This window comes from Pinus tabuliformis, chromosome 6 (genome assembly GCF_031772625.1).
Source record: "Pinus tabuliformis cultivar Carrire ecotype Pingquan chromosome 6, CPIR1, whole genome shotgun sequence".
Taxonomy (NCBI): Eukaryota; Viridiplantae; Streptophyta; class Pinopsida; order Pinales; family Pinaceae; genus Pinus; species Pinus tabuliformis.
The window spans coordinates 1475672407-1475744495 of record NC_142292.1 but is presented as its reverse complement, the minus strand read 5'-3'; positions in this window follow the sequence as shown (position 1 = coordinate 1475744495).

Sequence of the window (72089 nt, the reverse complement as noted above, 5' to 3'; positions counted from 1 at the left end):
AACACTCCTGGGCCACATCTCCTAGTCCAGCCTTCAGTGGTGACATCTCTATTATGCCTTCAAAAGTAGAGTTTTTACAAAAGTGAGCTCAATTTGAGTCTCACACAATAGATACAAAACAACAAGGCTTCACTTGGATCCCCCAAGTCTTTCTGAGTACACAGACTCTCCTCACTAACTCTCTGTCTCTGTTTTCTCTCTATCTCATCGCTGCTTGTCTTTGTCTTCTGTCTTTTGTGGCTTTAAAGCCAATCGGTGCTATCTATTCATTTCCCCTTCTCGGGCTCTTTGGCTCCTGGCCTCTATCTGCTCGAATCCCCCTCTGAGCATTAGCAATCATTGCTAAATGCCTTCAAGGATGGTGGCCACCTGTTCTGTAACGGAATGGTCCATCGATGCCTTTGAAATCCCAAAAATGGTCGTTCTCTATTTACACAGAGAAATATGCGTAAAACTGTGAAAATCCACCAATCTATCATTTATCGGATTTGAAATATTATCGAGTCCGCCTTTATATCGCTTATCGCATCTCCACCGTTGATCTGAGAGATCTAGATCCAACGGCTGAGGTTCATTTCGAGCGGCTCATGCGTACAGGGGTTAACCACCCGAAAAGGGTGGTTTTCTCTCTCTTCGCATTTGGACACGTGGCAGCCAGTGTATGGGCTCGGGCGGAGCCCAGCCAAAACCATTTATCACCTACGGCCCGCCCGAAATCCCACTTGTTTTGTGATTTCCCTTTGTATTTGAAAAATACATTAAAACATTGAAAATCTAGCAAAATGGCTCATATCAGACTTGAAATAACATACAACTACATTAATAAACCCTTTCGGGTCCAGTTTCATCGCATCGGGGCTTTATCCTTTGTATTTCGTTTATTTAATGAAAACATGAAATACAAAGGAAAATGTTGTTTTATGGATCTCAAAATATATATATTATCATCTATATTTCCATCAAGTCCGGCTATCGTGAATCATATTTATATCGGCCCCACTCCATTGAAATGCTTCGACGCGATATTGTGATGCGATTGATCGCAATCGCATATCACATATACCCCGAGCCATTTGTAATCACTTCTCTGTGTTTTTCCGACGTGATATTGCGATTCAACTTGGGTCGTCGATCTGCATGCTTGATCGACGGTCCTCTTTGACCACGCTGATCGTTGTTGCAATAAGCCTCCAATAGCCTCTGTCGATTGCGATATGCCAATCGGATCTGGACCGTTGATTGGCCAGATTCGACGGCTCTCGTGCAAAGTAGTTTTAAGCCTCCGATAGGCCTTATTTCACTGTTTTCTTCATGTTTTTTCCTTCCGATAGTGTTATCAGCTATTTCGAAGAGCTTTTATTTTGCGATAGTTGATCTTAGAAGACTTAGAGGGGTTTTTAGGATCCATTTGTATCAATCAAAGATGTGCCAATAATCTTCGGGGATTTCAAGGGGTGCTTCTGGAGCAAGCAGAGAGTTAGAAACTCGAGCTGGATTTACAACACTACCTAGGTCTACGATCTCAAGAGATCCTTGTTCAGACAGTTGTGGTTCTGCTTTAGCAACCCCACTAGTTTCTCCTCTTCCTTCTCTTAGGTTACGAGATTTTCCCTCCTATAGATGATCAGAGTGTAAACTTATTGTAGCTTGAAGACTTTGTTCCGATCCTCCTACTTGGCTTTGAATCTAAGTGTAAGCTACAGATGGTGAGTCTGCTACTTGAGGGATAACAGTAGAACTTTTTCCAAGTATAGCTTGGAATCCTATTGATGCTTGAGACTCTGCTCTTCTTATGATTTTGTCTATAAAGGTCGTTCTCCAAAGGTTCACCGATCCTTTGGGTTTTGTGGCATTTGGTGGAGGATTCTACTCTTTTACTATTTTTCTCTTTCTAGTCATTCATAAAAATAAATTCCTATTTAACCTCTAAGGTTTTGCTGTAAAGCGGGCAGGTAAGCAAGCACTTTACTTGCTAGGCAGGTTCTTACCTTCCATTTTTAAAACCCAATTCTTCCATAGCAAAAATAAAAACAATCACTTGAAACACTCTCCCCGGCAATGACGCCAAAATGTTGGCTCACTAAGATGTCTTTTTACAGGCAATCTTAATCCCTACATTAGTTGTCAACCCGAGGTAAGTCTTTTTATCTCAAGAGTGCCAACATAGTATATGCAGTGAATCTAGAGGTTATCTAATGATGAATCGTTGCAATCACTAATGGATAATTCTTCAATTCAATTCACACAATTCTGGAAAGAACTATCTATGGAAGAAATACTCTTAACACACTCTGCAATTCTATGCAACTTGTTCCAAAATAAATTGAAACTAAATGCAAATAAGAATTACACTTGGAATTGTTCAAATAAACTTAAGGCTAATGTACTCAACCAAGTAAAGAAACTATAACTATCTAACATCATTGATAATCAATCTTTTCTCCAAGATCTATGATAACATCTATTCAAATGAACAACAATTTGCTATCAACACTAATTCACTCATTCCAATCAAAGCGCTACTTAAGTATGTCACATGGCTTCACTCTGAATCTAATTAAACAGCAGTATGAATCAATATCACAAACCTTTACGATAAATGAAGTAACTGAACATTAAATCAATAGCAAAGACTAAATATAAAAACTATAACACAAAGGAGCAGTATAACTTCTTGTGACTGGGCCCAAAGTCGCCAGAAGCCTCTGCTTAATAAGAACTCAGAATATGAAGATGTATCAAACGCAACCTCCTTTCCTATTTGCAAGTAACAGCTGACAGAGTCACTGATATAACAGCATATATGTTTTCAAAAAGAATAATTACAGATTATCAAAGTTTGAACTGCATCTAATTGCCTTTCAGCCCTATATATAACATAAAAGAGTAACTGGATAAAAGCAAATCCTCAGGATCTGGGGATCCCAAGGATTTCGCAATATATAATCTGATCATGTGATAAAATAACATTGTTCGAGCTAATCTCCCGCTTCCTTGTCTGCCCAAGATGTTGTAGCTTTTCCCTTTTATGGCTTCATGTTGTTCTATCAACTGAACGACTTTTTCCAAGTCCGCATCTCTGCACACAAAGATAACAAAGAATCAGTTTCTTGTACTAGATTTGCCTATTCTATCACCAAATGCTTTCATCCAACTTTAGTCGATATTTTCCTCATTTTAATCTATAAATGGAGATAATCGTATAAGGATGAATCATAAATGAAGCATTTTACGAAGAGAAATCGTACCTTTCTCCTGTCCCAACACCGTATTCAGGTCACCCATGCTATCAGAAGACATTGATTGCAGTGAAGAAATTTTACTATTGGCTGAATCTGAAGAAGGATGTAGCAGAGTTTGTGGCTACGTGTTTCGATTTTCAGTGTGTGAAGTCAGATTGTAAACATCCAGGTGGACTGTTAAAACTGATTGCGATTCCATAATGGAAATGGGAGGTCATTTCCATGGACTTCATCACATGTTTCCCGAGGAAAATGAGACAACATGATTCCATCACGATTGTTGTGGACAGGTTGACAAAGGTTGCACACTTCATTCTAGTGAAGTCTACATTCTCAGCTAGCGATGTAGCAAAAGTATTCATTTGAGATGTGGTTGGATTACATGGTGATCCAAAGAAGAATGTGTCAGATAGGGCTGCAAAGTTCACTTCCAAGTTTTGGAAGAAGTTGTTTGCATGTTTGGGCACAGAGTTGGCCTTCAGTACAACTTATCATTCGCAGACAGATGGATAGACTGAGAGGGTCAAATAGATATTGGAGGACATGTTGAGGATGTACGTGGTGCATCAACAATGAAAGTGGGAAGAGTATCTTCCACTGGTATAGTTCGCTTAAAACAATGGGTATCAAGAATCTTTGAAGATGAGTCTGTTTGAGGCATTGTATGGGCAGAGTTGAAATACTCCCATGAGTTGGAGTGATCCAGTTAACAGGGTGTTGATTGGTCCATACATGTTGGCGGACATGGAACAAGAGATGCAGGTTAGAAATAAGAATCTAAACACAACACATGATAGGCAAAAGAGCTATGCATATCAGAACAGGTTGTTCAAGGAGCTCCAGGTTGGGGAACAGGCGTACTTGCGCATCAAACCAAAGAAGAGCTCCTTACGGATTGGATCATGTGCCCAGATGGAACCACGGTTTTGTGGACCCTTCAGTATCACTGAGAGGATTGGTCCAGTAGCCTATCGACTTTCACTTCCTCCAACAATGAATGTCCATGATGTTTTCCATGTGTCATTTCTTAAGAAGTATGCTAAAGGTGTTGATCATGCGATTGATTGGTATATAACATTGTAGGTGGAACCAAATGGATAATTCCAGCTAGTGCCTAAGTGTATATTGCAGAAAAAAGGTGCTCATACTCCAGAACCAAGCAATCGAGAAGGTTAAAGTGCAGTGGAAGCACTTTGGGCTTGACGAAGCTACATGGGAGATGGCGGATCAGATGCAGGCTATGTATCCTTGTTTTTCTAGTTGAGGCAAAGCATTTTTGGTATGGTGTTTGGTATATGTTTTGATACATGTTTGGTTATGTTTTGGTATATGTACGTATGTATATGGATGTAAATACGTACCATGAGCTATGTTATAAAGCTGGAATAAGTGGTATGGGTGTCATGTCATTATGTTATCATGTTGGTTTGATTTTCAACAGGGTGATCATTGTAAATACTGCATCGAGCTATGTTATAAAGCTCCATGGGAAGAATGTTTTCTTTTGAATGGTTTTGCTGAGGTATAAGTGTGTTTGAACATGTACATATGTATATGGATGTAAATACCCGCCATGAGCTATGTTATAAAGCTATAATAAGCGATATGGGTGTCATGTCATTATGTTGTCATGTTGGTTTGATTTTCAGCAGGGTGATCATTGTAAATATTGCATCGAGCTATGGTATAAAGCTCCATTGGAAGAATGTTTTCTTTTCAACGTTTTGCTGAGGTATAGGTGTGGTTGAACACTGAGGATAGTGTCCCCCAAGGGGGAGGGTTTTGTAACAGCCCTAGTGAAAATTCCATGTAATAAAAGTTAATAAAGGCAAAATAATAACCATGGTTGATGGGACACTTATTCCAAGTTGAATGTTGGGAAAAACATCCTAGTGTGGGTGTTCATTTGGTTTATTATGGCTAAGGAAATTGGCAAAGGCAATGGCTAAGGCTTTGGAAAGGAAAAATGGCATTTTTGGCACATTTATTTATGAAAATAATAGAAATTAGGAGAAAAGGAAGGTGAAAGGTCACAGGTTGCATGTGGCGAGGAAAATGAAGAAAATAGAGGCCTAATTGATAAAAAGGCTTCTGAGGATCAGTTTGTAACCTTTTTTCAGTTCAGTTTTGGAGCTCTCTCATTATTATCTCTCTCTCTCTCTCTCTCTCTCTCTCTCTCTCTCTCTCTCTCTCTCTCTCTCTCTTGGACACTTATAGTTTTCTTGGAGAATTTTGGCATGGCAAAGAAGGCAAGAGGAAGTAGAGATCAAGCAAGGAAGAGAAGGATCAAGCAGTTACAACAATATTATTTGCATGTATCAATTTGCATGTGTGTTTTCCTTGCTATAATTGGCATGCATGGTATTGCATGTGGTTATTTTTTTGTTATGGCATGGGTTTTGTCAGGTGTGACATTGTTTTCAGCCTAGCCTTTCCATTTCTGGATAGCCATGGTGTGATGGGGTTCTCATGTTTTGGTTGAGTTGGATTGCCAGATGGATCTGAAGCTTAGTGAGGTGGATCTCTGAATGATAGATCACATGGCCCAATTTTCCCAGAATCAGACTGTTGATCACAGTAAAGCCACTGGCCTAGTAACCACTAAGCCATATTGTGGGTTGCAGTAAAGCCTTGATTGTGTTGCCTCGGTGGGCCTACGAATCCTTGCCAATGAATGGCAGGATATATGGTAAATCCAAGAGGTGGATTTTTCTCCGTTGGGCCTAGTAATCCTGGGTTGGGATATGCGGTAAATCCTGGATAGTGGATCTTGATTTCGGGCCTAGTGATCCGATGTGGATTGCAGTAAATCTTGAGAGACTAGGAGACAAGAAAATTCCTCAATGTGCAGATGGAGAAATTTGGTGGCATCCATGCTTGTTTGGCCTAGTGTTTGGGTGGAGATCATGGTAAATCCTGTTATTACATGTTCATTGTGTTTTCCTAGTGATCCCAGATGGATTACGGTAAATCTTGGTTTCTATTGATGAGGGTGAGGTGGTTTAGCCTCGGGATGCCCTAGTTGGTTCTTTTGGTTTGAGTCCCACATTCATGCTTGGAATATGGCACGGGGGTGAATGGCTGAAGAGATATTTGGCTCAACCATTATATGGTCACATGGAACGTAGTAGTCCCATCCCAGGTTTGGATTTTGCATCATCAATATGAGGTTATTTCTCCTTTTATTTCTATGAGTATTATACTAGTTTATATGTGGATCATATGGCTATGATTTCATTGGTAATTATGTTGCTATTATGTTGATTATGTATGCTTTTTATGACAGTGTCTATGTATATCTCTCATCATGTTTTTACTTGTAAGTGAATGGAAAATATATATATGACCTAATAGATGATAATGTAGCAATGATATGAGGGAACAATGGTTCTTAGCGATTCTCAGATAAGTATGAGACCCCTATGATTAAATATGTTGTTTACACTTGAAGATTAAATATTTGCGATATGTTTGACAAAATGCCTATCATGGCTAATGGGGGCCAGTTAAGGGCTTGTTCAAGTATTTACATTTGCATCTTTGATTCCTTGTTTTCTCTCTATTCTGAAGGTTTCATTCAATTCTAGGCAGTGACCTGGGCTTTAGGCCTGAAAAAGTGGCTCAAATCCCGGGGACGCTAGCACAACACTGAGAAAAATAGTCCCTGGACATTGTCATGCCTTGTCATGAGAGCATCTAGAGCCTCCTGGAAGCTGGCAGGCATATACCATGAGAGTGTCCAGAGTTCAAGTGGTCAAAAAATTCAGTGGGACCCAGGGGCTAGCTACCTGAGTGGTTGGAAAGGTTCCTAGGAGTATTGTAGTTGATGTGGAAGGTTTGTATGTTGTGTTTCCATTGATTCCACTTCCTTAAAGTTACATAGGAGGTTGAATCTAATCATAGTAGCCTTTCATCACATGTTTACCCCAGTTGGCCGGTTAATTGGGTAGATGTTGGAGGAGGGTGTTACAAAAACAACACATGACAATGATTCATCTACTTCTAGTTTGTTTCTCACCATTTAGTAATACTCCTACTTTTAGCTCCATTATTCTAGAATTCATAGTTGTTTCTAATATATCTATCTTACAACTCTAATTACACATGAATGTTGTTGTTAATATATCTTCCACTACATTTTATTACATGTTTATTGTGCTATTTCCACTCCGATAATTGCTACATATTCACTTTGATTATTTTGGAGCGGTATATCTTGCTTCGACTGCTTGTCATATAGAGGTGACTCAAATTTGTTTGGTTACATTTTCTCTACAATGTTCCTTGATGGTCTTTGCATGTTTAATTTTTAAGTTCTTGTGATGTATATACATGTTCCTTTCCCCATCCTTTCCTTGACCAATTCCATTGCCTAAGGTTATCCAATCCTTCAGTTGTGAGACATGGGGGTTGTCATCATCTCCTTTGCAAAGCTAACAACTTCTTTCACTATCTCTGATTTCATTTCAATCGTAATCAATGTTTCATTATGCATCAACCTTTTAATCAATTGAATGACCACTAAATAACTAACATGAAGGTTGTCAATTCGATGGAATGTGATGAATAATGTGTTAGACAATAGAATTCATGTTACATAAATCAAGGTGTGCTATAGGAATTAGTGTTAACTAACTATATGTAGTTATGGATAAAAAATTAGTTGATTTTCAACTCAAAATTTTCAGCTTCATGACCTCCATGATGGAATTAGAATGAAGTTTTGTACATGCAAAAGGTTATAGCAAGATTTAAGTTTCATAGCACATTGCTAAAGGATCATTTATGCAATCTACATTTGGTGTTGAAGAGTTATCTATATATGGGAGTTATCTATACAAGTCTATAGCAGGAAAAAGAAGAAAGGATTCTAAATATTTACCAATTTCTACCATAGTAACATAGTTCACTAGAAATATGGGGGGAAGTTTAAACAATTGTGAGCATGTGGAGATAAACCCCATCTGCAACAATTCCATAATGTTATGGATTTTTAACAAAGCTAGTTGGATGGTATTCGACTTTAGGGGTACAATTATTTCATTGTCCTAAAATTTGATCAACGCCTCCAAGATATTGTTGTTATAGTATGAGGACAAAAAATTTAAGTCACTAAGGATTCCATCTCCCTAGTCGTATGTCTATCAACCCTAGGGAATTGCATGTTGAAGAGAGAAACTAAAACTCAAGAATAAAGAAAAGTTATTTCCATATTTGAGAGTTCGTAGAAGCGATCATAAAAGGAGTTAAGAGAGAGATGTTTCCTACTTCATGGAATGAAGTTTCATTACACATTATATAATACATTAGATATTTGTTGGTTATGTGTTATATTCTTTACACGACTATCCCTAGGCATTGTTGTGTTGTGCAGGGTGTAGTGAATACAACAACCCCCCCTGCGGGGAGTTTACGAGAGCAACAACCCCCCATGTCGCCCTTCAGGGAAGCACCTCGAAAAATAAAATAATAATAATAATAATGAAGACCTAAGGATGGTAGGTAGACCTACCCAAGGTTTTGAGCATGGATTTTTTCTCATGGTTTTGGGCATGATGGTTTCACCCATGGTATTTTGTATATTCAGTGAAGGGAACTATGATTATGTTTTAATCCAGGGTTAATGGATTTGGGTTTATGAATGCTTTAGAATGTATATAATGTATTGTAACATTGAAAGGAATATAATGAAAAATCAATCTGGTTTTCCCAGTTTGGGTTCCAGGAGAAAAAACTTTGTGTATATCTTTTGTCTCGCCATTGTATATATATTTTTTTAAAGAATTCATTTGCGGGTAATTTCTATACAGGGTTAAAACCTTCAGATATGATGGGATACACAACATTGTGCTCACCTACTACTTTAAACTACTAGAGAGATTATGTAATTTATGTTCATTAACATCACATTTCTCTTATTGTAATCACTAAATAAGATTCCTATGGAAGTGTAGAATGGGAGACAATGTTCCCTCGCATCCTATGGATTGATCAAGCTATTATTTTTGGATCCATTACAAGAGAAACAAAAATATTTAACTTGAGTACCATTTGCTAGTATTCAAGCTAAAGAAGTTAGACGAGCCTAAATCCAAGAACCTATAGTAATTGTTGAGGAAGTCACAAAGCATAGAAACGTTGCAATAGAAGTCATAGAGCCCAACAAATACACAAAAAGTAGAAGAAAATGTAAGGAGATATATCCAGTTGAGGAACTAAAAATGAAAATTGATCAAGTTGTTAAGCAAGGTTCTTCAACACAGACTACAAAATTCATTGATTTTGAAGAATATCCTCATCATCAGGAATTTTTCATTCCACCAAGGTTTGGGATCCCTATCATTGAGGAGGTGGAGGATATAAGGACCATTTCTAAAAATTGGAAAGCACATACTAAGATGTGGTGCTCAAGCTAAAAAATTCTCAAGAGAAAAATTACATTACCAACATCAAGTATTTTTTTTAAAGAGATAAAGAAGGAGCTTGAAATTTCTAAGGATAAGACTAGTAACTAATGGAAGATCAACATTGAAGTCCAATGTCAATGGATTATTCCATCAAAGAGCATGAGCATGTATTCATTTCATTAATTTGAAAAAATTTCTTCATCTTTTATAAAATACTCTCATAACTTGTAATAGTTGTTAAATGAAAAGTATGGTTGAAAATTGAAATGGTGAAACAAATAGAAGAAACTAAAGAAAATGTTGATGAAGTAATAATATTGACAAATATTTGTGAGTATGTTGTGGAGCATGCGACTGAGATGTTAGCTTGTAAGCCTTTGACCAAGGTGTATGCATGCATTGTATTTGAGGAAATATTTGTTCAAACTTGTATTTGAGGAAATAATAGTTCAAATTCTTAGTTGAAATACTTGCTTCTCATTTGTGCTTGGATATTCATAATCCCTAGATTCTCTATGAATTTTATTATCTAACACTCTAATGAGGCATAATTTATTATGAGAACTTTATTCACATAGTTATATATGCTCCCAATTAATGGGATTGTCTCCCAACTCATACATTTAGAATGTGTAGCCTAGATATTTTATCTCCTAACTATGGAATTAATAAAACATATTTTAGAAAATGAGGAATTATAAAGTTTTTGAGATGGCAATTGAACTAACAATAGGGGTCAACACACATGGGTGATAAAAAGTATTATTAGATCCTTTTTTTTTTCCCGAATTTCTAGAATTAGTGCACCCCCAACACTAAGCAACCAGTTGGTGATCAGCGCATGTGTAGAGTAGGGAAACCTAGCAGTCAACGCTTGCTAGTAAGGGTCCACAGTACGTTGGCCCTTAAAATGACCGAAACAAGGTGCTTTTAGGAAGAAAATCAAGCTTTAGAAAGAGTCATGCCTAGGGCTTTGTGTAGGGAGGATGACAAAGTGTTCAAAGGATGTGAATGATCCTGTTCGAATGCTTATTAAATAGATGTGACAAAATTACCTATAAAATATTGCCCCCTAAATTGCAAAGTCAGAAATGATAGTTGGTGACTGAAGTGCTTTACCTTGTGATAAGTCGGGTGTAGAAATTCCCACTGTAGATCAACAAATTATGCAATATACTAAAGCAAAATACTTGATCTACTTCTACAACAAACTTTGTGGAAGCTTAATCAATTTGAGCTAGATCAATTGGAACACATATAATAGAGAAGAAGAATCATACACATGAAAAATAGAATAATACTCTAGGGAAAGCCTCAGCCTAAAACCCCAATCTCTGTATTATCATACAAGTGGAAATATGTTCAGATTACAAAAAGAATTAGCTCACAAGCTATCCTGCTCTCTCTGCAATCCAACTGCTGCTCATAGACAGTCAAAGGCTTCTCCAAACCTTCTCCTCTGCCCTCCAAGCCTCCTATTTCCTTGCGTAGTTTCTCCTTGGTCCTCAAGCTACCACTTGTGTGTAATAATCCCTCACACACTGCTCTGACCTCTGAAATAACTACACAAACCTGAAGGAGATAAATCATTTTGCATGGATGAGTTTCCTTTATAGGAAAAATTCATCCAACTGATAGTACATTGTCCCTCCTCTAATCTCAACTGGGTCTTTGTCTGAACTGACATGCATGAGTTATTTATGAGAGAATATTCAGTTATTTGGAGAGCAGTAGTTACATGCATGCAAGCATTAACTAACTGAACTCACAATTAATTCCAAAAATTGTTGGAACTAATCTAACTAGACTTAACTCAGTTAACTGAGCTAACTAATTACAACTCAAATTACAACTCATCCTTATCTCTTTAACTAAGGGATAAATTCCTCAATTAATGGAGAAATTGTTGCATGTCCCCATATAGACTTCATGTTTGATTTTCTACAACTAATTAACTCAAGATGAATTAATTAATTATTTTACAAACAACTGCTAAGATCAAATTCGAATTTTACTTCTCAATTTTAGTTCAGGGACTAACTAAAATAGGAAAGTATCCTGAAATTCTATTTTTAGCACTTCCACTTTTCATTCCTTGTTCAATGTCCAACACTGGTACTTGAAATGCTATTTATAACAATGCTATTTTTAGCATTTCTATTTTTAGCATTTCTCGTTTCTATTTCCAACACTCCCTCTCAACAGGAAAGGCATTCAACTCGAACCCGATCTTGAACCTTTGGAATGTTCTGCATGTAACACTTCTCCCAAGTGTTATTGCTCCAGCAACTCTAGAAACAAAAAAAATCTCCCAACTGACCTCCCTGTTGGGCTAGAAACATCCTTTGATGTTGAAGCTTCCTCTGCCATTTAAAAGTGCTCCCTCTCTGACCTCTGAGCTGCTGCAACACTCCATGCATCTCGCACTGTTTCACAACTCTTTGTGCCATCCTGCACTGGTGCAACACTCTTGTGCCTCTCGCATTGTTGTAGCATGCTAGCTTTGCACTGTCTTGGGATTCCTGCATTGTAGCTCTCTCTGTCGCTCCATCCGCATCTGTCTCTACCCACTCAGCTAGTCCTGCTACTCCTCATCAAGGCTCCCGTAGCAAGGCATAATCAAAGAAGTTGGGTACCTCAATTATCATGCCACTATTCCAACCTTCTTAAGACTGTCACTCCACATCGCCCCACCTCCAACCTGGAGGTATGGATGCATGTGATCCCTTGATTTGAAAATGGAATGTACTTGTTTAAGGGTGCAAGGCATCCATTTCCCATAATTTCAAATGTGAGCTATACACTCCAAGTGACCTCTGAAAATGTGAAAACTTCTTATTTCTTATACAGAGATAGATTGTAGGGGCATTCACCGGACATGTCACCTCTAAAGAGAGGATGAGTTCCAGAGGTTACCTGGCCCTCTACAGGCTCTGCCTAAAGAAATAAAGAAGTAAACACTTAGAAGTCTTTGAAATACACATACTTGAAGTTTGATGTCTTGCGGAATAAAACAAATAACTTTTTGCAGCTGAATAGGTGATTATGTGTGTATGAAAGTTATGTATATTTGTTGTTTAACACTTTGTATCAGTTTTGTTTAGCATGTCATCTACATCAAATAAAGACATCAAAATGATGAAGCAGTTCACCCCTTCTGGGCTACATCTGCTGGACCAAGCCTCTCAAACTAGGCTTGTCCTCTTGTATTAAAATGCTAAAAAGGCTAATACAAGAATATGAGTGTCTTGAAAGATATATTTGACTGTAAATACAGAATCAGAAGATAGGAATTAGCTAAACATGCTCTTTCCCAAGCACTAAACAGTGAAATTGTACCTCATACAGTGCTTTCCCCAATTGGCCCTGGTGGCCCTTTAATCTTGCATGGAGAATTTCGAGGTTAATATGACCTCAATTGGTTCTGAAACCCCTTCCATTAGACTCATAAGGTTCAAAATAGTAGACATAGGCTTTTGAATCACCAAAAATGGATGAACATAGCCCCCAAACAGCTCAAGCACTGAAATGGCCCTGGTGGCCCTAAAAGCTTCCCTGAAGCTAAACAGTGAGAAGAATGTCTCAACAGGAAAAAGAAGCTGTAGAAATGGATTTAGAATGCTGAAAAACTTTAGGAATGACCTTCGTTCCACATTCACTGGCTGCACAATTCCCAATGCAACTCCCAAACTAATTTGGCCCTAGTGGCTCCTGGAACTTCCCCGAAGAAAAATCACCTACAAACGAGCTCATATAGCTATGAAACCTATGCCAGTGGCTTTATAAGGTCGAAGAGACCCAAAATCAAAAAAAAAATTGTCCAAAAAGGACTTTCCTAGCCAAAGTTATGGCTCATTGAAGATTTCCTCCAGTTTGGCCTAGAATCACTCCAGCTAACTGTAGTGGAAGTTCAGTTAGCTCCGCCAATTATGGCGGGACCGCCCAAATTTGGCTCTCCGCCAAAATTCCCGCCATCATAATTGGTAGTTACCGTTTGTGATTAATGGGCATGTGACCGCGTTTATAGCTTGGCGGTTAAGCTGCATAGGATTGCGTGCCACGACTGGTTGTTAACTGATCGTTTCCTCCGAGTTATCGGCGTTGTGTGACCACGTATCACATATAACCATTATGTGTTGATGGTTAAAATTAGGCCCACGGTTATGGGGCGAGGGTCACATGGAATGGGGCCTAGCCCTTAGGGGATGACCCCCTTCAGGCCCTACCAACCTTACTACAAAGTTTTTTATCCCTTTGATCCGCAATACAAACAATATCTACTGATTTGAGCTAATGGTAAGGCGTGGGATTAATATGAATGAGGTCGCAGGTTCAAACCTCTCCGCCTCCAAACAAATTTTAATATGCGCCTAACATACCTTTGCTGACGTCACCTTGGGCCACGTGGTGGCCTCCGGACTTGCCACGTGGCAGCTTGCCATTCGCTACCCAAAACAAAATATTCCAAGGAATATTCTATTTTAAATTTTTTTTGAAAAAAAATTCAAAATTTCAATGTTATTGGACAATTCTTCTTTTTGGCGTAACTTTCTCATACAGTTACCGTTTTCCGTACCATTCACAGTGCCAGAATCAGGAAGATGAGCTCTATCCAGTCGTTTAGGTTCAAAGTAGTTCTGAGCACTTTCATTTTTTACCATTTTACGACACTTGGTCCTGAGCTCCTGATCACACCTCCCAAATGAGAGGGCTTTTGGTCCCTAAAAGCTTACTGAATCTCTGAACTGAACTATACAGCACTTGAGGAACAAAAATATCCTCTTCCATTCAGCCAAAAGAGCATACTGATGCCAAAATGTCTTGCCTTATCAACTGTCATGATGCCCATCCATGGCACCTCCGCTCTAGAAGAAGAGCTGCCTCCCAAATGAGAAGGCTTTTACAAAGATGAAACACTTCATCATTTCTCCTCTTTACAATCTTGGAGATCAAATTAACTTTTTCCAAGTCAATATTACATTACATGCATGGTTAAAAACAAAGTAATCAACCCTTCAAGTTAATCACACATACATGTTTAAAATACAAGGAAATCATCATGATCCCTGTGCTCATGCATATCATTCTCATGCATGCAGTTTATCCTTCAACTTTCTCTTAAGTACAATCATAAGTACAAGATCCTCGATCACATGTACATGTACTTTCAAAGCTGAAATGAATATAACTTTTGTTGCGATAGAGTGAGTCTCATACTCAGCTTTTCCATCCTGCAACTTGCATTCCCTTAACAAAGAAATGCATTCAATCAAAAGACATGCAACTTTAATTGGATAAGAATTCTAACCATTTCTTACCAATCCATTTCAAAGGCGCTTCCTTTAACTACACATCGATATCAACATGTGTATCATCCTGACACATATCAATTATGGAAACTTCCTTCCCATTCTTGCCATACTCTTTCTCCAATTTCTTCAACTTTTGTGGAAGCATTGTTGGATTCAAAGTCCAACACCTCTCAGCAGTATGTCCATGCTTATGGCAATAAGTGCAACACATGTTCATCTTCTTGACAGCATGATTTGCATTGTTCAATGGAACTTTGGCTTCTTGCCTCCTTTCCTTCAAAAGTTTCTTGTATGTTGCCATTCTTTTCCAACATCTAGAAACACTATGGTTAACCAAACCACAAAAAGAACATGCAATTCTTTTCCAATGCTTGTGTGGAAACTTTCCATGCTTTACATGATCAAAGGAAGGGTGATGGAAATCAGATTTATACCTTTCTATTTCACCTTCATTACCTTCATAAGGTGGTGAATCGAAAGAAGAAGAAGCTCCCTTTGGAACACCATCAATCCCATCAATGGTTTTAGAGCTTTCACCACTTTCTTGTTCAAGTGCATGCTTATGCACACCTTCTTCCTTCATGGCTGCTTTGGAACTTTCTTCATAAGATTGTCCATAGCCAAGACCCAAATTCTTAGGCCTTACCTCAACCATTATTGGCTCAACTATACCCTATGCATGTTTTCCCAATCCTTTTCCTTCATATCCCATTTTGGACATCAACTTGGACCCTATGCCTTTGGTATGTTTCTCAAAAGAACCAACATAAACATTCTTATAAGAATTTGAAGGCAAACTAGAATTGTTTACCTCTTCTTCAAGTTGATACTTGGCTAAGGCTTCTTTGGCAACAAGGAGTTGTGTCTCCAACTCATGCATCCTCCACAAATTCATGTTTGCAATATGAAGTTGGCCTTCCATTTCCTGCAATTGGTCAGAAAGCAACTGCTTCTCTTCCCTCATGGAATTCAACTACTCTTGAAGTCTAGAGCTCTTTCTTTCATCCTCATACATTTCTCTCACCATATTCATCATGATGAAAAATTCTTGCTTCAAGCCTTCATCAAAGAATCTTGTGAAGGAGGATGATTTTGAGAACTCACTTATGGAAGTTGTTATTATAAAAATGAACAAAAGAGCTTCAACAAACTCAAACAACAAGTAGTTTGCAGAATAATAAAGTAGTCAATCTTCAACACTGATTAAGACACCTTTCAAGCTAGTGATTTCAGTCAAGCAAACCTAGTGCTCTGTTACCATTCTGATCTGAAAATGGAATGTACTTTTTTAAGGGTGCAAGGTATCCATTTCCCATAATTTCAAAGGTGAGCTATACACTCCAAGTGACCTCTGAAAATGTGAAAACTTCTTATTTCTTATACAGAGATAGGCTGTAGGGGCATTCACCGGACATGTCACCTCTAAAAAGAGGATGAGTTCTAGAGGCTACCTGGCCCTCTACAGGCTCTGCCTAAAGAAATAACGAAGTAAACACTTAGAAGTCTTTGACATACACATACTTGAAGTTTGATGTCTTGCGGAATAAAACAAATAACTTTTTGCAGCTGAATAGGTGATTATGTGTGTATGCAAGTTATGTATATTTGTTGTTTAACACTTTGTATCAGTTTTGTTTAGCATATCATCTACAGCAAATAAAGACATCAAAATGATGAAGCAGTTCACCCCTTCTGGGCTACATCTGCTGGACCAAGCCTCTCAAACTAGGCTTGTCCTCTTGTATTAAAAATGCTACAAAGGCTAATACAAGAATATGAGTGTCTTGAAAGACAGATCTGACTGTAAATATAGAATCAGAAGATAGGAATTAGTTAAACATGCTCTTTCCCAAGCACTAAACGGTGAAATTGTACCTCATACAGTACTTTCCCCAATTGGCCCTGGTGGCCCTTTAATCTTGCATGGAGAATTTCGAGGTGAAGATGACCTCAATTGGTTCTGAAACCCCTTCCATTAGACTCAAAAGGTTGAAAATAGCAGATATAGGCTTTTGAATCACCAAAAATGGATGAACATAGCCCCCAAACAGCTCAAGCACTGAAATGGCCCTGGTGGCCCTAAAAGCTTCCTTGAAGCTAAACAGTGAGAAGAATGCCTCAACAGGAAAAAAGAGTTGTAGAAATGGATTCAGAATGCTGAAAAACTTCAGGAATGACCTTCATTCCACATTCACTGGCTGCACAATTATCAATGCAACTCCCAAACTGATTTGGCCCTAGTGGCTCCTGGAACTTCCCCGAAGAAAAATCACCTACAAATGACCTCAGATAGTTGTGAAACCTATGCCAATGGCTTCAAAAGGTCTAAGAGACCCAAAATCAAAAAAAAATCGTCCAAAAAGGACTTTCCTAGCAAAAGTTATGGCTCATTGAAGATTTCCTCCAGTTTGGCCTAGAATCACTCCAGCTAACTGTAGTGGAAGTTCAGTTAGCTCTGCCAATTATGGCGGGACCGCCCAAATTTGGCGCTCCGCCAAAATTCCCGCCATCATAATTAGTAGTTACCGTTTGTGATTAATGGGCATGTGACCGCCTTTATAGCTTGGTGGTTAAGCTGCATAGGATTGTGTGCCACGACTGGTTGTTAACTGACCGTTTCCTCCGGGTTATCGGCATTGTGTGACCACATATCACATATAACCGTTATGTGCTGACGGTTAAAATTAGGCCCGCGGTTATGGGGCGAGGGTCAAATGGAATGTGACCTGGCCCTTAGGGGCTGGCCCCCTTCGGGCCCTACCAACCTTACTACAAAGTTCTTTAGCCCTTTGATCCGCAATACAAACAATATCCACTAATTTGAGCTAATGATAAGGCGTGGGATTAATATGAATGAGGTCGCAAGTTCAAACCTCTCCACCTCCAAACAAACTTTAATATGCACCCAACATACCTTTGCTGACATCACCTTGGGCCACGTGGCGACCTCTAGGCTTGCCACATGGCAGCTTGCCATTCGCTGTCCAGAACAAATATTCCAAGGAATATTCTATTTTAAATTTTTTTTGACAAAAAAAATTCAAAATTTCAATGTTATTGGACAATTCTTCTTTCTGGCATAACTTTCTCATACAGCGACCGTTTTCCGAACCGTTCGCAGCGCTAGAATTAGGAAGATGAGCTCTATCCAGTCGTTTAGGTTCAAAGTAGTTCTAAGCACTTCCATTTTTTACCATTTTACGACACTTGGTCCTGAGCTCTTGATCATCCCTCTACCCACTTGGCTCGAAATTTCCCCCTATTGGAAGTCTCTGCATGAGTGGATGCCTCCACTTGGTCTCCTCTCAGCATCTCTAATTGTGGCTACCCACAACCTCCTGAAGCTACTTCACCAATTGTGGCTCCTCCACAATTGTCTGAGACTTCTTCTGGCACCGCATGTTGAGAGGTAATGTACTCTCCCTCTCAACCACCAAGTATCTAACCTTTGCCTTGCTCCTCAAGGCTTTGCATGCATCTTGTACCTCAAGTGCATACAAGTTCTTAGCTAGCATACCAATCTGTTTCATCTTTCCCACCGTCACGAAATTTCCTGGAAAAAGAGCTAATTTTAAATCAGTGATATCTCCCTCATCCGAACTCTGATTCAGCCATTTTTTTTTTTTAATTTGGGTATTTTTCCGCAAGGAATCTAGATATGCTATTTTTTTCTGAAAATTTTGTGCAAAAAATTTCATATCTACTCCGAAAAGTCGTGGCCCAATGTTTTTTTCTTCGATTTTTCTTCTTTGTATATTTTTCACTGCTTCGATCACCTTTGCTCTGATACCATGTAGAATTTCCCACTGTAGATCAACAAATTATGCAATATCCTAAATAAAAATACAAGATCTACTTCTACAAAAAACTTTGCGGAAGCTTAATCGAGTATAAGCAAGATCAATGAGAACACATACAACTGAGAATGAGAAATCAATCACACATAACACAGAAGAAATAACCCGAGGAAAGCCTCAGCCTAAAACCCTAATCTCTGTATTATCATACAAGTGGAAATATGTTCAGATTACAAAAAGAATTAGCTCACAAGCTATCCTGCTCTCTCTGCAATCCAACTGTTGTTCATAGATAGTCAAAGGCTTCTCCAAACCTTCTCCTCTGCCCTCCAAGCCTCCTATTTCCTTGCACAGTTTCTCCTCGATCCTCAAGCTACTCTGACCTCTGAAATAACTGCACAAACCTGAAGGAGATAAATCTTTTTGCATGGATGAGTTTCCTTTATAGGAAAAATTCATCCAACTGATATTACACTGTCCCTCCTCTGATCTCAACTGGGTCTTTGTCTGAACTGACATGCATGAGTTATTTATGAGAGAATATTTAGTTATCTGGAGAGCAACAGTTACATGCATGCAAGCATTAACTAACTAAACTCACAATAAATTCCACAAACTGTTGGAACTAATCTAACTGGACTTAACTCAGTTAACTGAGCTAACTAATTACTGATAATGAAAACCCTGATGTTGGTTCCTGTGCAAACCCTGATGCTCTGTTCCTCCACGCACTCTATTTCAAAGCTCGACGCCTCGGGCTTCTCCTGCTGATACTTTCTCCATGACTCCGCCCTCCGGAGGGGTGGGCAAGGCCCCCCACCCCCAACAGATCCTCTTCTGACAACACTGCAAGTGAATACAGGAACGCCAGTCCCAGCTCCACCACACTGGACGCCCATTTCATCGATCTGGCTACTGACAAGGCTGGAAACAATGCTGCAGGCTCTGTGGCCGCTAAAGACAAAGGAATAGATCAGAATGCCTCGACGTCACTGCCAAAGGCGTCCTCTGCTACATGCATCCCCAAGTCTTCAGAAAGAACCAAAATAGATCTCCCTAGTCACAGAATCAACAGTCAAATCCAATATATGAGGGATCATGCCCTCATAGGCAAGTTCATAGGACTCTGGCCTACTAAAAAGGCTTTGCAGGGTTGGATCGCTTCCAAATGGAAGCCCAAAGGCCAAGTTACCCTGCAGCTCGGTCCCAAAGGTTTCTTCACTGCTATTTTCAACTGTCTGGAGGACAGAACTCGTATCTTTGAGGGAGGCCCATACTTCTTCAACTCTGCAGGCCTGTACCTTTGGGACTGGATAGAGAGATTCAACCTAGACAAAGAAGATTTCAACTAGGCTCCAGTTTGGATCCGAATGTACTCTCTCCCCTTGGAATACTGGGACGAGGAAACCTTAAAGGACATAGGCAATGGCCTGGGGGTCTTTATCAAAGTCGCTGAGGAAACTAAACACCGAAGATACACCTCCTATGCTAGGATCTGTGTCCACATGCATCTGGCCAAAGCTCTCACGGACTCGGTAAGTCTATTTCATGACGATTTTGAATGGGTTCAAACAATAGACTACGAGCATGTTCCTTTTCATTACAGGAAATTCCATGAACATGGCCACCTGTTCAGGGATTGCCCACTGAATCTGCGATCCAAGGCCCCTAGCCCTGAGACTAGCAAAGATGTTGAGGGATTTACAAAAGTCACCAGTAGACGAAAGCATGCCAAGAAATCTCCAGTCGCCCCTGAAAATATCAAGAAACCTGACATAAGGAACAGTTTCGAAATCCTTACCTCTCAAAATAACTCGGAGGATCACCTTTATATCCCTTCCACTTCAGACCCTCCTTCTACTTCTTCCCCCACTCATCCAAATTCTTCAGCTCCACTTTCAGCCTCTGATCTCACCATCATTGTTGGGTCCCTATAATACTAGTGATTACCCCATTACTATTGTAGTTATACCCCTTATTTATATTGTTGTGCCCCTATTACCCCCATATTGTTATTTCTGTGCCCCATAGAATCCCTCAATTGTTATTTTTGTGGCTTTATATTATTATTGTTAGGTTGGCTGGATTATATTGTGACTCCTTAGACTCCTATATATAGAAAGGAGGTTTTGTCATTTGAATCATCCAAGAATTGTTCATTTATGTAATGTAAAGGAGGTTGCCCCCTCGAAGAGGCTGAATTCTAAGGCGTTGATCTATCTTTTCTATCTTTTCTTGAGCTGGTTTCATAACATTTGGTATCAGAGCTTTGGATTCTAGGGTTTCGCTGCTCCAAACAGGTCATCGCGGCATTTTAGCTATAAATTTTTTCTGTGACGTTCAAGAAGTTGCAAAAAAACCCATTTGAGAAAAAATCGCGTTGAACCTTGGGTCCAAATTTTATAGCTTTTCTCGCGATATTTGCGGAGATATGATCTGAGGAAGTTGGTCTTTTTGCAAACTCCTGAATTATATTCAAAATAGGTGACCTGAGGAAAATCATCATAACTTTCTCTCTGGGAATCAAATTGAAATTTCGTAAGAAGGTACAGAAAGAGGACGGACTGTAGTTTCTTGTATATATTTTTCAGAATCAAATATCAAAAATTGTACACGTCGCACTTCAAACAACTTCGCTCTTCTAGAAAGGTCTATAATCAGGTCATCTTGGGAGATTGTGCATAACTCTTTCCTGGAGAATCCAATTTTGATCAGACTAGTGGCATTGGAAAGAGGACACAGAGAACTACTACAGGTCACAAATTTAGAACTAGATGATTGGAAAGTACAGAGATACATCAGAGGCAATATCGAGCTCCTACAAAGTGAAAATATGTGTGTAGATTTTTTTAAATTTTTGCTTAAGCTTGGTTTGAAAATTTATTTTGAAGGAATTCAAAGGGCATAGTAGAGCATTATTATCGGTAACTGATGCCCCGAGGAAAGAAAATGCAAACACCTAGTAAGGAACCTGAAAGCTCTAGCATGACTCATGAAGAAGAGGAAGAAATGCTACATGATATATCAAAATTACAAGAACAAGTGCAACAAATGTCACGCTCACAAAAGTTAACAGAAGCTAAGATAAATGGCGTGGAAGCTAAGATGAATGGCATGGAAGCTAAAATGGACAATTTTAAGATAGATTTGAACACAAATTTGAAGACGGGCATGGCAGATTTGAAGACAGATTTGACAAATTTTCTACAAGAAATACTTACTAATGGTGAAAAGGTAGTAAAGGAAACTCATGATGAGAACAAAATAAATGTTAATCATGATTCCATAGATGCTAATGTTGGATCGAAGAATCACCATATTCCAAAAATCGATATGAGGAAGTTTGATGGCAAGGATCCCGCCACATGGATATTACAGATGGAGCAATTCTTCGATCTCAATATTGTGCAAAACACACAAAAGGTACATATGGCAACTGTATATTTGGAACCAAATCAGTTTGTATGGTATCAATGGCTTTGTTCTCGTAAACAATTTATCACTTGGGCAATTTTTACAAAAGAATTGATAGCACATTATGAGGATACAAAAAGCAACACTTTTTTTAGCCAATTGATAAGTCTCAAACAAAAGGGTTCAATAATGGAGCACATTGAGGAGTTCCAAAAATTGAACATAAGGGTAAAAGATATTCCATAGGAGCATAGGATTGATGTGTTCATAGGGTATTTAAAGGATAATATCCAACATGATGTTCGCCTTTGGGAACCTGATTCATTAGAGAAGGCATTCAGGTTAGAAAGAAAAATGGAAAGCAAAATTATGGAAACTAGAAAGCATACCACTCACAACTATAAAGATGGAAGTGTTGTTGCCCCTAGTCTTCCACAACCTACAAGGTTGACACCACAAAAATTGGAAGAAAAAAGAGCAAAAGGGCTTTGTTACAGTTGTGATAGCAAATACACAAAAGGTCATAAGTGTGCTGAGAAGAAATTATTCTACATAGATTGTGAAGAGGAAGAAGAAAAGGAGCAAGAAAGGTCAAAAGAAGAGGATATACTCCAGGAACAAAGCCTAGATGAAGAACAAATAAATCCGACCATATCTTGTAATGCATTGGTGGGAATTACCACTCCTCAAACCATCAAGATAGAAGGACAAATCAAGAAGAAAAAGGTAATAGTGTTGATTGATTCAGGAAGCACCCACAATTTTATTCATTGTAGGGTAGCAAAAGAATTGAATTGCTTCCTATATCCAGCACCAGAGTGTCAAGTGATGATTGCAAATGGAGGAACAATAAATTGCTCTGGAAAGTGCCATAATATCAAGCTATCCATGGAAGAATATGTATTGACTAGCCCAATGCTTTCCATTCCAATGGGAGGTGCTGATGTTGTACTAGGAGTCCAATGGCTACAATCCTTGGGTACAATAGCTTTTAATTTTCAAGAACTTTTCATCAAATTTTCTACAGAAGGAAAGGAAGTTGAATTAAGGGGTATTGCAAGGAAACCAGGAAAGATAATCAGCTCTAATGGCATGACAAAGCTTCTAAAAAAGGAGCAAAGAGGTGTAATTGCACAATTATGTTCGCTAGATGTTTCCACATTGGAATCATCTATTTCTCCAGATCTCCAAAAAGTCCTGGACAATCATTCCAAGGTATTTGAGACTTCCAAAGGTCTCCCACCTATGCGTGATCATGATCATGCTATTCATCTGATTCCAGGAAGTGTTCCTCCAAACATCAGGCCATATAGATATCCCTATGTCCAACAAAGTGAAATTGAACGTATGGTTGCAGAAATGCTAGAGGCTGGTATAATTCAACCGAGTCAAAGTTCTTTCTTAGCTCCAGTAGTATTGGTGCACAAGAAGGATGGATCATGGCGCATGTGTCTGGATTATAGGGAGCTCAACAAGCTCACTATTAAAGATAAGTTCCCCATTCTTGTCATTGATGAATTACTGGATGAATTGCATGGATCAATTTACTTCACCAAGTTGGATCTTCGTTCGGGATATCATCAAATCAGAATGAAGATTGAAGACATTACGAAAACGACATTTAGAACTCATGAGGGTCATTATGAATTTTTGGTCATGCCTTTTGGCCTTACCAATGCACCTTCAACATTTCAAGGTTTGATGAATTCAATTTTCAAACCATTCCTTAGAAAATTTGTGTTAGTATTTTTTGATGATATACTAATCTACAGCAAGTCTTGGAAGGATCATGTTGAAATGTTGACAGGGTGCTACAACTATTGGAGGAGAAACAATTATATGCAAAAAGATCCAAATGTTTCTTTGGAGTCCAGGAGGTGGAATATTTGGGTCATATTGTATCTCATGAAGGAGTTAAGGTAGACCCTAGCAAAATTAAAGCCATTAAGGAATGGAAAATCCCCACATCATAAAGCATCTGCGAGGATTTCTTGGGTTGACAGGGTATTATCGCAAGTTTTTTAAGAATTATGGGAGAATAGCAGCACCTCTAACAACATTATTGAAGAAAGATTCATTTTCATGGACTCCAGAAGCAACAAAGGCCTTTGAAAATCTTAAAGAGGCAATGTGCCAAGCACCAGTCTTAGCTACACCGGACTTCACAAAAACCTTTATTGTGGAATGTGATGCTTCAGGAAATGGAATTGGTGCTGTTCTAATGCAAGATGAAAGACCCATTGCTTTTGAAAGTTGTCCAATCAAGGGAAAGTTTTTAAGCAAAGCTATTTATGAGAAGGAAATGTTGGCAATACTCCATGCACTTAAGAAATGGCGACCCTACCTAATGGGAAGACACTTCAAGGTAAAAACGGATCATGATAGCCTTAAATACTTTTTAGAACAAAGATTATCCTCTGAAGAGCAAAAAAAGTGGGTCACAAAGATGTTGGGTTATGACTTTGAAATCATCTACAAAAAAGGGAAGCAAAATGTGGTGGCAGATGCACTCTCAAGAAAGGATGAGGATGTGGAAGCATTGTTGTGTACCATTTCTATTATCCAACCAGATTGGATAAATGAAGCAAGGGAGGAATGGAAGAATTACGAAGAAGTGTGGGCACTTATTCGAAAGCTACAACAAGATTCCATTACTTCTGATACATTTAGCTAGCAAAATGATTCGTTATGGTACAAAGATCGCTTATACCTATGTAAGAATTCCCAGCTAAAACAAAAGATTCTTATGGAATTGCACACTTCTCCCTTAGGAGGGCACTCAGGATTTTTAAAAACTTACCACAGGGTTAAGAAGGAATTTTTTTGGGATGGCCTTAAATCAGATATTCAAAAGTTTGTGGCGGAATGTTTGGTTTGCCAACAAAATAAAGTTGAAACAATTAAGACACCGGGTCTATTACAACCTTTATCCATTCCAAGCCAACGTTGGGAGGAGGTTTCAATGGATTTTATCACAGGTTTACCCAAGTCTGAGGGAAAGAGTGTCATCATGGTGGTAGTTGACAGACTTACCAAGTATGCACACTTTTGTGCATTATCACATCCATTTAAAGCCAGTACAGTTTCTATTGCATTTATGGAAACAGTTCAAAAGCTACATGGAAACCCAAAGATTATTGTAAGTGACAGAGATCCCATTTTCACTGGAAATTTTTGGACATAATTATTTTCTTATCTTGGTACTCAGTTAGCTCATAGCTCATCTTATCATCCTCAATCTGATGGGCAAACTGAGATAGTAAACAAATGTTTGGAAGGATATCTTCGTTGCTTTGTATCTGATAAACAGACACAATGGGTCAAATGGTTGCCTCTGGTTGAATGGTGGTATAACACTTCCTTCCATACAGCAACAAAAATGACCCCATTTATGGCACTTTATGGGTATCAAACACCATCCATCACATCATATTTAAGAGAAAATTCTAAGGTTCAGGCAGTGGAACATCACATCGAACATCAACAACAAGTCCTCCAACTCTTAAAGGATAACCTCGTGTTGGCACAAAATAGAATGAAACAACAGGTAGATCAACATCGCAGTGAAAGAAGTTTTGATGTTGGTGATTGGGTATTCCTACGGCTACAACCATATAAGCAAATGTCCCTAAAGCAAGCTAAGAAGGATAATAAATTATCACCAAAGTATTATGGTCCATACAAGGTGTTGCAAAAGATTGGTACTATGGCATACAAATTGGAGCTTCCTGCAGCTTCTCGATTGCACCCAATTTTCCATGTTTCATGTTTAAAGAAGGTTATAGGCGACAAGCTCCCAATTCAAACAATATTGCCAGAACTTGACGAGGAAGGAAAAATTATATTGGAACCGGAAGCAGTCACAGAAACAAGAACTCGACAGCTACTAAATCGATCAATTTCAGAGTATCTTATCAAGTGGAAGAGCTTATCCGCTGAAGATTCCACATGGGAGGATGAGAATTTTATGCAGAAGTATCCAGAACTACTCAAGCATTGAGGACAACACTTTTTTGAAGGAGAGGGGCATGTTGGGTCCCTATAATACTAGTGATTACCCCATTACTATTGTAGTTATACCCCTTATTATATTGTTGTGCCCCTATTACCCCCATATTGTTATTTCTGTGCCCCATAGAATCCCTCTATTGTTATTTTTGTGGCTTTATATTATTATTGTTAGGTCGGCTGGATTATATTGTGACTCCTTAGACTCCTATATATAGAAAGGAGGTTTTGTCATTTGAATCATCCAAGAATTGTTCATTTATGTAATGTAAAGGAGGTTGCCCCCTCGAAGAGGCTGAATTCTAAGGCGTTGATCTATCTTTTCTATCTTTTCTTGAGTTGGTTTCATAACAATCATCCTTGCCTCTGCCTCTTCTGATAATAAAGATCAAGATAAAACCCTTCAAGCATCCAACATGGAGATAGATGCAACTCTAGCTCTCAGTCTCCATCAAAAGCCAAACAAGGAAGAACAGAATATACCGATCCACATGGATGAGGAACCAAAGAGTATAGATCTGGGAGATCTGGACATTCTCACCCTGGAAACAGCGTGTCGACAGAAAGAATTTAGTGCTATAACCCCCAAGCAAATTGAAAATCTTGAAGTAGTATTAACCAGAGCACAGCAAAACAAATGTCTTGGTATTCAGGCAGGCAGTCCGTGGGATGGAAAAAAATACTGAAAGAATCAAAGAAACACGGGCATAAAATGGATCTGCAGAGGACCATTATTATTGGAGATATGCTGGTGGAATCTGGTAGATTCCCCAAGCTGAACAAGTTTTTCAAATCTCTTCCTCGCGGTTCCTTATGAAGCTCATATCATGGAATGTGAGAGGGCTTAATAGCACTGCAAAACACAGAATGTTAAAAAACATGATACAGCAAGATAAGCCTTCATTAGTCTATCTACAAGAAACAAAATGCAATAGCACAGCACTGGAAAAGATCCTAAATAAAGCCTGGCCTGGATGTCGTTCAATCTCAGTGGATGCTTTAGGAGCCTCAGGAGGGTTAGCAATCATTTGGAATCCTCAAGTTCTCTCTCTTCATGATTTCCACGCCTCACACTACTTTATTCAGACAACTTTCCACCTTATCGGGACCAATATCCATGGTCATCTCTCTAATGTGTATTTCCCACAAGATTTACAAAAGAAGTTGGATCTGTTGGACACTCTCACAGCTCTCAACTCTATCAGGAGCTTTCCCCTTTGGATTTGCGGTGGTGACTTCAACATCATCACAGCTCTGGAGGAAAAATCAGGAGGAAGATCGAAGCTAGAAGGAGACAGCATCGGCTTCAAAGACTTCATCCACAAAAATCAGTTAATGGACCTACATACTTCCAATGGTATATATACCTGGACCAATAAAAGAAGGGGACCACAGCATATCGCCTCCAGGCTGGATCGATTCCTTATGTCGGATAATGCTATTCACCTGGGTGGGGACTTTCATGCCTCTATCATGCCTCAAGTGGGTTCTAATCATTGGCCCATAATGCTACAGTGGTCACGTCTGGGCTCTAGGTGTAACAGACCTTTTCGCTTCGAATCATTTTGGTTTTCACATCCTAACTTCAAAGCAGTAGTTAACGATGCCTGGAATTCCTTCACTCCCCCTGAAGGAGCCAAGATGTTCCAATTTCAACAAAAGTTAAAACACCTCAAACAAGCTCTCAAATCATGGAATCGCACTCAGTTTGGCAACATTTTTTACCATCAGAAAGCGTTGGAGCAACAAATGAATACATTGCAACAGTGTATTATCTCTGAGGGAAGAACGGAAGACTATGAGCAATAGGAGAAGGCCCTCTTGGCCAAGATTGAAGCACGAAGGCAAAAAGAAGAAATCCTGTGGCGTCAAAAATCCAGGGTCAGATGGCTTAAGGAAGGGGAGAAAAATACAAAAAAAATTCACAGGTCTACTATTCAAAGGAGAATGCACAATAACATTGCCTTCATTAATAATCGGCAAGGGGAGCGACTGGAGGTGCATGAAGAAGTGGAATAGGAATTCAAAGAGTACTTTCAGGACATTCTTCGGGAGCCTCCGGGCTGCAGAAATCAGGCCATTCGATCAATTACACAGCATATTCCTAAAATAATTACATCGGACCACAATAAAATGCTTCTCTAGCCTATTTCCATGCAGGAAGTGGAGGATGCTATGGCCCAACTTAAGGATGGCAAAGCGCCTGGTCTCGATGGCTTCACAGCTAATTTCTTTCATGCTTTCTGGGAGCTTATCAAAACAGAGGTCTGGGAGCTAGTGGAAGAATCATGATCGATGCATTGGATCCTTCCTTCCCTTAACACGACCTTCATAGCACTAATACCTAAAGTGGAAGAATCCAATACACCTGATAAATATAGGCCCATTGCACTTTGTAATGTCATATACAAACTCATATCTAAAGTCCTGGCGAACAGGCTCAAACCTCTTCTCCCTCTCCTCATTTCGCCAGAGCAGACAAGATATGTAGAAGGGCGCCAGATTATGGACGGTATCATTCTCTCAAATGAAGTGATCCACTCACTCAAGATACTAAAAAAGCCAGGTATGATTCTCAAGCTAGATCTTTCTAAAGCTTTTGATAAACTCAGCTGGACCTATATTAATCAAATGTTATTAGCATTTGGCTTCAGTGCTACTTGGACTCATTGGCTCATGAATCTTATCTCATCCCCCTATTTCTCCATCCTTCTTAATGGTTCTCCCTCCGCGCCCTTTCATCCTTCCCGAGGTATTTGACAAGGCGACCCTCTTTCCCCGTTCCTCTTTGTTCTCATGGCCGAAGGCCTAAGTCACCTTCTTCATTCTGCTATCTCTTCGCACACCTTAAAGGGCATTTCTCTTCATGGACTATCCCCCATCTCCCACCAACAGTTTGTCGATGAAAATATGTTTTTCGGCCATCCGTCAACTCAAGAGGCCTCTACCTTCAAGTCCTTGCTCAATCTCTTCTCAGAAGCGTTTGGCACCACCATCAATGCTTCCAAATCCCAGCTCTTCTTCTTCCACACTCCCATTCTTACTCAGAGAAATATAGCTAGGATTTTGGGCTTCCCAATAGTTGTGATCCCTTCGAAATATCTGGGAGCTCCCCTGCTAGACTCTGCCATCAAACATGCTTCCTAGAGATCCCTCCTTGACAACTTAGAAATAAGGCTCTCTTCCTGGACCTACCTCTCGCTCAACATTGCTAGTAGGCTTATCCTAATCAAATCTGTTCTCCAAGCCATGCCTTTGTACTTATTCTCTATATTGGTAGCCCCTAAATGGGTTCTTAAAAAAATTTGCAATCTTCAAAGAAACTTTCTTTGGGGTTCCTCTGGACTCAACAGAAAATGGGCTCTTGTCAAATGGACTGAGGTTTGTCTACCGAAATCAGTTGGTGGGCTAGGTCTAAGGGATCCCCTCCACAGCAATAACACCATGGGAGCCCGCATATGGTGGAACTGGATCTCCAAACCGCACATTCCTTGGGCACGTCTCTGGCAGGCCAAATATGCTCCAGGCAGTCAACAGGAAGATCTCATCCGCATAAGCACAACCACCCCTGGCTCGTTGATTTGGAATGTTGCCAAGCAACATAGTGCCTTTATTCAAGCGCACAGCTTCTGGGAAATCCATTCGGGTACCACAACAAGATTTTGGGAGGACTCTTGGCAACAACTTCCCAAACTAGCCTCACTCTTCCACAAACCCAAGTGGCAAGCTTCTATGCAGCATACTAATCAAATCCATGTCCATCAGTTTTGGCAGCAGCAATCCCCTCAAGGTTTTCAACTTTGGAGATTAGCTGGTACCTGGCAGGCTAACTGGTAGGAGGAAACATATGAAGAGATCGATCAAGAGCTCACACTCAGGAAAATTAAATACTCTGATCAAAAGGACAAAGTGAGATGGGGATATACGCCCAAAGGTATGTTCACTACCAAGGAAGCATACCAACTTCTCTATCAACCCACGCAGATAACAAAGGATCAGCTATGGGATCAGGTTTGGCAACCAAGCATCTGGCCTAAGGTCTCTACCTTCCTTTGGCTACTAAGAAAACAGCGAATCCTCACTTGGGATAATCTACAAAAGCGAGGATTTATTGGGCCTTCTAGATGTCCTAATTGTAATCTTAACACAGAGACCATCTTGCATCTCATGGACACCTGCCCATTAGCAACACAACTGTGGGAGAGAACTGCACAGTGCAACAGAAGAACGGGCAGATGCATGGGAGATATTATAAACACCATCAGGAACTGGCCTCGGCATCCTTTCCAAAGCCTTCTACTCAATTCCCTCTGGCTCCTCTTACCGGGCTTTGTCTATTGGATCATCTGGAAGGAGAGAAACAACAGGATCTTTAACAATCTCAGTAAGCCCCTTGATACCCTGTGGCTACTTCTCAAACAAAACCTTCAAGAAACTCTAGCTCTAAGACACTGGCAAGACTCGGATTTGCCAGCTTCACCCCAGGAATGCCTCATTCTGGAAAATTGGAACTTGGACCTCACTTTTTTAGCTCAAGTCAAGCCCAGCTCCTCCATCCATACTGATTCTCCCCACTCCTGGTCTCCTCCTGCCACCCATTCTTACAAACTGAACTTCGACGGGGCTGCTAAGGGCAATCCTGGGCTGGCTGGTTATGGTGGTATTTTCAGAGACGTTGTTGGCTCAACACTGCACATATATCATGGTTCGCTTGGCAAAGACACCAACAATGCTGCCGAACTTGAAGGCTTATGGAAAGGCATTTGTATAGCAGAAAAAGAAAAAAATTTCCCTCTAGAGGTAGAAGGGGACTCTCAAATCTTAATAGAAGTAGCTACTCGGATTCACTCAGGCACCTCAGCAGCAAAGATCGCTTCGAGCTGGCGGCTTCTAAGCAGATTGGAACAAATTGAAGAATGGCTCAGGGCATCCTGCAGCATTACATTCAAGCACATTCGGCGTACAGCCAACAAGGTAGCAGACAAGCTGGCTAATCAAGGCATCAATCAGCAGCTCCCATTCTTCTCTGGTCCAATAAGCGGCTCCAATGATGCACAACTCAAACAAGACTGCACTCTTCTGGTGCAACAAGATATATCTCTCCCAGATGCGGGTGTGTGACTTGTCAAGCAGTACGAGGGTGGCGTGGTGGGTTGGCGCGTGGCTCATTACCACCGCCATCCGGCCTCGCACAAGGCCAGCTTTAAAGTTTACAGCCAACAACATCAATGCCGCATTTATGCAGCTCGACCCCCATCTCCAGCCTGCAATTACTCCTGGTATGGCACCCCTCCTTAATTTCATTCTTGCTCCTCCCCTGCGCTCATGTCGCTTCAGTGCTGTCGCAGAGCCTCGTTATCGAGCTAGCCCAGGGATTAGTCGTGCTCTAGATCGCAGTGATAATTTTCCACTGGGATTTCATGCTTTACACCGCCCTTTCTGCAATTTTAGCTTTCGCTCTTCCTCAGTCTTACCCAGTGCTCCTCTGCGAGCTCAAGTTCGTCCCCTTTCAGTCCCCCCCTGCCTTTACAGTTCCGCTACCTGTTCAGCTCTTCTTGCTCATTTCAACATGCCTAGACTGCGCCCGAGAATGAGCTGCAGAAGAGGAAGCTCCCGAGGCTGCGTCACCCGCCAGCCCTCCTCCTCTACCTCAGACTCCTCGTCTGAAACCTCGGACTTCAGCTCTGACAGATATCCAGTTACCAGGAGTAGTCGGGGACGGGGTCGAGGGCAGCACAATATAGCAGCGCGCTCTCAGAATTCCCAATCTCACACCGCTCGGTTTCGGTTCCCCTGTACCTTCAGTAATTCCTCTTTCATTGCCTCAGTCACCATTGAGCTTCGAGAGGATACTTCTGGTTCAGTTGTTGTTACACCAGGGGTGTCTCTGGAGACGAGGGCGGAAGACAAGCAGGGCATTTCTCAGATAGACAATACGCAGAATAAGGATCCTAGTGGCTCTGCAACCCAGGATATGAACTTTCAAGCCGGTTCGACTGTCCCTATGGGTGGAGGTTCCTCAGGCAAAGAGGGCCATCCCTCTGAGGATGAAGACCCCTACAAATATGGTTGCCGCATTGTTGAAGAGTCGCCTTCCACCTCTCATGAAGATTAATCAGGTCTACATTCATTGGATTTTGATTCTCTGCTGTTCTAAGATGCTCAATTCCCTCCTGGTTCATAGTCATTTTATGATTTACGATTCTCAGGCTCAGACTTTTTTCCAATGTTATCTTGTCGGTTTCCCCTACATGGGCGACATCCTCCTGACGGTGTCTTTGGGTCTCAGTTTTGGATTTAGTTGTTTTTGGGTCAGACTCCAATTTTGAATGGGCAGCGCTTTACTGTTTTCAGTCTTCAGTGTCATTACTGGCATTTTCTGCTTCAAGGAAGCTCTTATGTTCAGTCTTCAGCAAGTCTTAGGGTCAGTGTTCAAGCTTTGTTTTGTGAGCATGCCGCATCTCTGGGCTAGACTTCTCGAGGCCACTACCTTTCTGTAATTTTAAATAAATAAAAACAAAAAATAAAATAAAATAAAAATATTGAGCTAACTAATTACAACTCATCCTTATATCTTTAATTGTTGCATGTCCCCACATAGACTTCATGTTTGATTTTCTACAACTAATTAACTCAAGATGAATTAATTAATCATTTTACAAACAGCTGCTGAGATCAAATTCGAACTTTGCTTCTCAATTTTAGTTCAGGGACTAACTAAAATAAGAAGGTATCCCAAAATGCTATTTTTAGCACTTCCATTTTTCATTCCTTGTTGCTATGTCCAACACTGGTACCTGAAATGCTATTTATAGAAATGTTATTTTTAGCATTTCTTGTTGTTATTTCCAACATCGGGATCAAGAACAACTGGCAAGATCATCATCTGTTACAATACATTTACGTCATGACATATTTGTTGAGGGAGTCATACCCATACTCAACACATAAGATAACATTACATGTACAATGATCAAAAGACATATCCACGAATGACTGATGTGTTAGAAAAGTATATATTACAGGGCAATGGTACACATAAAATATTGTAGAAACACAAACACAGAAAACACATAAAACAAGAGAGACACAGATATACCTGGTTCACCCAATTTGGGCTATGTCCATGGAGAAACAACTAGTCCTTCCTTTATATTATCCAACAAAATGAAGAGATACAATCTATAGAAAATCCGTTGTAATTTCCTCTTTTCTCTCACACAGTCTCCTCTCTCTTTCTCGCTCAGAATACACATTATACACAGACGCAATACAATTCCCTCATATATAGTGAGGGGTTGCCTTATAGGGAAAAAAACCTTAAATTAAACATAACTTCTACCATCAGATCATCTGCCTAATGAATGGCCCAGATTAACTACAAAATTACAATATTTTATAAGGCAATTTTACATTTATTTTTAGCTTCGGGGGCGCTACCCCTGAACCCCCGCCAGGGGGGGCTCATAAAATGATTCCCCTAGCGGCGATTAAATGAGAAATGTTGTCGCCCTGTTAGGAACTGGGGTCCAACACAGTGATACCTCTGAATAAAGAAGATAATCAAGCTCCATACCCAACATGATGGTGAACCCATGATTGGATGATTGTTTATACGATCATAGCCATCATACATTGTGATCTTGTATTACTCCTAAAATCGCAGCTCGGATGGATGAAACTAGATCTGAGGTCTTCTATCTCGTTCACATGACCAACCAATGTATGAGTCTAACCATGTGAATCAATGAGTTGGAGTCGAAAATGGTAGACACCATCTGATTATCGTCCAATGATGTAATACATTAACAGATGTGAGAGAAACCACCGATTATGTTAATCGCTCTCAAGCTACTCTAGTACAATCCAAATGGTGTGAATAAATGAGTTGATTTTGAACACCACACAGAATATTTCGGTCGAAGGCCAATGATGTAAACCTATCGCCAAGAGTGAGGAAACTTTCCATTGATGTATGCAAGCACCAAGGTACCAAGGGGTGTTTCTAAGTCAACTTCACAGGTAATGAGTTGATGTCGATAGGAAGCGACCCGTCGCAGGAGGGCCTTGATGTATCCCCCATCAACGACACGAAACGGGTATGATAATTTGAGACAAAATGATTAGAATGATTTTGACACAAAACTGGATCAAGAAAGGCAGAAATGGAATGAAGGCTTAAGACTATTGTAGCAGATATTAACTAAATGAATTCTCTTGAACATAGTGGTGACACTGAATGGAGTTGGCATCATTGACCCAAAACCAAAAAATGAAGGCTTTGAAAAGCTATGACAAACTAAAATACAAGAAGGTTTCCCAACCCAACAACCACGGAGATGAAGTGGAAGAGTGTCGTTTCCAAGAGAGACTCACTTCCATTAACAAAATGGAGTACCCTGTTTTCCTAACTTCCCCAACCATACTAGTCAATACCTCTTCATTTTTTAACAAGCTTGAGGAGGATAACATATGCTTGACTTGTAATTTCATCCTTCAGATGAATCCCTTTGAGAATATTTAACAAACCCAGAGAAGAAGTGGTTTGGTCCCGTCATGAACGACGAGTACATCGCTTTTTTATGTTTTAACAAGTCCAACGAAGGTATAACTTGACATTTTTTTCATGTTTAGAAGGTTTGAAAAAGAGATGGAAAAGAAAACTCCAGATGTTCCTTTTCTTAGATAGTCCCTTAGGTCTGAAAAAGGTAGAAAATAATACCCAAGAGAACCTTTTAGCCATGTTTGACTAAGGTATTCCTTTTTTATAAGTAGTATATCTCAGTCTAGAAAAGGGTTAAACTTATACTGAGTAGATGTCTTTTCATTTACTTTAATGAGTTCGAAAATACAAGTGCTCGATAATCTTTTCATATTTTGGGAGTCTGAAAAGAGCTGAAAGATGATTCCAGGGGATTCCTTTTTCGTAGGTTTACGGAGCCCGAAAAGGTGATAAAAGTGTGCTCCTCGGTCAAAATAATTTGTTGAAAACACGAAAAAATCCATCAAAAAGTATTCGACCTGCTCAGAACATCCCAAAAAGGATTAAAAATACATGTTTCATGGTAAAAATGGGTTCTAACTAGGTAAAAACATTAAATATGAATAAAATAATGGAAGAAACAACCATAAATATTCAAAATGACTATTCATATTTACCATTCCACATTTATCTTCAACAATGATATTTTTTAGTTTTTCCCTCGATCTTCTGCAGTTGATTGTGCTCAAACCGATGGATCATTTCAAGCACCGTCACTTCCAAGTAAGAGCTAAGACCTTTATGTTTCAATTCATGGTCCCATTTTGTGTTTTAATGCAAGTTTTAGGCATTTTTTAGGTCCATTGGGTTTAAATAACTCGCCCTAGGACCAACACAGGCCCAAATGGTCGAAAGGTGTGTTGCACCTAAGTGAGAATACAGTGTAGGGGAGGGGTGAAACACATTGTCTCTCCTCATGGGAGTGTGTTGAGCACAAATCTAAAATATGTTGTCTAGCTTACCTTCATAATTTTTTATTTTTATTGCATGGAAAGGATCCTAATGAGTCTCTTATTGATGTTTGAGGTCTTCATTAGAAAAAAATGGCCTTTATCTTGAGAGAAAGAGAACATGAAGAACATGATTTGAATGTAGCTAATGATCCTGCTACCATACAGGCACTAAAATAATGTGGATTGTTGAAATTATTTTGGCTTCCTGGCATGAGGCAGCAGATGGAATTACTAGTGTATCTTGTTCATGCATGAGATGTGCAAGCATAGGCATTCAGATTTGGGGAACACCTACTCAAGATAATAGTAAAGGACATATATTTTCTGATAGGTTTATATATGAGAGGTGCCCCCATCTCTCTCCTAGGTGGGAGAAGGGGTGGAGAAATGGTGAAATATTATATTTCCACTCACTGCAGACCTCCATCAAATCCAACTAGAGATGGAAATATTAGCATAAAAGATGTAATCCATTTGCCCTTAAGAACGATCTTATTCATCATTTCCATATTGGCAGGTAACTCAACACTTCATGTAGCTAGCATATCATACATGCAATGTGGTGTGGAGTGTTTAGAGCCAACAATCTTCCACTGGAGCGAGGGAGTGTTGGTCAATATGAAAGAACAGTTGTCTAAATTAAGAGAGGGAAAGTTAAAAAAAAATTGGATATAGTTCCATCTTGGTCTATTTTTCTCTAGAATGGGTTCCATTACTACAGCCTCAAAAGATTACACTCAAGCCCATTTATCTTAGGGTTCCACAGATGAGGAGGTGGCTAGATCATATGTCCCTACATGCAGGTCCGTCAGCGATCAATTTCTCAACAACCTTCTTTGGATGGTTGCCTAGACAAATTATTATGATCAATGATTATTTGTACACAAGGATGAATTTTAGTGACGAACTTGAGCTCATGCTTCCTGAGGGTGAGCGATGGGGTGTTATAGGTAAGACATTTCAACCATTTGAATTTTTGAAAGTTTTACAATTTTTTTGTGTTTTTGATGTTTCCAAGACTAAACTATTGATCTGTTCATGTAGATATTGGGTCTGTTCGACCGATAGGTGCTTCATATCTTCATCGTGTAGGAGAAATTCCATAGGCAGTAGTAGAACTAGTATAGGTTGTTTCAGTAGGAATGGATGCACTACAATATCTTAATGTAGTTGAGATCCTAACAGAGATGGAATGCCACATGGAGGGGTTGACACATGGGATAGATGAGACCACAATCAACCAGATTCTAATGCAACTTCAACAACATACTATCGGAGTGCCTAGCCGTATTGTTCAGCTACTATGAAAGATATTCTGTGTAGTGGCATGTTATCATGAGCACTTTGATTATTATACTTACATATTTGCATGTAGTTTTTTATATGGGTCGTGTGGCCATATGTGTCTCACGCAAAAATTTTGTAAAACCAAACTTTATATATATATATATATATATATATATATATATATATATATATATATATATATATATATATATATATATAGATATATATATATATATATATATATAGATATATATAGTTTCTATGTTCCTATTATGCTTTCAATATATGTGATGTGTATTGAAACTTATTTACATTCGTTGCAAATGTCTATCTAAAACATGATTAGCAAGTGCATATGTCAATGTGTTTAGATTTCTAGAAATGTGTTCATATTGTACAAAATCAAAATATATTTCTAGAAGGTGAAACCTTAAAAACATACGAAGGATGGTAGGACTTATAACCAAATAAACATTAGTGATTTGTAGCACCACGAGTTGTGAGTCAAGTCTGATGACTAAACATTGGATACCATGTGAAAAAACATCATATAGTAGCTCGACCACTGCGCTATACTCAATGATGTCATTGGTAGAGCGACCAGTAAAAATCCCTTGTAGACTCACTAACTTTCCATTTGGAGAAAATATAGTCCATGATGTGGAGGATAGGTTTCGAGTACTACAACTAACACCATTAGCATAACCAAAATACAGTTCAAGGGATCCCGACATATGCAAACCAAACATAAAAGGGATCAACAGAAATCGTAGGAAACTCTGAAGAGACACACTACAAACACACTCAACACACCTATACATAGTATGTACACAATGTTACTACGCATGATATCAAGCATAGTATTTCTTTAGGTACAACCCATTTCTAGCTTGCGTTAGTGGAATTCCATCAAAATAGAATAACTCATAGGCCCCTTTTACAAGAAAATGCTTGACAATATATGGACCTGACCACATAGGTTGGAACATTCTTGATCCTAACTTATCAGATTCTTGGTCATATAAAAGAACAAGGTCTCCTTCTGAGAAGACATGAGGTTTGACACTTTTATCGTATTGTGACTTGATATGTATTTTATGAGCTTCATTATGTATAGTGGCATCACGCTATCTCATCTAAATGGGTCAGATGTAAAAGATGTTCCTCTTCTACAGAAGTTGCAGAATGAAGTTCTACAATTAGTTTTAGCAACAAAATCTCACATTTGATTGGAATGATTGCTTCCAGACCATAAACCAACTGAAAGGGTGTAAATCCAGTAGCAGGTTTTACAAAGGTTCTATATGCCCACAAGGTAACATAAAGAAGCAAATTCCAATTCGATTTATGGACCCTTACTATATGTTGTAGCATAGTTTTGAGAACTTTATTGATAGCCTCAACCTTTCCATTAGCCTGAGAGTAGTAAGGAGTGGAACTTTCATGGGAAATTCCTAGCTTAGTAGTTAGTTTGGACATCATACGATTCCAAAAATTATTTTTTTGATCCATAAATATGGCTTTTGGAACACCAACCCATGCAATAACATGATTGAAAACTAAATATGCAACCGTTTCACGAGTGTTCTTAAATGTAGGCATCGCCTCGACCCATTTAGTAAAATAATCTACTGCGACAATAATATAACCATGCCCCTCGACCAAGTGAGGTTTACATGTCATGAAGTTGATAAACCATTTCGCAAAAGGTCCAACGGTGATTACGGGATTCAAAGGAGCAGGCGGAGAACAGGTCTTACGATCATAAATTTGGCAGGCATGAAAATTCTAGACAACAAGAATATAGTCTTGAAAAATGATAGGCCAAAACTAACATGCGCATAGGATTTTCTACACAATAGCATATCCAGACAAATGACCACCACACGCCCCTGAGTGGCATGCATTAAGGACTTTCTTGGCCTCCTCATGCATGAGGCGCCTTCATAAAATCATATCAATACCAAATTGATAAAGGGTGTTGTCAATAATGATGTAATTTTTGGCTTGGTATCAAATACGTTGATGCTCGGAGCGAGAGTTATCAGACTAGAAAGTTTGGGTCTAGAGATATATCAGAATATCTCCATACCACGAGTTAGATGACGAAATAAGAAACAATGACTCGTTAGGGATAGAATCGTCAGATGTCGATTCAAAATTAGGGGAAGGAAGGTCGCACATAATCTCAACGAAAACCATGGATTTCTTTGACTTGGATTTGATGAATTCCTCGTCAAACTATTGTAGGATGATGATCCATTTAGAGTATTCCCCCCAGCAATTGACGCGACAAAATATATGCCATAGGGTTCCAATCTGAAACAACAGTAATTTTCTAGAGCAAGATGTAATGGTGGAACCTTTGAACGACTTGAACAATTGCCAAAGCCAACTTTTCTATGTGGGTATACCTAATTTCGGTATCATTGAGATTTTGACTCAGATAATATATGGGATGTTCAATCCCAGCATTGTCTTCCTAGGCCAATACCATTGCTAAAGTAGAAATGGCAGCGGTGAGATACACGAAATAGTCATGTTGGTAATCAGGGGGATATAAGACAGATGCCCAAACCAATACATCTTTCAGGGAATCAAACGTCATTTGAGCAGCATTGTCCCAATGGAAGGGAACCCATTTCTTAAGCAGGCGAGTGAATCTTTGGTCAAATCAGCATAATTAGGGATGAACTTTAAAAGGAAGTTAGATTTCCCTTGAAATGGTTGAAGTTGAACGAGCGAACAAGGTGCAAGCAGATCGATGATTGTCTGTACTTTCAGAGGATCGATACAAATTCAATTTTTTGAAATAAAAAAACTAAGAATTTGACCATAACTAAGACAGAACACACATTTTTGTGGATTTAGTCAAATATTATAATGTCTACACCGTAATAAAATGGCCCTAAGATGCATCAGGTGATCAGCCTGATATTTAGAATGAGCAGGGAGATTGTCCAAATAAGGTTTCATGATGTATTTAATGTCACGAAAAGCGTAATCCATTTCCCATTGAAACATGGACCCATCATTATTTAAACCAAATGGGAGTTTCTGGTAGGAAAACGTACCCCAGGGACAGATAAATGCAGTTTTAGGTTGATCCGATAGGATAATGTTGATTCGACTATATCTAGAGAAACCATACGTGAATGAATAGATTTTGCAGCTAATACAGTCATCAATAATATGGTCAATGAACGGGTTTGGGTAATTTTCCTTTGGACAAGCGCAATTTACATCCCGATAATCGATGCATACACAAATTTTCCCTATTTATTCATGACAAGGACAATATTTGACACCCAAAAAATCAAAGGAATGGGATAGATGAAACCAACACGAAGGAGTTTTTCAACTCCACTCTTTATCATGACAACATTCTTTGGATGAACCAGACGAAGGTGTTGTGGGATTGGTTTAGCATAAGGATATGTTTTAATCTCATGCACCACTATATTTAGGTCAATACCTGGCATTTCTTCATAGGTCTAGGAAAAGACATCGTGAAACTCCTAAAATGGGGCTTTATAGGTCTCAATCTCAATGGAGAGCAAGACACACCAATGTGTATATTTTCGACAATACCCGGTTTAACAGAGATATCAAGAGGTATGTCTCTTCGATATTCGAGAGATTCTTTTCGCAATCAAATTTGTGAATAGAAACAAAATTCGTAAAAGACTCGACGATATTGGGTAGATACACATCACTGAGATTATCCTCAATGGAATTTGGTAAGGAGGAATGATGGTGATGTTCGTCCCATGGTGCATCGTCTGGAATCATGATCTCCATGATTCTCCCATCGATAGAGAATATACAAGAGAACGGATTAGAAGACGTGTCATAATCTAGTGATCAATTGACCCAATTGATCGAACAGAAGGTATGAGCTTCAGACGCCGAATAAATAGCTTCGTAATCAAGTTCAATGGGGCTAGGCGGCATTCGGTCGCCAAAACTATGGATGTTAATTTCATCTGATACAATCCATGAATCATTTGGGATAGTAGAAGATGATATGATATTGATATAAGAAATCAATAGTGAGTTGTCAAGAAGTGGAGGAGGAGGAAGCAAAAAGGTTCCCATGAGCGAGGAATCCTTCAACAGTCCAACCCTAACATGCTGATAAGAACGTAGAGTTTCCCCTATAAGCGAGACACTTCCAGTAACATGAGAATCAGAGTTGAAGAAGGTGAGTTGGTCAATGGCCACAATCCCACCCTTATGAGGAAAGGTGATCATATGGAAATAAATGGAAAAGATCGTGGCCATGGAGTAAACCCATGTGTGACCCAATAGAATATTATAATCAAGAGGTTTGTCAATAAATTCAACTTATATGGATACCTTTTTTACCCCTAATTCTAAATGTAAGGAATTCAGAATACCACAAGGTTTATACGTTCTCCCATCAAAAGCTTTCAATGTAGTAGGTGACTGACTTAGTTGAGGAGAACCGATCACTTTCCAGCAAGACATAGACATGATACAAGTCGAGGATCCCTCGTCCACAATAAAATGATGAATGTTTTTACTGTGGACAAAAACATGGATGATAAAGGCCAATTGAGCTAGAAGGTGAGGGGTATAATTTTCATGACTGAAAACAACTAGGTTGGAACTTGAATGATCCACACATCTGATAGCCGAAATAAAATCCTTTTTCTGGGCAGGACAATTTTGAAACACCTTGAGGGACGACATAGCCGATGGATATTGAGCCAATTATTTAACTACGTTATAATTTTGAGCAGCCCTTGAGTGAGGGTTGAAAGAAGATTTATGAATAACACCCTTCAGAGGCTTAATAGTTAACTCCGTAGGATTCGTGGGAGGAGAAGGATTGGATGGAGGTGATGTCGAACTGTTAGGTTGAACAATAGCCTAACCGTTCAGAGGATTCGCATTACCATATTCCTTATTTTGAGTAGCCACCATAACATGATATTTAGGCTTCATGGAGGAAAGCATTAAAACTGTGTTAGAGGAAGAAGGGTCCCAAGAAACCGTATGGCTCTCCTGATCTGGAAACGAGTCGGTCAACACAGTGGGAGAAGTGGAGGATTTTATAAACTAGATCACTTGCGCACAGTGAGGACAGTCACGAGTAAAGTGCTCCTCATTGCAAATCAAGCATGGGTAGCGAGGATTTCGTTTCTCATCAGAGGACTGATTTGTTTGTTTATCCCACAGTGAAGAATATTTCTTCTTTTTTCCTTTTCCTTTCTTCTTTCTTCCTAGTTTCTATTGAGATTTTCCTTTATCAGATGAAATGAATTTTATCTCAAAAGAAGAATCCATAGGAGGATTGGATGAAGAGTTTTTGGAAGAAAAAGTGAGAGCAACACTAGATGGTTTACTCATTGTCTGCGAACTGGAAGAACCAATGATGCCATTAGCAGCATGAGATTCTTTACTAGGAGTTGGAGGAACAACGTTTGAAGGTCTTGGATCATCTAGTATCTTTTCATAAGTGTGTCAGATTGGGTATAGATGAGGTCCAAATATTGAGCATTAACAATCACTTTCTCTTCAATCACGACGCCGCCTTTAGCTACATCCTCTATGATAGATGGAAACATGGATTTGATGAACCATTCCCCTAACAATTGATATGGAACATAGGTCTTAACCAACTGGAAATGACACCACCACTCATGAATGTGATCAAAGATGTGAGTGGCTTTAGTTTATTTAAAGTTGGTAAAAAAATGTGTTCCAATCTCATACCAGATGGATAGCTGGAAATGTGTGAGGAAGGTGGTAGCTAAGGAACTAAAATCGTGAAATGAAGCTTTAGGTAATTCATTGTACCATTTAGCTATGGTACATATAAGAGTTTTGGAAAAGACGTAATTGTATGGAATCATCATAAAGGGAGTTTGAATAACACCATAGATGATACATCATGACATGGGTCGACGGGTCTTCCCCAGGATTCCCATTAAATTTTGGGATATCATAAAGCAATTTGGTATGAATTATCGGCCACCAAGGCGAATGAGCAATGGGATCGTTGGTTAGCCAAGTCAAGTTTGGCAATTCAAGAGTCACAATGAAAGGTAACTGTTAGTTAAAATCTGGTGGAGGATAGTCTGGATAAGAAGGAATAGCCTGAGCAACAAGTATTTGCGTTATCAGCTGAGGTTTATGAAAAAGAGGAACCTGGGCACCAGAATAAGGAGGATTCTAGTAGCCAACATACGCGTAATCTTGTTGACCAGTTCCAGGATAATCGTGTAAAGGTTGGAATGGATGGGTTTGGATATGTTGGCCTTGAAAAGGAACTTGAGGGATACCCTAATAAGGTCTATATTGTTGCCCCACGGGATTTTTCATCATCCCGGCATAAGGTGGGTTTGATTGAGGTTGTGTCATACTATACATAGTCTGTCCTACTGGAATTTGAGGAGTACCTTGCCTAAGAGGTTAATAATGTAAGGTGCCTTGTAAAGGTTGGGTAAGTGGAACCTGAGGGGTACCAGATACTGAAGAAATAGGTTGAGATGCAATAGCATCTTGTAAAGGTTGAATTTCAAGTATTTGAGCTTATTGGGGTACAGATTGATGGGTATGAATTTGAGATGAAGAAGAAACAGGTTGAGGATTCAACAATCAGTCCCAAAATGAACCAGGTTGGATAGGAAAAGTAGGTTCCCAAACACTGGCATCCATCCTAGGATAAGGAGGATTATAATAAGGTTGAATACAAATTTTAGGTATACCAAAAATATGTTTCCCCCTACCATAGAAGGAGGGGATGATGGAGGAAAATGTAACCCAGATGCAGGGCACCCAACATAAGGAGAGTTAGGTTGTTGAAGATAAACTTGCCCACTAACATAAGGGCCAGCCTATTGTTCAACTGTAGGTGCAGGCAAAGGAGAAGGAGCAGGATTAGTAGCATTCATAAGGGAAGTTCCAGATGGAATTCCCAAAATGGATGACATGGGATAGGTCCAAGGAATGGAAGTTACACCAAAGAAGGTACCAAATAAAGACTGATCCAGGTGGGAAGGACAGGCCACTATACAGATGTACCTCTGGCGATGTTGCAAACATGGATGAGGAAGCAACATTCGATGTCTCAACCATAGTGGTGGAAACGAGTTGGGAATTCATATCGGTTCAGTCATGGTTAACAATCCCAATGAATTTTGTCACGATAAATCTGCAATTGAGTCAAAATAATCAGGTAAAGAAGTTTTTGTTGGAGTCTAAAGAGGAGGAAGAGGACCAGTCCGATAAAAATGGAGTCCACTCCAATGAATAGGAGTAGAAGGATAAGGCTCTTCTTGAGGGATCTCTTCAATACTCAGAAGATCGTATGGAAGAGGTTCACCGTCGGGTCCAAGATATATGGTTGGAGGTTTTGTATGAGACAAAGGAAGAGAAGGGGAAGGTATTGAAGTAACAAGCGAAGATGGTTGAGGTTCCTCAGGTTCAACAACCTCAGGAAAGAAACTTTTTGGCTCATGAAAGTCAGTTTCAATAATCTTGGGCAGTAAGGTTTCAGGGACTTTTGTTTTGATTATGTCAGATTCACCAGCAAGAGTAGAGGTGATATTAGGCTCAGTACTCAAAGGGAAAGATGATTCTGGTTGATCAGATTCAGGAGGAGGACCAGAAGTAGTTCCTAAATTTCCTGATTCGATAGTTTGTGTCTTCTTATGCTTCTGACGACGGCTAGGAGTAGCCTCTGGTGGAAGAGGAGGCTTATTTTGCATTCTACATGAACGATGGAGTGGGGGATTTTGTTCTTCCATGTTGGATAATAAATTTTAGAAATTAACACAAAAATAAATCAAAAAGAGGGTAATCTAGGCATAAAGGATTACCAAGCAACCGTGAATTGCAATATACACCTTAGTAAACCAAGGACTTAACGTACATGTAGGCAATCTCCCCGAATGTTGTGTTCGATGTATCACGGTACACAAGGCGGTTGACTCGGTTACCTATGGCGAGGATAACAACCTATAGGGGACTTCCAAAATATACTTGACGATACGTGGAAGTGCAGTCCATAGTAGTTCTTTCTAATGCATAATCACTTGATGAGAGTGTTCCCATATACTTTACGTGCATGGAGCATCGTCCAATATACCCAAAGGTATTTGGAGAATGATGTTGTACACTCACATATGTGGAACGAGATTTCACCCTCGGGATAAAATGTTGGAAAACAACGAAAGCTCCTATGTTTAACAATGTTGGAACACATCTCTATCTTAGACCTATAAATATTTATGTTAATGTTACAAATGCTCCATAGGTTGATTCGATAAATTTTAATTTTTATCTTCAATTAAGTTTCATTTTTGGGGCTCACCATGAATGTCACCTGAATATCCTAAAACAATGAGGAAATGAAATATTTCTCGTTCAATGAAAGTCTATCTAAGGAAGGGAAGATAAAAGGAGTATGCAACAAACAGTGTGTAAAATGCAATTCCCTTTTAATTGCAACTATTCCAATGCTGATGCACACACAAAACCCTAAATTCCTATGCAAATATTTTTCTTTTTCAAGTCATTCAATTTTCAAAAATGAAGAAAACTAAGATGCAAAGTTTAATCATTGATTCAAGCAAGATTTTCAAAATGATGACTAAAACACCAATTCATCTAAGCACTCAATGATAAAACAAAATCAGTTTGCAAATGATATAATGATAAGAACAAAGGAAAATTTAAACAAATCCTTACCAAAGGAAATAAAAATGAAAGTAAACCAAATGGAGGCTTTAGAGAGACCACAAGACACTCAAAGACTCAAGGAAGGGTAATTGGAACAAGACTGATCAAAGACAAAATAAAATTTGTACATGAGTAGGGGCCAACGTATGTGCAAACAAGGCACCAATTCTATGCAATGCAGGCACAAAGAAGGCTCATCTGGGGTGCAACAATTTTTCACAATACCATAGGGTTCATTGGTCTAGGGATGCAAAGTTCTGACACAAGGATTGCAATTGAAACTCAATGAAATATCTTCCCAGGTTTGTTCTTGAATGAATAAGACAGTAAACGTCTAAAGAAGAGGTAATACAAGCACAATGGACAAAGAAACCACCAAGGGAATACATTGATCCCTAGTGGAGTCATCAATTTGTTATGCGGAATATATGACCGCAGACAAAAGTATCTTCCCTAGGCCTAGTGGACTGACCTAGAACAACAAAAAGACAGAGGGAATAATGTTTTCCTTAAAGTAAATAGATAACATGATGAAGCCTACCTGGAATCGGTCGTATGATTCACTCCTTCCTTGGCTTGTATGCTCCAATCCTAGCTCTGATTGCTATAATTAGAACATGCACAACCAGACAACACAAGCCAACGATCTACAGAATCTATGTAGCACTATCTAATCACTTTATTCAATAGATCAACATGGTTGTTGAAGCCCAAAATTGTCTCTTTTTGACAACCTTCTTACACTCCATCCTCCTTTTTTACTATAATAACTCTAATTGAGCATCAATTTACAAAGTTCATGGAAATAGCAGGTACTCAAACATCTTTTATTTCATAAGTTTCATTGTTCTTTATTATTTAACTCAATATTTGCATAAGCTACTAAATTGCACCAATTCTGCAGCTAATGATTGATTTTGTAGCATAGTTGAAGGTTCGATGGGTTCCAGAACTCCAACCGAGGAACGAGACATATGGGCAAGTGGCTAATAGTTGGAATAATGATATCTACCTATCTTAATGACCTGGATTGATGATAAGAACACCATATAATCCAATCAACCAGCGAAGAAGGAGCCGAAGGCGAACCAGGTGAGCGAGAAAATTAATGGAAGCAGGTATTTAGCCTTGTGATTTGCTTCTCTGACAGTAAATCATGAGGAAATCATGTCATATTATCTTCTTATGTTATTTGTATTCTTTTTCGGGTAGGATAAGCTCATAAATCTCTAAAACATTTATTAATAGAGGTTATAAATCTAAGTCTCAGCATGATAAACGACAGACCTGAATATTATTTTTGAAACTCTAATTGCATTTATAAAGGCAAGTTTAATCATTGTACTGAGCAATTATCTTGATACGTATTTAGTTTCTGAGTAATAGTGTGTACCTACAACTCATAGGAGGGCCCCCTGGAGCTGTAAGGTCTTACTTACTTTTATACAACATTCAATTTTGCTTTTGATATCACTTTGAATTATTTTATCTAACCTTTCACTTTCGATTGTTAATGAATGCTTTTGACAGTGGTAAAAGAGTTCATAATAGAGTATGTTGTGTTTAATCAGTTTGTTGTAGGATGGATAGAATAGCTTGAGATCTCTTATGCACAGAAGAATTTGTAGACAGAGTGTGAAATGATTTGATATTTGAAATAGAGTTTAAGTTACATTTGAGTGAAGAAGATTTCAATTTATATTAAGTGTGATATTTTAGATTAATTTCCTTTTCTGTTGAAATTAATTTAGGTTTGTTGCACCGAGAGGCGCATTCTACAGCCCAATATGACCCTGATGTGTATGTCCATGCTCAAAGTTAAATTTTAGCTAATGTCGACCAACATAAAAATAAAAAATTAGAAATCTAAATAATGTTTATGTTCATCTCTCCAATAAATAATAATAATGAAAATAGAAAAAATAATGTTGGCCCAAAACAAAAATGAAAATAACCATATAGATAATAAAAAAAACTACAATACAATTATCTCATGTGTTTAGATAAAAAAATTACAATACAATTATCTCATGTGTTTAATAGTTTTTTTATCATATAGGTTGAATTTGAATGGATCATAAATTTACCTTCAACAATTTTTTTACCACAATAAAATTCCATATTAGGTAAAAGTTTAAACGTATTTACTCTTTACTAAAGCCACTACCACTTCTTAAAACAAAGTAAAAAGGTCAATTCAACACAAAGAATCCAAAATCTTGCTATAAAATATTTTAATATTTATTTTAATTAATTATTTGTAAAATGAATCTTTAAAAGGAAAACTATATCTTATCAATATATTAAATACACATAAATATTTCCACGTCAAAGTTGTAATATTAGAAAATATTCATTTGATGTAGTTTTATTATAAATTTTGTTATCATGCCATGTAAAAAACATCATTAAATCTAATATTAATATTAAAATATTCATATTCATATTAATATTATTTTTAAATAATATTAATTTTATTCAACCTAATAACTTAATTAATACAATATTAAATTTAGTATAATATTAACTTTTTTATATTATAATGATATATATTAACTCTAGATATATATGTTAGGGAAGAACAAAGACAGAGTGATAGAAGTGGAGAGATAGAGGGAGTGAGAGAAAGGATGAGAGAGGGAGGGATAGAAAGAGAGGGAGGGATAGAGAGAAAGGGAGAGAAGAAGAAAGACAGAGAGAGAAAAGTGGAGAGAGAGAGGGAGTGACAAGGAATAGGTGGAGAGAGAATATTTATGCTTGGGGATGAGATAGAGAGACAAAGGAGAGATGGAGAGAGGGGTGGGAGAGAAGGAGAAAGGGAGGGAGATAGGGACAGAGTTGGAGGGAAAAGAGAGAGATAGAGAGAGAGAGAGAGAGAGAGAGAGTTGAGGGGGAGAGATAGAGGGATGTGGGAGAGAAAGGGAGAGAGATAAAGGAAGAGAGTGAGGATGTGAGAGACAAAAAGAGGAAGGTAATAAGAAAGACACATATGGAGAAAGGTGGAAAGAGTGAGAGGGAGTGATAATGGAGATGGAGAGAGAGGGAGAGAGAAGAGCATGAGAGAAGAGCGATAGAATGGGGGAGAGAGGGATATAAATGGAAGAGAGAGAGCGAGATAGAGGAAGAGGGAGGGGGAGATAGATAGATATGGAGAAAGAGTGTGTATTTTTTGGGGGTGATATAGAAATACAGAAGAGAGACAAAGGGAGATAGAGATATAGATGGAAGTTGAAGAGAGGGAAGAAGAGAGAGATAGAATGAGGGAGAGATAGATAAATATGAAGAGAGAGAGATCATGTGTTTTGGGGGCAGTGATATATGGAGACAAAGAAGGAGATATAGATATAGATGGAGGGGGGAGAGAGGGAAGAAGATTTCTTGCACTAGATGCATTGATTTCAGTGTAGATTTTTATTTCTAATCCTATTTGATTGTCTGCAATGAACAAGATAAACTAAATTAGACATGAGAGGAGGAGTGAAGAGAGAGAGGAGAGGAGTGATAGAGGGAGAAAGTGACAGGGTTAGAGGGCAAAGAGAGGATGAGAGTGTGTGTGTGAGTGATTGGGGGTGAGAAAGGGATAGAGAGGAAGGACAAGAGAGAGGAGGAGGGAGGGATGGAGGGAGAGGAGGAGAGAGGGATAGAAGAAGAAAGACATAGAGAGAGAGAAGTGGAGAGAGAGAGAGTAGTGACAAGGGAGATATGTAGAGAGTGTGTGTATGTTTTGGGGTGAGATAGAGAGACAAAGGATATATGGAGGGATATATAGATATAGATGGAGGGGGAGAGAGGGAAGAATATTACTTACACTAGTTGCATTGATTTTATTGTAGATGTTGATTTTTAATGATATTTGATTGCTTGCACTAAATGCATTGATTTCCATGTAGTTGATTTCTTGCATTAGATTGATTGATTTTAGTGTAGATGCTTTTTCCTAATCATATTTTATTGCTTGCATTAGATGCATTGATTTTAGTGTAGATGTTGATTTATGATTTGATGTAAACATATGGGCAGGTGGCTAATAGTTGGAATAACGATATCTACCTATCTTAATGACCTGGATCGATGATAAGAACACTATATAAGCCAGTCAACGTGGAAGTCAACCAGCGAAGAAGGAGCCGAAGGCAAACCAAGCGAGCGAGAAAATTAATGGAAGCATGTAATTGGCCTCGTGATTTACTTCTCCAATAGAAAATCATGAGGAAATCATGTCATACTATCTTCTTATGTTATTTTTAGTCTCTGTCGGGTAGGATAGGATCATAAATCTCTAAAACATTTATTGATAGAGGTTATAAATCTAAGTCTCGACATGATAAACGACAAACCTAAATATTATTTTTGAAACTCTGATTGCATTTATAAATGAAAGTTTAATCATTTTATTTAGCAATTGCCTTGATGCGTATTTAGTTTCTAAGTAATCGTGTGTACCTACAACTCACAGGAGGGCCCCCTGGAGCTGTAAGGTCTTACTTATTTTTAGACAGCATTCAGTTTTTCATTTTATATCGCTTTGAATTATTTTATCTAACCTTTCAGTTTCGATTGTTAATGAATGCTTTTGACAGTGATAAAAGAGTTCATAACAGAGTATGTTTTGTTTAATCAGTTTGTTGTAGGATGGATAGAATAGCTCAAGATCTCTTATGCACATAAGAATTTGTAGACAGAGTGTGAAATGATTTGAGATTTGAAATAGAGTTTAAGTTACATTTGAGTGAAGAAGATTTCGATTTATATTAAGTGTGATATTTTAGATTAATTTCCTTTTTGTTGAAATTAATTTAGGTTCGTTGAGCTGAGAGGCACATTCTACAGCCCAATATGACCCCGATGTGTAAGTATGTTCATGCTCAAAGTTAAATTTTAGCTAATGTCGGCCAACATAAAAATAAAAATAAAAATTAGAAATCTAAATAATGTTTATGTTCATCTCACCAATAAATAATAATAATAATGAAAAAAAAATGTTGGCCCGAAACAAAAATGAAAATAACCATATAGATAATAAAAAAAACTACAATACAATTATCTCATGTGTTTAGATAAAAAAATTACAATACAATTATCTCATGTGTTTAATAGTTTTTTCATCATATACGTTGAATTTGAATGGATCATAAATTTACCTTCAACAAAAAAATTTACCACAATAAAATTCCATATTAGTAAAAGTTTAAACATCTTTACTCTTTACTAAATCCACTACCATTTCTTAAATCAAAGTAAAAAGGTTAATTCAACACAAAGAATCCAAAATCTTGCTATAAAATCTTTTAATATTTATTTTAATTAATTATTTGTAAAATGAATCTTTAAAAGGAAAACTGTATCTTATCGTTATATTAAAATCTCTATACACTTAAATATTTCCATGTCAAAGTTGTAATATTAGAAAATATTCATTTGATGTAGTTTTATTATAAATTTTGTTATCATGCCATGTAAAAAACATCATTAAATCTAATATTAATATTGAAATATTATTAGTATTATTAAATCTAATATTAATATTAATATTAATTTTATTCAACCTAATAACTTAATTAATACAATATTAAATTTAGTGTAATATTAATTTTTTATATTATAATGATATATATTAACTCTAGATATATATGTGAGGGAAGAAAAAAGACATAGAGTGATAGAAGTGGAGACATAGAGGGAGTGAGAGAAAGGATGAGAGAGGGAGGGATAGAGAGAAAGGGAGGGAAGAAGAAAAACAGAGAGAGAAAAGTGGAGAGAGCGAGGGAGTGACAAGGAAGAGATGGAGAGAGAATATTTATGCTTGGGGGTGAGATAGAGAGACAAAGAAGGAGAGATGGAGAGAAGGGTGGGAGAGAAAGAGAGAGAAGGAGACAGGGAGGGAGATAGTGACAGACTTGGAGGGAAAATAGATAGAGAGAGAGAGAGAGATGGGGAGAGAGAGAGATAGAGAGATAGAGGGAGGTGGGAGAGAAATGGAGAGAGAGAAAGGAAGAGAGTGAGGATGTGAAAGAGAGAAGCAGATAGGAAGGGAGAGAAAGAAGAAGGTAAGAAGAAAGACACGTAGAGAGAAAGGTGGAAAGAGTGAGAGAGAGTGAAAATGGAGATGGATAGAGAGGGAGAGAGGAGAGCAGGAGAGAAGAGAGATAGAATGTGGGAGAGAGGGAGAGAAAGGGAAGAGAGAGAGTGAGGTAGAGGAAGAGGGAGGTTGAGATAGATAGATATGGAGAATGAGTGTGTATTTTTTGGGGGTGATATAGAAAGACAAAAGAGAGACAAAGGGAAATAGAGATATAGATGGAAGTTGAAGATAGGGAAGAAGAGAGAGATAGAATGAGGGAGAGATAGAAAAATATGGAGAGAGAGAGAGCATGTGTGTTTGGGGGGGGTGAGATAGGGAGAAAAATAAGGAGATAGATGGAGATATAGATATAGATGGAGGGGGGAGAGAGGAAAGAAGATTGCTTGCACTAGATGCATTGATTTTCAGCATAGATGTTGATTTCTAATCCTATTTGATTATCTGCAATGAACGAGATAAACTAAATTAGATAGGAGAAGAGGAGTGAAGAGAGAGAGGAGAGGAGTGAGAGAGGGAGAGAAGGCCAAGAGAGAGAGAGGGAGTGTTATGAAACCAGCTCACAAAAAGATAGAAAAGAGAGATCCACGCCTTAGAATTCAGCCTCTTCGAGGGGGCAACCTCCTTTACATTACATAAATGAACAATTCTTGGATGATACAAATGAAAATACCTCCTTTCTATATATAGGAGTCTAAGTGGTCCCAATACAATCAAAGCCTACATAACAATAATATTGTAGGGCACAACAATAACAATAGTGGGCTTCTATGTGGCACAATAGTAACAATATGGGCACTACATGGGTACATCAATATAAATAAGGGGTATAACTACAATAGTAATGGGGTAATCACTAGTATTATAGGGACCCAACATGCCCCTCTCCTTCAAAAAAGTGTTGTCCTCAACACTTGAGTAGTTCAGGATACTTCTGCATAAAATTCTCATCCTCCCATGTGGAATCTTCAGCGGATAAGTTCTTCCACTTGATAAGGTACTCTGAAATTGATCGATTTCGTAGCTGTCGAGTTCTTGTTTCTATAATTGCTTCTGGTTCCAATATAATTTTTCCTTCTTCGTCAAGTTCTGGCAATATTGTTTGAACTGGGAGCTTGTCGCCTATAACCTTCTTTAAGCATGAAACATGGAAAACTGGGTGCAATCGAGAAGCTGCAGGAAGCTCCAATTTGTATGCCATAGTACCAATCTTTTGCAACACCTTGTACGGACCATAATACTTTGGTGATAATTTATTATCCTTCTTAGCTTGCTTGAGGGACATTTGCTTATATGGTTGTAGCCGTAGGAATACCCAATCACCTACATCAAAACTTCTTTCACTGCGATGTTGATCTGCCTGTTGTTTCATTCTATTCTGTGCCAACACAAGGTTATCCTTTAAGAGTTGGAGGACTTGTTGTTGATGTTCGATGTGATGTTCCACTGCCTGAACCTTAGAATTTTCTCTTAAATATGATGTGATGGATGGTGGTTGATACCCATAAAGTGCCATAAATGGGGTCATTTTTGTTGCTGTATGAAAGGAAGTGTTATACCACCATTCAGCCAGAGGCAACCATTTGACCCATTGTGTCTGTTTATCAGATACAAAGCAACGAAGATATCCTTCCAAACATTTGTTTACTATCTCAGTTTGCCCATCAGATTGAGGATGATAAGATGAGCTATGAGCTAACTGAGTACCAAGACAAGAAAATAATTCTGTCCAAAAATTTCCAGTGAAAATGGGATCTCTGTCACTTACAATAATCTTTGGGTTTCCATGTAGCTTTTGAATTGTTTCCATAAATGCAGTAGAAACTGTACTGGCTTTAAATGGATGTGATAATGCACAAAAGTGTGCATACTTGGTAAGTCTGTCAACTACCACCATGATGACACTCTTTCCCTCAGACTTGGGTAAACCTGTGATAAAATCCATTGAAACCTCCTCCCAACGTTGGCTTGGAATGGATAAAGGTTGTAATAGACCCGGTGTCTTAATTGTTTCAACTTTATTTTGTTGGCAAACCAAACATTCTGCCACAAACTTTTGAATATCTGATTTAAGGCCATCCCAAAAAAATTCCTTCTTAACCCTGTGGTAAGTTTTTAAAAATCCTGAGTGCCCTCCTAAGGGAGAAGTGTGCAATTCCATAAGAATCTTTTGTTTTAGCTGGGAATTCTTACAGAGGTATAAGCGATCTTTGTACCATAACGAATCATTTTTCCAGCTAAATGTATCAGACATACTGGAATCTTGTTGTAGCTTTCGAATAAGTGCCCACACTTCTTCATCATTCTTCCATTCCTCCCTTGCTTCATTTATCCAATCTGGTTGGATGATAGAAAGAGCGCACAACAATGCTTCCACATCCTCATCCTTTCTTGAGAGTGCATCTGCCACCACATTTTGCTTCCCTTTTTTGTAGATGATTTCAAAGTCATAACCCAACATCTTTGTGACCCACTTTTGTTGCTCTTCAGAGGATAATCTTTGTTCTAAAAAGTATTTAAGGCTATCATGATCTGTTTTTACCTTGAAGTGTCTTCCCATTAGGTAGGGTCGCCATTTCTTAAGTGCATGGAGTATTGCCAACATTTCCTTCTCATAAATAGCTTTTCTTAAAAACTTTCCCTTGATTGGACGACTTTCAAAAGCAATGGGTCTTTCATCTTGCATTAGAACAGCACCAATTCCATTTCCTGAAGCATCACATTCCACAATAAAGGTTTTTGTGAAGTCCGGTGTAGCTAAGACCGGTGCTTGGCACATTGCCTCTTTAAGATGTTCAAAGGCCTTTGTTGCTTCCGGAGTCCATGAAAATGCATCTTTCTTCAATAATGTTGTTAGAGGTGCTGCTATTCTCCCATAATTCTTAACAAACTTGCGATAATACCCTGTCAACCCAAGAAATCCTCGCAAATGCTTTATGGATGTGGGGATTTTCCATTCCTTAATGGCTTTAATTTTGCTAGGGTCTACCTTAACTCCTTCATGAGATACAATATGACCCAAATATTCCACCTCCTGGACTCCAAAGAAACATTTGGATCTTTTTGCATATAATTGTTTCTCTTCCAATAGTTGTAGCACCCTGTCAACATGTTCAACATGATCCTTCCAAGACTTGCTGTAGATTAGTATATCATCAAAAAATACTAACACAAATTTTCTAAGGAATGGTTTGAAAATTGAATTCATCAAACCTTGAAATGTTGAAGGTGCATTGGTAAGGCCAAAAGGCATGACCAAAAATTCATAATGACCCTCATGAGTTCTAAATGCCGTTTTCGGAATGTCTTCAATCTTCATTCTGATTTGATGATATCCTGAACGAAGATCCAACTTGGTGAAGTAAATTGATCCATGCAATTCATCCAGTAATTCATCAATGACAGGAATGGGGAACTTATCTTTAATAGTGAGCTTGTTGAGCTCCCTATAATCCGGACACATGCGCCATGATCCATCCTTCTTGTGCACCAATACTACTGGAGCAGAGAAAGAACTTTGACTCGGTTGAATTATACCAGCCTCTAGCATTTCTGCAACCATACGTTCAATTTCACTTTTTTGGACATAGGGATATCTGTACGGCCTGATGTTTGGAGGAACACTTCCTGGAATCAGATGAATAGCATGATCATGATCACGCATAGGTGGGAGACCTTTGGGAGTCTCAAATACCTTGGAATGATTGTCCAGGACTTTTTGGAGATCTGGAGAAATAGATGATTTAATGTGGAAACATCTAGCGAACATAATTGTGCAATTACACCCCTTTGCTCCTTTTTTAGAAGCTTTGTCATACCATTAGAGCTGATTATCTTTCCTGGTTTCCCTGCAATACCCCTTAATTCAACTTCCTTTCCTTCCACAGAAAATTTCATGAAAAGTTCTTGAAAATTAAAAGCTATTGTACCCAAGGATTGTAGCCATTGGACTCCTAGTACAACATCAGCACCTCCCATTGGAATGGAAAGCATTGGGCTAGTCAATACATATTCTCCCATGGATAGCTTGATATTATGGCACTTTCCAGAACAATTTATTGTTCCTCCATTTGCAATCATCACTTGACACTCTGGTGCTGGATATAGGAAGCAATTCAATTCTTTTGCTACCCTACAATGAATAAAATTGTGGGTGCTTCCTGAATCAATCAACACTATTACCTTTTTCTTCTTGATTTGTCCTTCTATCTTGATGGTTTGAGGAGTGGTAATTCCTGCCAATGCATTACAAGATATGGTCGGATTTATTTGTTCTTCATCTAGGCTTTGTTCCTGGAATATATCCTCTTCTTTTGACCTTTCTTGCTCCTTTTCTTCTTCCTCTTCACAATCTATGTAGAATAATTTCTTCTCAGCACACTTATGACCTTTTGTGTATTTGCTATCACAATTGTAACAAAGCCCTTTTGCTCTTTTTTCTTCCAATTGTTGTGGTGTCAACCTTGTAGGTTGTGGAAGACTATGGGCAACAACACTTCCGTCTTTATAGTTGTGAACGGTATGCTTCCTAGTTGCCATAATTTTGCTTTCCATTTTTCTTGCTAACCTGAATGCCTTCTCTAATGAATCAGGTTCCCAAAGGCGCACATCATGTTGGATATTATCCTTTAAAGACCCTATGAACACATCAATCCTATGCTCCTCTGGAATATCTTTTACCCTTATGTTCAATTTTTGGAACTCCTCAATGTGCTCCATTATTGAACCCTTTTGTTTGAGACTTATCAATTGGCTAAAAAAAGTGTTGCTTTTTGTATCCTCATAATGTGCTATCAATTCTTTCGTAAAAATTGCCCAAGTGATAAATTGTTTACGAGAACAAAGCCATTGATACCATACAAACTGATTTGGTTCCAAATATAAAGTTGCCATACGTACCTTTTGTGTGTTTTGCACATTATTGAGATCGAAGAATTGCTCCATCTGTAATATCCATGTGGCGGGATCCTTGCCATCAAACTTCCTCATATCGATTTTTGGAACATGGTGAGTCTTCGATCCAACATTAGAGTCTATGGAATCATGATTAACATTTCTTTTGTTCTCATCATGAGTTTCCTTTACTACCTTTTCACCATTAGTGACCCTTTCTTGTAGCAACTTCTTCAATTCATCCATCTTATCATCCATGCCATCAATTTTAGCGTCCATGCCATCAATTTTAGCGTCAATCTTAGCTTCCATGCCATCCATCTTAGCTTCCATTCCCTTTATCTTAGATTCCACGCCATTTACCTTAGATTCCACGCCACTTATCTTAGCTTCTGTTAGCTTTTGTGAGCGTGACATTTGTTGCACTTGTTCTTGTAATTTTGATATATCATGTAGCATTTCTTCCTCTTCTTCATGAGTCATGCTAGAGCTTTCAGGTTCCTTACTAGGTGTTTGCATTTTCTTTCCTCGGGGCATCAGTTACCGATAATAAAGTTTTACTATGCCCTTTGAATTCCGTTAAACCAAAAAATTAAAAAAAAAAACTACACACCTTTTTTCACTTTATAGAAGCCTGATATTGAATCTGATGTATCTCTGTAATTTCGGATCATCAAATTCTGAAATTGTTACCTGGAGTAGCCTTCTGCGTCCTCTTTCCAATGCCACAAGTCTGAGCCAAATTGGATTCTCCAAGGAAGAGTTATGTGAAATCTCCCACAGTGACTTGCTTTTAGACTGGTTCCGTAGAGCGAACTTGTACGACGTGCCACGAGTCACTGTTTCAACTTTTGAATCTAAAACACACATACAAGAAACTACAGTCCGTCCTCTTTCTGTACCTTTTTACGAAATTTCAATCCGATCCTCAGAGAGAGAGTTATGACGATTTTCCCCAGGTCACCTGGTTTGAATGTAATTCAGGAGTCTGCAAAAAGGCCAACTTCCTCAGATCATATCTCCGAAAATATCGCGCGAAACGCTCTGAAATTTGGACCCAAGGTTCAACGCCAATTTTTCTCAAATGGGTTTTTTTTGCGACTTCTGAAACGTCACAGAAAAAAAGTTATAGCGAAAATGGCACGATGACCTGTTTGGAGCAGCGAAACCCTAGAATCCAAAGCTCTGATACCAAATGTTATGAAACCAGCTCACAAAAAGATAGAAAAGAGAGATCCACGCCTTAGAATTCAGCCTCTTCGAGGGGGAAACCTCCTTTACATTACATAAATGAACAATTCTTGGATGATACAAATGAAAATACCTCCTTTCTATATATAGGAGTCTAAGTGGTCCCAATACAATCAAAGCCTACATAACAATAATATTGTAGGGCACAACAATAACAATAGTGGGCTTCTATGTGGCACAATAGTAACAATATGGGCACTACATGGGTACATCAATATAAATAAGGGGTATAACTACAATAGTAATGGGGTAATCACTAGTATTATAAGGACCCAACAGGGAGACATAAATATGGAGGGGAAGAGAGGGGTAGAGAGGAGAGAGAAGGAGGGAGAAAGTGATAGGGTTAGAGGGAAGAGAGAGAGTGATTGGGGGTGAGAGAGAGAGAGAGTGAGTGATTGGGGGTGAGAAATGGATAGAGAGAGGGGGGGGGGATGGAGGGAGAGGAGAAGAGAGGGAGGGAAAAAGAGATGTATTTGGAAGAGGATAGAGGGATGGAAGAAGAAATACATAGAGAGAGAGTAGTGACAAGGGAGAGATGTAGATAGTGTGAGTGTGTTTGGGGGTGAGATAAAGAGACAAAGAAGGATATATGGAGGGATATATAGATATATATGGAGGGGGGAGAGGGAAGAATATTAATTACACTAGATGAATTGATTTTAGTGTAGATGTTGATTTTTAATGATATTTGATTACTTGCACTTGATGCATTGGTTTTAGTGTAAATGTTAATTTCTAATCCTATTTGATTGCTTGCATTGGATGCATTTATTTCATTGTATATTTTTTCTAATTTTATTTGTTTTCTTGCACTAGATGCATTGATTTCAGTGTAGATGGTTATTTATAATCCTATTTGATTGCTTGCACTAGATGCATTGATTTCATTCTAGATGGTGATTTATAATCCTATTTGATTTCTTGCACTAGATGCACTGATTTCAATGTAGATCTTGATTTATAATGGTATTTGATTGATTGCACTAGATGCATTTATTTCAGTGTAAATGTGATTTCTAATCCTATTTGATTGCTTGCACTAGATGCATTGATTTTAGTGTAGATGTTTTCTAATTCTATTTGATTGCTTGTACTAGATGCATTAATTTCAATGTAGATGTTGATTTCTAATTATATTTGATTGCTTTCACTAGATGTATTGATTTTAGTGTAGATGTTGATTCTTTATTATATTTGATTGCTTGCACTAGATGCATTGATTTTTGTGTAGTTGATTTCTTGCATTAGATGGATTGATTTCAGTTTAGATGTTTTTTCTAATCATATTTGATTGATTGCATTAGATGCATTGATTTTAGTGTAGATGTTAATTTATGATTTGATGTAACTGGATGTATGATGGTACATTAATTTTAAAGTGATTGGATTAATAGTGTGACTGATTTTAGTGTAAGAAAAAAGGAATTATTGACAATGTGCATTGATTTTTTTTGTTATAGTAATTCAACCTATAATATTGGAGAGCAAGAGAGAAAAGGTAAGATGTTTTCTACAATAGCTCGAGTTAAATATTTGCATGGTTTACAATTTCAACTACACTTTTCATATAATCGATATGAAAATATTGCAAAACTAAGAGGGGTGACAATAAGAATAGTAGAATAAAATAGTTGATATTGATTACAATGAAGACTATTTGTAATTGGCTACATTCTTATTATTCATATTTTTTGCCATTCAACATTATTACATTGTCACTTTGCATCCAAAATTTGTATTTCATATTTTCTCATAATCAAAGTTATTAACAATATCTATCATCTCAACAAATTGAGGTAACTTAGCAAATTTAAAATTTAAACTACTCTTCAAAATATATTTAGTAATACCTGGAGGGACACTATTAAGAATTAATTAGTTGTCAAAAACTATGGTACCTAAAATTAAATGAAATAGATGTGCAATATCAATCCTCTTGCAAGTTGTTGACAAGATTGTTTTTCTTCTTCATCAGCAACTAATGACTAATAGACAATTACATGCACATATAGAAAAATAACACAAAAATTGTAACATTCACAAACATTACCATCTAAATCCAAACACACAAACCACTCAAAGAATCCAAACACAAACACACACAAACCATTCAAAACATCCAAACACAAATGTACAAACCATTCAAGGAAAGAAACATGATAGACTAAATTAAAGAATAGAATTGTATGGTCATGTCAAGCAAACAAAAGATAATGTAAATTTCAAAGTATGAAGTTTATCTCAAACATATATATAATAATGATAATCTAAAAATATGGCATTTCTTCCCTCAACTAGAACCAACCTAAATCCATCTAACTCTGGATCTGTCATGCTCTGAGAGGGATCAAATCCCTCGAGGTGAAAACCTTTCCTCAAACTCTACACTCCAAAAATAATGTTTGCACCTCGAGTGATTTGATCCCTCTCAGCACATGATAGATCCGGGTTTAGATGGATCTAGGCTCGTTATTTAGTCTTCTATTTCAGAGTAACTTTATTTCTGCAAGTGTGATCTCTCTTTTGAGAAAGTGTGATAATTCTAGTGTGATATTTCTTTCAAGAAAGTGTGATAAACTTAGTTCATTTATGTTAAATGTAACATATTTACTTTATGCAAGAGTGTTAGGTGTTTTAATAAATTTTAAGTAACATATGTGCATAAAGATATCTCAATTTAATTTAGGAATAGTTTACACCATAAGGATTTTTCGAAATACTGAGAGGGGATGGTGAATCAGTATTCCTTTCAATTAGTATTATTATTAATCTTTCAAAGCATTAGTTAATCTTCAATTATTATCAGTGTTTGTACAATGATAAAAATAAACAAAAGGAACACAAATGCACACAAGTTTTAAGGTGGAAACCCCCTCCGGGACAAAAACCACCTGAATGTTTTCTAATAATTCTTTAATCTTCAAGTCTAATTGAAAATAAAGCTCCAAATTCCTAGATTCTAGAAAATCATTCTTCTCCAACTCCCACTGGATAAACGCTCAAACACCTGATATTCTTTAGTAGTCAACTGAACGGATGCCCCAACACCCAATGAGCTACAACTCACCCTAGCACCGCCCTACCACCCTGAAGTTTTCACAAGCTTGAACCTGTTGGTGACTTCATGCACCAGCATAGCACCACCCTACCACCCCATAGAAGAATAAAAGAAGAATGGACTCCTGTAGCAAGGAAAATGGTCCACTTTACAACGATATAGAATTATGTAGAAGAAGAAGACACACTAGACCATAACCCCAACTATGACACAACCATCTAATGATGGTCCTAGACCTCCTGACACTACCTCTTCAACTCTTGGCAGATAGACACTTGTACAAATTTTACAATGATTCTTTTACAATGTTTCTTTTACAATGGCTCTATACAATGATACTTTTACAATGACGGTATGCAGTGCTACCCACTTGAAGACTTCATGTGGTGAACTTCTTGTTGTTGTTCTGCACCTTTACTGTTGCTCTTGTCATGCTACCTTTCTCACTCTTCATAACATTAGATTATGCATTGAGTCTTCTCTTGATGAATATATAATACCTGCAAAAATTCTTCAAGGAAATACCCATGACATGATAATAGAAAAACCTACCTCATCCTGCAGAGCATATGTCGTGCTAAATAAAAACAATGAATTATAATAAAAAGAACCTAATGAATTTAAGAGATGAACATGCATATACAAAAGATACTTACCTAGATCTTACCTCTACCGCATCATTTTGATGCACCTTGCTCTTTTCTGCCCTAGAATGTCTCATCCTTTGCACCCCATGACAACACTTGATCTAGTTTTTTTCTTACCTTCTAGGAGCACGATATTGAATCTGATGTATCTCTATTATTTCAGATCTCCAATATGTGATCTTCAGTCCTGTAGTAGCCCTTCTTTCCAATGCCACAAGTCTGACCCGATTTGGATTCTTCTAAGAAAATTTATGCCCAATCTCTCACAATGACCTAATTATGGACTAGTTCAGTAAAGCGAACTTGTACGGCATGACACGTGTCGTTATTTCATCCTTCAGCTCTGAACTTGATATACAAAATCTAATGTCCGTGCACTATCCGCCACTTTTTACAGAATTCCAATCTGCTTCTCAAGGAGAGAGTTCAGACGATTTTCCCAATGTCACCTCTTTGAGATGAAATTTGGGAGCCTACAAAAACCCTAACTTCCACAGATCATATATCCGAAAATATAGCGAACCAAGATCTGAAATTTGGTCACGATGCTCATAAATATTTTGGCTCAAATGGGTTTTAATTTAAGCATCTAAGACTTCGTATAAATAATGTTATAGCAAAAATGCCACGAGCACAACTTTTGGAGGATATATGAGATTTCTTTCTATAGAGTTGAGAGTGGTTTCTATAGAGAATGTTGGAGGGAATTTAGGAGCCTAAAAAATTATTAACTATTAACTATTCAATGACCAAAATCAATGATAAATGCCATGCCACAACCCCATGGGGTTTTAGCCCACTAATTGGAGTTACTAACTTGAATCTTGAATAACTTACAAACCGTGAGGAATTACGAGGAGAGCTATATACCGTTAGAAAGATATTTTTTAGTAGAGTATTCTTATAATGGTTATGAGACGAGAAACCATGAATGATGATACCCAATGTGCCATGGAAGTCCAGTTTCATCCTTCGTGCTACTTGGGTTGACATCAATGACAACCTCAGATCATCTTTAGATCAACAAGGACTTCTAGCACATACACTTCATTCGTTTAAAATCCTTGGTCGATAATTTATGTAGTAATTTAATATCAGTTAAATTACCAAACAATGGTATTGAAATATATGAAACCAAAACATCATATACAGGAAAAAAATAACCATTTGCATTAATAGAAATGGAGTGAGTTACAACCAAAAATAGGTGTTGATCTTGTAGAAGAGCTCCTCTAAGTTGACTTGTCCTTTCTTTGTCACAAAGTGCACCTCTAATCACCCTAACGCATTGAATGATATCTCTCACATCAGCAACATAAGGGTAGAATCACTCTCCAAAATCCAACCCCTTGCCTAAGGATGGCAGTAAATATATAGGTGAAGGAGGTAATTCATGAATTCTTATCCTTTTTACTAATATGGGCTTGAGATCCACTGTTGATGGGAGGATTAGCTAAAGGGATAAGGGATGAAAACTCCAAGGTAGGATAGGATAGGATTTGATATTTTTATCTGAGGTAAATAGTTATAACAAATCCTGGAAGCTTCGGGATTCTTTTTTGTTTTCCCGAATTTCTATAATCAATGCACCCCCGACATTAAGCAACCTATTGGTAATCAGTGCAGGTGCAGAGTAGGGAAACCTGGTAGTCAATGCTGGCTAGTAAGGGGCCAGGCGCATTGGCCCTTAAAATAACTTAAACAAGGTGCTTTCAAGCATAAAATCAGGGTTTAGAAAGATTCATGCTTAGGGCTTTGTGTAGGGAGGATGACAAAGTGTTCAAAGGATGTGAATGATCATGTTTGAAGGCCTATTGACCAGATGTGACAAAATGGCCTATAACAACTATGGTCAACATTTTTAATTGCTAACATAAAGGAGAAATCATTTTTTAGTCACCTACAAGTTAGCCCAAATAACCCTACAAGTTGGCCCCAAAAAGGTCATCATATCGACCCCATTAGGGCTAATAAGCCCTCACATGATCCCTATATATAATTCATCATTGGATTTCATTTCACCACCACCAATCACACAAAAAATTGGTCTTCTATTGTAGAGCTTATCCACACGTGCAAAGAGGATAAAAGATTTTTTTATTGTGATTTATATCTCCTTCAAGGCTCGTTAACTACAGTGAGTTGGGTACTTTTGGGATCATCTTAAGTTTTCTTTTGTTCATATTTTGAGGCCGAAAACTACAGAATAACTTGATTAGAAGTTCGCTCTTTTGATGTTAAATTCACCTAAAGTTGACTGAGGGTTTTTATTTTAATCTTGGGCTGAATTTTTTGACAGTTCGTTGCCATCTTTTGTGGTGACTATAATGAGAATTTCAGCATCCTATAACAGTAACTACATGCCTAAGTTTAGGCCTCTTCGTGCATACGTTACTCATTGAACAGAAGTGGTTTTTCTCTCCTTTCTATGAGAAGATTTATATTGGTATTTCATTGTGTAAATCAGTTTCTGGATTCATTTCGCATTTCGTTGTTGTTGTAATCGACATTTTGAACCAGCAACGGTGGTTCATCCCGATGATGAACCATTGTTGTTGGTTCGAAATGTCGATTACAACAACAACGAAAGAGATATGAACCCAAAAACTGATTTACACAATGATGAAGATCGCAGAAACTTGAAATCCAAGATACTCATCCAATACGGATGGTATTTCATTGTTGATTATTTTGGATTTGATGGAACATTCTAATGTATTGTTGATGGATAGAATCTCTCTCTCATAAGGAGAGAATTTTTGGGTTTTCCCCTTATGGGTTTTTCCCTGGTTGTGAGCCTAATCTTGGTGTCCCTTGTCTCTTGCTTATTTTCTATTGTTCATTCTCTATTGAGATCTTTATTTACTGCTCTTGTTGAAGAATTAATGGTTGAAGTTTTTCATGTATAGCTATTTTTTTATTAAAAGATAAAGAAGGAATTGTTTGTATCAATATAAGTAGCTAGCAATTGTGAAAAACTATTCTAGTCGTTGCATCACTATAATTTTAACATGGTATCAGAGCTTTGGTGAAGAAAAAGAGCAATGATATCATCTTGAAGAGAATTTGAAAGGTTTTTGGATTTTGTCCTCTATTTTCATCATGAATTCTTCCCTCATGAACACTAAAAGCAAGCTTGAAGGAACCACTAACTATAGGGCTTGGAAGGAAAGGTTTGATATCATTCTTGAAAGAAAAAAAGTCTTAGGAATTGTCACATTTAAATTTGTTGAACCATGTGATCAAAAGGAAAGGAGAAGTTTCATGAAGATGATATTTTGACAAGAAGTATTTTGTTGGATTATGTTAGGGATCATTTGATTCCCTATATTTTTGAACATATGATTGTTAATGCTATGTATGATGCTATCATTGGATTGTATACCATTAATAATGTGAATCAATCCATCAATATAAGAGGTCAACTTTGTAATATTAATATGAAAAGGAATGACACGGTGGCATCATATTTTGTCAAGATATCTCAAATTAGAGAGAAACTCAAAGCCATTGATGAAGAAGTATCTCATAAGGAAATGGTAGTTTTTTCTTTGGGTGGTCTCCCTAGATCTTGGGACTCATTTTCATCAGGTATCAGTGCAGTAGAGAATGCTTCAACCTTTGACAAGTTATGGGAAGCATGATCTCAAGAAGAGTCGAGACTCTATTCTAGAGGAGAAATTGAAGCTCCAAGTATAGACACGTTTTCAACTCATGTTAAAGAAAAAAAGAGGAAGAAACCAAATTTTGGCAAATTCCAAAGCACTGCTAGTAAAATACAAGGTCCAAGATCTGCTTCAAGGAAGGACTCTACCTCTCATATAAGTCCTCCTCCTCCCTCTCCAAGTATAGGAGCTAGAAGAAACAGAAATAATCTAACAAATGTTCAATGCTATCGTTTTCAATATTATGGTCATTATCAAGCTCAATATCCTCAAAGGAATAGAAGAGATGACTATGAAAGTGACGATGATCATAAAATAAGAAGAATATATCATGAATTTTTTGTTGATCTAAATGTTTCATCTTCAAAGAGGAGGCATAGGATAAATGATTTTGAATCTGAACACTCATTTATTTTTTCTCTTACACGTTCCATTGAAAATCATGATGAAATTTGGATTGTGGACAGTGGTTCCTCTAGGAACATGACTGTAAACCATGATTATCTATTTGAATTACTTGAAAAGAAGTTCTCTCAAAAGGTCGAGCTTGGAGATAATGGAAAATACGATGTCAAGGGAATTGGTATGTCATCTTTCCAATTGGAATCAGGAGGCAATGTAACCATTACCAATATTTTATAAGAATATTTTTTTTTCCATATCATATATTGAAGACAAAGGATATAGAGTTGATTTTGTTGATGGAAAAGTCTTAGTATGGAAGAAAAATGCATCCTTTGAATCTGCTAAAGTAACTAGGGTATGAATTGGAGGACTATATCATCTCCTTGGTCATTCATTCCAAGCTCTTTTTCCCAACACTAAATAACTTAGTGAGATTTGGCATAGAGGGTATGGTAATATGCACTACAAAGCTTTGGGAAGATTGAAAGATTTTTTTAAAGGTGTACCATAACTTAAGATAGATCGTGATGGAGTATGCAAAGGATGTGCCCTTGGGAAAATGTTAAAGGAAGATTCTGTAGCAGTGATGGTATATCCAAAGGAATATTGGATCTTATACATTTAGATGTTTGTGGGCCCTTGCCTAATAAAAATTTGGGTGGATGCTTATACTATGTATCTTTTATTGATGATTATTCTCGCAAAACCTATATCTATATTCTCAAGACCAAGGATCAAGTGTTTGAAAATTTTTGTGAATTCAAAGCATAGGCTGAAAATGCTATAGGAAGAAGAAACAAGACTCTAAGGTATGACAATGGGGAGGAGTATGTATCAAATGAATTGATTGATTTCTACAAGGATGTTGGGATTATGAGGGAGTTGATAGTTCCCTACTACCCCGAATAAAATGGAATTGTTGAGAGAAATAATAGTACTATAATGGAAGTTTTCAAATCAATGCTTCATGATAAAGAGTTGTTGATGTTTCTTTGGGGTGAAGCTGCAAGGATTATTGTCTACATTTAAAATATATACCAACATCAAGTCTTGGATTATAAGACTCCCGAAGAAATCTTTACAGGTGAGAGACCAAATGTTGAACATTTAAGAATCTTTGGTTTTCTATTTTTTGTTCAAGTCCCCAAAGAGAAAAGTATGAAGTTGGAACCATCCGAGAAGAAGGGTACCTTTGTTGGATACAATGAGAATCCAAATGCCTTTAGGGTCTATATTCCGAGGCAGTGATATTGAGACTTGCAAGGATGTTATATTTGATGAGGATGTGGCATTCTGGAAATCCAATGGTTCACACTTGGATTATGATGAAGAAGTTCAAACTACTCCAAAGAATGTGGAACCAAAGCCCCAAGAACCCATATCTATGAATGAAGCTCCACATGAAGAATATATTGATCATGAATTTGTTGAATCTACAAAAGTTCATGTTGTTGAGACACGAAAGAGACCTTCTTGGTTAGAGAAAACATTGAAGGAAGTTGAAGGCCATGATGTTGCTCGTAGGACTTTCAAGGAAAGCAATAATCCTAAAAAGTACATTGGCTATACAGCCTTGATGTGTCACAAATATTTGAGTTCGAGCCATCCTCCTATGAATAAGTTGTTGAAGAGAAAGAATGGAAAGAAGCAATGACTAAAGAATGTCAATCCATATTGAAAAACAATGTTTGGGATATTGTGTCAAGATCTAAGGGTAAATCCATTGTGCCTTCAAAATGGATCTACAAGGTAAAACATGTTGTTGATGGAAGCATTGAAAAATACAAGGCTAGATTTGTGGCTTGTGGATTCTCCCATAAAGAGGGAGAATATTATGAAGATACCTTTGCTCTTGTGTCTATTGCAAAGGTATCTTCATAATATTCTCCCTCTTTATGGGAGAATATATTAGATCGATTATTGCTCTTGTGTCTATTGCAGGTTGGAAGTTGCATCAAATGGGTGTCAAAATTACATCCTTTCTGAATGGGGTCATTGAAGAAGAATTATACATTGAACAACCTCAAGGTTTTGAGGTCCACAATAGAGAGACACATGTTTGAAAATTGAAGAAGGCCTTATATGGCCTAAAGCGAGCCCCTCGTGCATGGTACTCCTGCATTGATGGTTATCAGTTGAGTCTTTGCTTCAAGAAGAGTGTTGTTGATCTAAATCTATATTTCAAGGTTGTTGATGGTGAACCATTGATATTGTTACTGTATGTAGACAATTTGTTTCTGACAGGAGGTGAAGTATTGATTGTTCAGTGCAAGAGGGAGTTGATTTCCAAATTTGAGATGAAATATCTTGGCCTCATGCATTACTATTTAGGATTGGAAATTTGGAAAAAAACTGATGGGATCTTTGTGGACCAAGGCAAGTAAAAAAAATTTATTATTCGGAGATTTGGCATGATGGACTGCAATTCGATGGACACTTCTATGGTGATGAACTTGAAGAAGATTTCGGATAGTGACTTAGAGTTGTTTGATCCTACTATGTATCACAAATTGATTGGATTGGTTAATTATCTTGTGAATACCATGCCTGATATTTTTTATGCAGTTAATACATTGATTTATTCTTGGTGGAGTCTCGTCGTGTACACTGGGTTGCAAAAAAACACATATTTAGGTACTTGCGAGGTACCATTGAGTATGGTATAATGTATACTTCTAATGGTGAATGGAAATTGTATCGTTTCACTAATTTCGATTGTGTTGGTAGCTCTAATGATAGAAAGAGCACCTCTGGATATTGTTTTAGCCTGGGCTCCGCTATGGTTTCATGGTATAATAGGAAACAGACCTCTATTGCATTGAGTACAGCTAAAGTTGAATATATTGTTGCTAATGTTGCTTGTTGCAAGGTTATATGGTTTCAAAAATTATTCTTTGACTTATTTGATCAAATGTTAGAGCCAACTATTATCTATTGTGATAATCAAAGTTGTCTGAAGTTATCTGGGAACCCGATGTTCTGTGACATATCAAAGCATATTGAAATCAAGTATCACTACAACTAAAATATTTCCCAAAGAGGAGTTGTGAGGCTCGAATATGTTCCTACTGATGAGCAATTTGTTTATGTATTGATGGAACTATTGTCCCAAATGAAGTTTGGCTATTTCATAGAAAAACTTGGAGTTTTTAAGAACCCCTCTCTGAGTGAGAGGGAGCATGTATTCATTGTTGTCCCCAACAGGTTGTGTGTCGTGACACATTGTTGTCTGAGAGATGTATTCATGATTCCTCCTATAGGTTTATGTGTCGTGATACATTGTTGTCTAGGAGATGTATTGATGATTCCTCCTATAGGATGTGTGCCATGAGACATTATTTTCTGGGATATGTATTAATGATTCCTCCTGTAGGCTATGTGTTGTGATACATTGTTGTACGAGAGATGTATTGATGATTCCTCTTGTAGGTTGTGTGTCATGAGACGTTGTTGTCTGGGAGATGTATTGATGATTCCTCCCATACGTTGTGTCATGAGACATTGTTGTCCAGGAGATGTATTGATGATTCCTCCTGTACGTTGTGTGTTGTAAGACATTGTTGTTTGGGAGATGTATTGATGATTCCTCTTGTAGGTTGTGTTTTGTGAGACCTTGTGGTCCGGAACATGCTTTGTTGGTTCCTCCCTTAGGATTTGTGCCATGAGACTTCATGTTTTGGGAGATGCTTTGAGATGGATGTTATGTATCTTTTCTTATGATGAGTTTGAGAGAGAGAAACTTGGATTGTGTTCTCTTCCTTAGGCTATGGGTTGTGATACCTATGGATTGTTGTTTTGAGGCTTCTGCAATTAGTACTTTGTGTGTAGTTTTCTTCCGGAGTTCTCGCATCCATAATTGTTTGAATCGACGTTTCGAGCCATCCACCGTGGCTCATCATCAGGATAGATCAGTAAGTGTGTAAGACAGATCTCATCGGACTGAATAAATAGAGTTAAGAGATGTAATGGGAATGGAAGTTGACCCTACCATAATTGTTTTGCATTTAATTTAATTATATAGTAAGAATAAAATGATTTAAATTGTAGTATTTAATTATATAATAAGAATGAAATTGATTTTTAATTAATTTTGATTTATTGAGAATAAAAGTAAATTTAAAGGTTTTTATTTTTGTTTTTATTTATAATTAATTTTATATTTGCTTTTATTTTATAATTAATTTTATTTTGGATTTGTTCTTACTTTAGAATAAATTAATTAGATTGATTTTAATATTAATCTAGAATTAATGATTAAGATTTAATCTCAATATTAGTGTTAATTAATACTAATTTTTAATATTAGTGTTGTTCCTATAAATTTTTAATAATTTTAATGATTTTTATTTTATTTATGATCTATAAATTGATTTTAATTTTAACTAAGAATCCTATCAATCTTCTTAAATGAAATTCTTATAAAAATTCCTCTAATTTAAGTTATCAATCTTCTTAAATGAAATTCTTATAAAAATTCCTCTAATTTAAGTTAATTTGAATTGGTTTATAATTATAAAATACTATGTTTAAATAATATAAATAAGGATTAGTATTAATATTAATGTTAATATTAGTGATGATCTTATTGAAACTTTGAAACTAATTTAATTATTTGTTAAAATTTATTTACAATTATCTAAGATTCTTTGTTTTAACTAAGAATCCTATCAATCTTCTTAAATGAAATTCTTATAAAAATTCCTCTAATTTAAGTTAATTTGAATTGGTTTATAATTATAAAATAATATGTTTAAATAAATATAAATAAAGATTAGTATTAATATTAATGTTAATATTAGTAATGATCTTATTGAAACTTTGAAACTAATTTAATTATTTGTTAAAATTTATTTACAATTATCTAAGATTCTTTGTTTTTAGTTAAAATGTAAATTAATAGTTAAATTTTAAGAATTGGAAATTAGGATTAGTGTTTAATACGAGTGCGAAGTGTAGAGAGAGAGAAGTGAGGTTGGAGAGGGAGGTGAAAGGTCAAGCGTAATGGGGGAAGGGTTAAGTTAGGAGAGGGTAATTTTAGGATGTTAAAGTAGGAATCCAATTGTCACTTATTTTCCATCCTTCGTTTCGATTGAGGTTGTTAGGGTGTTTACCTATTTCTATGGCTTCTCTAAATTTTCTATGGTGATAATGATCAATTTTGGCTACTATACTAGAGTTTTCAATACAGACGTGATGATTGGTTTTACTGGAATGTTCAGCCAGAGCTGAGGTTTTTGAGCGGTTATGTTTTATATCGGCGGCATGTTCTTGAATCCTAGTACAGATAGATCGACCAGTTTCTCCAATGTAGGTTTTTCCGCATGAACACGGAACCATGTAAACTCCTTTGTGACATTTGGGATCAACGGGATCTTTGACAGATTTTAGGCATCTGCTGATGGTATTCATGGGTCTGAAAGTGATTCTAATTTTGTTCTTTTTTAAAATGTATGCAATTTTATCTGTTGTGCCTAATATGTAACGGAGGTCAACCTTGCCTAAATGATCATCTAGTGGTTGTTTTTTTTAGGATTCTTTGCATTCTTAAAGGCTTTGATCACTTGGTGTTTATTGTATCCATTCTATGTGAACATTCATAATATGGTTCTTCTCATCTTCAAAGTGATCTTGATCTAAAATACGAACGGCCCTGGTTGCTAGAGTGTTGAGAACACCAATTTTTTTTAGATGGATGGTGGTGAGAATTTGCATGTAGGTATTATTCTATGTGGGTTTTCTTACGATAGACCTGGTGTGATATGGAGCCATCTTTGTTTCTTTTGATTAGGATGTCAAGAAAGGGAAGGCTATCATTTTCCTCTATTTCCATGGTAAATTTGATAGAATTAGATAGACTGTTTAGGTGTTGCAGGAAAGTGTTTAATTTTTCTTTTCCATGAGGCCAAATAATGAAAGTGTCATCGACAAACCTTTTCCAAAGTTTGGGTTTTAATGGGGAAGATTCAATGGCCCTAGTTTCAAAATCCTCCATAAAGAGATTGGCAATGGGGATCCCATGGCTACACCGCACATATGTTCATAAATTTCATCTCTGAAACTAAAGAAGGTAGATTTGAGACAGACCTCAATTAATTTGGTTGTGTCAGAGTTCGTGATTTTATGAATCACTTTCATGGCTTCATCTATGGGAATGTTGGTATAGAGAGATTTAATATCAAAACTGACTAATATGCCATTGGCATCTAGGTTTAGATATTTGATCTCATTGATGAAGTGGGTGGAGTCTTTGACAAAGGAACTAGTGTTGCTAACCAGAGGTTTTAATTTCTTAGCTAGGTATTTTGCCAACTGGTAAGTGGGACCTCCTATAGTATTGACAATGGGTCTTATGGGGATGCCTTCTTTGTATATCTTCGGGGCTCCATATATTTTGGGGGTGTATGGATTGTTTTC